At 51.0% G+C, this 59,138-nt stretch overlaps 2 protein-coding genes across 2 annotated transcripts; both read right to left on the reverse strand.

Moving 5' to 3' along the window:
- On the reverse strand, positions 23,093 to 33,306 carry CPN2 (carboxypeptidase N subunit 2). Its single transcript, XM_013982302.2, has 2 exons — positions 33,180 to 33,306; positions 23,093 to 25,057 (listed from the first exon to the last, which is right to left on the reverse strand). The coding sequence occupies exons 1-2, from the start codon at positions 33,213 to 33,215 to the stop codon at positions 23,411 to 23,413; spliced, it is 1,683 nt and encodes a 560-aa protein (XP_013837756.2). The 5' UTR covers positions 33,216 to 33,306; the 3' UTR covers positions 23,093 to 23,410.
- LRRC15 (leucine rich repeat containing 15) lies at positions 35,363 to 50,276 on the reverse strand. The gene is made up of 2 exons (XM_021070067.1): positions 50,202 to 50,276; positions 35,363 to 41,275 (listed from the first exon to the last, which is right to left on the reverse strand). The coding sequence occupies exon 2, from the start codon at positions 41,268 to 41,270 to the stop codon at positions 39,525 to 39,527; it is 1,746 nt and encodes a 581-aa protein (XP_020925726.1). The 5' UTR covers positions 41,271 to 41,275; positions 50,202 to 50,276; the 3' UTR covers positions 35,363 to 39,524.

Raw genomic sequence — 59,138 nt, forward strand, 5'->3', positions numbered from 1 at the left:
TTTTAAAAATAAAAAATAAAAATAAAAGGACAGACTGAATGAGGATGAGGTTCTAATGCAGTAACCCAGGTGAGAGGAAAAGCATGAGTGTTGCTATTCGCCAGACGAGAGGTTGGATCCCAACTCTGCTCACTTCTATGTGACTTCAGACACTTTAGACTCAGCTTTCTTTGAGCATCAGCTTTCTCATCTGTGACATGGAGGCAGTACCTCCTTCCTAGTGACGCCACATGAAGATCCAGTACAGATTCGGCACAGAGCACTGCTCCCCCAGCCTCATTCTTTCCTCCTTCCCTGTCATCTGGGTAGCATTTTGCATTCAGTGGCCTCAGAGCAGAAAACGTGCCTGAAGCCTCCCAAATGGGGTAGAAGTGCATTCTGCTTCTCATCAGGTGGAGAGAGGCAGGGAGGACAAGGTAACAGGCCACCCGGCAGGGACAGGGGTAAGTCATTCCGCTGGCTCCCTCTGCAACTCAGAGGACACACCCTCCCTCCCTCCATCCCTCCAACCCTTCCACCAGCAGGCATGAACATGAGCTTTCTGAGAGTAAACAGACAATAAATCACTAGCTGGGCTCCCCACCACACCCCCCCCACCCGCCCCCAAAAGCAGCATCATTCAAGACCTCAGGCGGAGAGGGCACGTGCTTGGAGTCTGCAATGTGGAAGCGAGCATTCCTCAGGAAACAGCCCAGCCAGTTTCCCTGGGGCCTTTGGAGTAAGTCCCAGGGACCCTGCCAGCCCCACCTGGAGGGACTTAAACTACAGCACAGGGCTTCGGGCAAGGTGGGAACAGGATTTCCTGATGGTGAGCCTGGAATAGGCGACTGAGGTTACAGACAGAATCTTTTTTCTCTGGGTTTTATGAAACTGATAGGAATTGGAGGCAGAGACCCAGAAAACAGGAAACGTCTACACACACACACACACACACACACACACACACACACACACACACACAGATACATGTTACATAACCCAAAGAGAGGGAAAGAGGCACTCCCAGTGGAGTAGGGTCAGAGTCTCTGTCAACACGGAAAACAGAACTGTGGCGGGGACACGTCAAAGTCCTGAACCTATGTCCCACTCTACTCTGGTCACTCTTCTGCTAACTGCCCAGTGGCTCTGGGTCCTCCCTCCTGCCCTGCCCTAATTTCTTACCCACACGACAAGAGTTCGAATCCCCTTGCTCCTCCTCAAGCATCTGCTTCCTAAGTCCCTGACTTCCCACTGGGCTCTGGCCAGATGCACTGCCAAGGCAACTGGGAAACTGGCCCAAACACTCGGCTCCCTGGATCCCCTTGGCTGCCACCCACCTGCCAGACTCTCTGAGATCCAATCTGGGGCTCAGCCCTTTACTTTCAGAAGCTATGCTGGAAGGTGCCTGATCCGTCCTGATCTGCTACACCTCTTCCCTGGCCTTCAGTCCCCTGAGGGGGCCCATACCAGGCAGGTGAACTCCTCTCTGAGCCCTAGGGTGGCTGTTTCCAGCCAGCATCCTGCTGTGTCTGCTGCTCCAGGGTCAGGCTGAACCTTGGAAGGATAGCTGCCTCTGGCAAGGGGTCTGCTCATCTGGATTCTAAGAGAGACTAATATTCGCCAAATTAAGCCAACTGGCTCCCCTTGGAACCCAGCCATCACACCTTCAACGCTGCCTAAGCGTGTCCAACCTGGCACCCAGCAGCAGTTCTGACGGATTCATTTGAGACGGGCTCTGTTGAGAACCAGCTATGTAACCTTGAGCAAGTCCCTTCCCTCGTTTTCCCCATCTAGGCTGGCCTGGATCACTGCCACCTGCCCACTGTTGACCATCTGTGTCTCTCTCTTCTTCTGTGGCTGCAGGGAATGCCCACCCCACATGGTCAGGAGGGGCAGGGTTGTGAAATGGAAGAACTAGGAACAGACACTCAGGGTCAAGGTCAGAGCAGGAATGAAGCCTGCTTCCTGCTTCTCAGAATGACCTCCTCTCTTCCTCTTGGAGGTGTGAGCTGCCGAAGTCAGAAGGGTCACCAGGCATCATCCAGACCAGAGGTGTTCATGCTGATTTTACCCACAAAGCCTTTCTCCAGATGAAATCTCACACAGCAGCCCAGAAGATCAAACACAGTGGAGGGGAGCAAAAGCAGTGGTGAAATGGAGCATTTATAATAAAGGCAACTCTAACGGCGCATTTATGATAAAGGCAGCTCTGGCATCCTGGCTGGGAAAAGCAACTCCAGGGATGTGCTCAGCTGATGCAGAAAGCTAGATAGTAGAGTATGACCGAATCTGACCAGGCTCTCTCCTCTAGAATAAATCCCCACCCCTGCCTAAAAAAAGTTAAAAAATTTTTTTTAAATTAAAAAAAAAAAACAAGAGTTCCCGTCGTGGCGCAGTGGTTAACGAATCCGACTAGGAACCTTGGGGTTGCGGGTTCCATCCCTGGCCTTGCTCAGCGGGTTAAGCATCTGGCGTTGCCATGAGCTGTGGTGTTGGTTGCAGATGCGGCTCGGATGATACCGCATTGCTGTGGCTCTGGCATAGGCCGGTGGCTACGGCTCCGATTCGACCCCTAGCCTGGGAACCTCCATATGCCACGGGAAGAGGCCCTAGAAAAAGGCAAAAAGACCAAAAAAAAAAAAAAAAAACCAAACTTATCAACAACCAGAACTCACCATAACTCATCTGCATCAACATAATGTTCCTTACAAATATCACTGGCTTATCATATTAAACCTAGGCAATCTCTGGCGGCATCTCTTCCACTTCTACGTATGAAAACACATCACCTTGGAATACCTGATACAACTCAGATAAAAGAGAAAAGGAGCAGGCAGCAGGGCAGGAACTGAGCCATGGACAGCTAAGGAGAAGAGAAACTCAGAAAGAAAAAGAAAGGTAAGAGTTGGTTCCTGCAGCTGACCAAGCAGATTGGAGGATCTGGGCTGGGGAACTAGGGTCTATTAGATTTCTCGGGACCCTTAGGGTCCTGATGAGACAGGGGAGGGGCAGGGAGCTTGTGGGGGAGGGTGGGAAAGGATTCTGGTGCCTTGGTCAGGTGGAAATGGGGAGGGGCTTCCTTCCCCATCATCGGAGGAGCCTTAACAAAAGGCTAGGTACCCTGGATAAGCCTGGGGTCTTGCCTGGAGGAGGTGGGCAGCAGGGCTGACCTAATGAAGAACCTGTGCCAAGCGGCTGCAACGGCCGCATCTGCCCAGTACCGAGCCTATCACTGACGTCAAGCGCGGCGGGGCCGCGGCCAGCACTAACTAGATACAGATGCATGAGGGAGGGCCGCCTCGGCCAGGAGCCGCTCCCGCTGGCGCCGGTCCGCCAGCCCCAGAGCTGCTCGAGCCGCAGGTGGGGAGGAGCCTGAACCGCAGCCGCCCAGCCTCCCAGACGGCGCAACAGCGCGCCCTACTGGCCATGGTCCAGAGAGCGCGTCCAGGAGCCCCGCAGGCTTAGGCGTGGGGCCTGACCTCTTCCGTACATTCTAACACTCATCAGGTGACTGGGCTTACAACACAGTCACTCGGTGAGCTTGAAAAAAATCCTATTGCCCAGGAGGCGCCCCATTTTGATTAAATTAGAAACCCTGGGAGAGGGACCTGGATGCCAGTATTTTTAAAAAACTCTTGAGGCATTTCCTACGTACCTCCAAATTCAGAACCTGTTCCCTTAAAGCAGTGGTTCCTACTGCTTTGAGCGTGCATCAGAATCCCTGCAAGGCTGTTAAAACCTGGAGTTTCTGCCTCGGTAGGAATGCAGTGGGGCCTAACTAGCTCTATCAAGGTCCCAGGACCTACCTTGAGAACCAGGGCTAAACTGTGGACCAGGATACACAGCACTGGTATCAGCTGGGACTTGCTAGAAATGCAGATTTGAGGCCCCATCTCGGATCCGCTGAATCAGAGTCTGCATTTTATCTAGCTGCATCAGGGTTTAGAAGTGCTGCTCTGATTACTGTTTGGTCAGGCCTCCTATGATCAGGCTGTGCTGAGTGCTGACAAACCCTCCCTACAGCTTCCCCCAAAATCCTTGGATCAGAGGCGGAGTTCCTGCTGTAGACAGTGGGTTAAGGATTCAGTGTTGCTGCAGCTGTGGTGTAGGCTGCAGCTCCAGATCAGATTCCTTTCCTGGCCTGGGAATTTCCATAGGCCACAGATACAGAAAAAAAAAAAAAAATCTCTGGATCAGAGAGCTAGATGGAATGTTCCAGATTACCTGAGCCAATTCTCTTGAACGACAGATGGGGAAAAAGAGGCCCAGAGAAAGGAAAGAATTTGCCCAGGGTCAATTATCCTGGGTGCCCAAAGTTCATGTACTCACCCCCTCTTCTTCCTCAGGGGGTGGTCCTTGTGAGCTATGACCTTACTCCTCCATAGGTCAGGCACCTTATGAACTTCAGAGGGGGCCTGTGGAGGCCCAGGTCTTTCCTGTCCTATCTGCCTGGGCGTGCGCTGAGGCAGGGTGCAGAAACACAGGAAAACTGCACCGGAGAACACAGTGGGAGGTGGCCTGCAGAGATGACACAGGGAGGGGCTGGCTTTGAGAGTTGGGTGTCAGCCACTGAGCCTAGGTTTGTCAAGAGTCATACTCATTTTTTGTTCACAATTATTCCTCTGACTTCTCAGGGAAGAGACAGATCAGAGGCCCACCTCATAGACACCTGTCTTAGAGGTGGGGTGCACTGAGCACAAAGTCCCCAAAGTGGGCTGGATGGTCAGCTCTGGCTGCAGCTCCTGGTGGGTTTCTGTCTTTTTTTGGTCATTATTCATGCAGGCACTCTAAGGGGCACAGAGAGTCCGGGTGGAGAGAACAGAAAAACACACAAATAAATGACCACGAAATAGGTAACACGAGGAGGTTGTGCTGTTCGGGGGAGTGGGAGGAGGGATGGCATTTGGAGTGGGTGGGAGGAGGGATGGCATTTGGAGCGGGTGGACACTGGAGGGATGCATGGTGTGGGGAGGGGAAATCAGAGTGGGCTTCCTGGAGGCTGCATGGCCATCACAGCCCAAGCATGAGGGAGCCTGAACATGTCCAAATTTGGACCTCACACTCTGAACCACTCCTCTGCCCTGTCCTCAAAAGGTGAGACCCCCAACTTGTGTCCTGTCTGGGAGCTGTAAACAGGATGTCTGGCTGGAAAAGAGGCAGCCGAAGCTACCCGGAGAGGGGGAAGGGGGACTTGAATTTAAAGTTGATGGGTTTGGGTTCTATCCAGGATCCCACGGGAAGCCATCTGAGGTGTGATGCAGGAAACAGACACCGATGGGAGTTTCAGGAAGGCTGAGTCTAGAGTCCAGCAAATTGCTGATGTGCAAAGCTCTAGCTTGAGAGCCTGTGTAAGAGAATCACGCACAGTTCTGTATAAGGTTATATAGCATTTCGAAGGGCTACATTTCAACATCGTCTTCCTTTCCATTCGTCCCCCACCCAAACACTGGGGAGGGGTGAGGGGGAATCTTCAATTTGTAATTGTTGAGTCAAGTTTTCCTCTTGTGGACTTTTACAATTCCCAGCTCCACCACCCTGTTATGGGCTTTACAGAAAACAAAGAACCTGAACTTAAACATTAACCAAGATCACTGAGAATGACAATGAAATGTACAGCCTTGGTGTCCTGGGAGGAGAGGCCCCTGACTCTGGCTGGTGGTTCAAACAGGAAAGGGACCTGGGCAGGCGCCATGGCCAAGGGATTAGGAGGCCAGCTGATCCCAACAGCACTTTCCACGCCAGCCAAAAAAAGACTGACTGACCTCATGTAAGGGCGAGGTGCCTGGGTACAAGGAGGGCTTGGACAGGGTCCCAGCCCTGAGAAACTCATGTCCCACATGAGAAAAGCCCTTAAGGGGACTGATCCAGGGCCATGGAAGGCAGAACGAGGAGGGATGTGTTTCACCCTAGAGGAGGCAGCACCTGCTGTAGGTCTTAAAGAATCAATAAACATTTACCAGTAGAAAAGAGTAGCTGGTCTGGGCAGAGGGAATAGGTGAGCTCAGGGTAGAGGGAGCCACGCGTGGTATGTCTGGGAAATGATTAGTCTGCTGTGGTTGTGGGTGTAGGGGGCACAGGGAAGGACGGGGGTGTGGAGGATGGCCAGGGCTGGAAGGCGGCATGGGACCAGATGAGAAAGGTTAGATCTAAGGTGTAGGCCCTTGGGCTCTGTCTAAAGCCCCTGGGCCACTGTGGGGAGGGTAGCCTGGTAGGGTGCCCTGGTGGGAGGCTGCTGGGGTCATCCAGGCCAGAGGTGATAAGGAGCTGAAGTTCAAGGCTGCAGCAGAAGGGAGTGGGGAAGGGGGTGGTGTGGGATGGGGGTCTGGGCACAAGAGGTTTCCAGAAGCACTGTCTTCTGACTCAGAGACTAGTTGGGTGGGGGTCACTGAGGTCAGGGACTGAACACTGACTTGGTGCCATCCTCTGGGAAAGGAAGGGGTCTAGCTGGGCAGCAGGAAGCCCACGGGTATCCCAAACAGAGGAAATTTAATACAGGGGATTGGTTGCATAGTGATGTGAAAGCTGAGAGGCCAAAGAAGATGCAGAGGCAGCACAGAGGTTAGCAATGGGACAAGGCCACTGGCGCCACCTAGAGCAGGAGGGAGGAAGAGGTGTGGCAGCATTAGGTAGAGCTCAGAGGCCAGGAGCAACCCAGCCCAGCAGAAACCAGAGCAAGCCCGGATAGTGGGAGCTGGGGCCAGGGAGGAGACCCAGGCCCCGCTGGAGATGCTTCCTAGAGCAGAAAGTGTGAAAGAAATACCCCGACTTCTCCCCAGCCATCTGCTATGGGCCACACCTACTTGAAAGCCCAAGACAGGAAATCCCTAGAACAGGACTAGAGAGGCAGCTGGGGTGAGCAGAGGTGAGTGCAGATTTAAGCATGAGGGGCCTCCCTGGAAAGGTATCCAGCAAGCACTGGAGACAGAGGCTTGGAGGGCCGGACAGGCGGGTGTGGAAGGCTTGGTATGGCTCCCAGCAGAGGCAAAAGCTGACTCATGCCTGAGACACATGGTCCCAGAGCTGAGCCTCCTGGGTGGGGCAGGGCAAGGTGGTGTCATGTGGCGCAGGGATATGTAGGGCCCTGTGTCGGGAGAAAGGATGCCACGGGGGAAATGGGCTGGCCCGGAGAGGCTGTCAGACCCACGTCATCATCCCTATCCTGATGGCTGTGTGACTTTGGGCAAGTGAACAATATTCTCTGGGCCTTGGCTTCCTGCCTGTAGAACAGAGAGCATACATCCCCCACAGGCTCTCTCTGAGTCAGGAGGGTCAGCCTGGGCTCGGTGATGCCAAGTGGCTGAGTGAGGCATTGGGCTTGAGTCTGACACATGCTCCTGGGGCCACCTAAGATTACACACCTGCAGAGAGAGACCGCTGGCAAGTTCAGGGCCCAAGCTGGCTCCACAGAACACAAGACAGGAAGGGATCCCTCTGAGGTCCTCTGGGGCTGGGGGCCTTGACCCGGGTCCCTGAAATGGTGTACAAAGTCCAATGGGTATTTTTCCTGGGAGAGGGCCTGATTCTTAGAAGAACTGACAACCCCTGCTCATGAACTGCAGGCTAAGCCCCTCCAACTCTTCAGCCCCACCTCCCAGCACACCCAGCCCCATACAAACCACCCCAGCATCACAGAAGGGCTTGTGGTTGCCCCCAACTCACCAGGCTTCCACTCCTGGGCCCTCCCTCAGTGGACCTTGCCCCTCCACCTGGAGTCTCTCCTTCCCTCCCCTCCCACATATCTTATCTTCTCCAGCCTTTAAGCCTCTGTTCAAGCATCACTGCCTCCAGAAGGCTTCCTCTTACCCTCTGACCCTGGCTCCTTCCTGGATGGGCAGGCGTAGCAGATCATATTCTCCAAAGACGGCCACTCCCATGTATTTAGGCTACCCATAGCATCTCCTGCCCATGTGACGGACACACCTTCCACTGTGAGGGGTCTATGTCCCCTCCTCTTGGATCTGGGAGGGACTTGCAACGGCCCTGACCGATAAAGCACAGTGATGCTTCGTGGCTTCAGGGACCAGGTCAGAAAAAGGAGAGCCCTCTGCCTGGTCCTCTCATATTCTCTCTGTCCCCACCTCAACATCTGCCCTGGGACCTGAGCCAACACGCAGTGAGGAAGCAGGGCCACAGGGAGAGCCCTGGACCCAGAGCCAGCATCCACAGTGGGTGTGGGCCTTCAGGTCACCCCCAGGTAAGGGCCTACGGAATGGTGGAGACTGTCCCCACTGTGCCCTGTGTGTGTGCTGGCCTCACAGAGATGTCAGGTCCTTAACCTACTGAGCCACAGTGGGAACTCCTATTTCTACTTCTTACACAGTGATTCCAGCATGTCCTCCGACCAGAGGCAGCCTTCCTCTCAGGGAGCCCCATTTCCTCCCTGCTCCTTCCTGGGGTTCTGCAGGGCCCCCACTCTCCAAGGCTAAGTGCCCCAGGGAGCAGCCCTCCCAAAGACCCCCAAACACAGAATCCAGAATCACTGCTCTGCTGCCAAGGCTAGACTTCTGTGGGGGAGCACTCCCTTCCCAGAGGGCCCTCCAGGCAGAGAAATTTCATGAGATGAACCTCACCAGGAGTTTTCAAAGTTTTCAAAGCATCTTTCTCCTGCCTCCTTTCTGGTCTCCACAAGGTCGCAGAGGCAGGCCCAGCAGGGATGCCGAGGCAAGGAAGCGGCCTCACCAGGACTCCGGCCTGGGCTTCTGCCTGCACACCACTGCCCCTTGCCCAGCCCAGGCCACTGTCAGCCAGGATGCTGCTAATCCCTTTGGCAGGGCCTGCTGTCTGTCCCTGCGGTGGACTGAACCATCCAGAGGGCTGAGCACCTCAGTGAGCCCCTAGACTCTCCAGGACATTTCTGGACCTCCTTGAACCCCGGTGTCGGTTAAGAAAACAAAGCTCAGAAAAATTAAATAGGATTAGACCGGGACTTCTGTTGCTAAAAGACACACACACACACACACACACACACACACACACACACACACAGAGAGCAAAAACAAACCAAGAAGACAAACACAGAAAAAACCCTTTAGCATATATTCCCCAAGGCAATCACAAAGAACCATTTTTGGAGTACGTGCTATTTGGGATTATTTGTGTTCCCTTCCCCTGCACCGAGAAAGAAGACTCCAGTTAGATGTGCTATGTCTATTTTACAAATATCCATTTATATAAATATTTAGGGGGTACAGCATGTGTCCCAAACACTCTCTCCCTCTCTCTCTCTCTCTCTCTCTCTCTCTCTCTCACACACACACACACACACACACTCCCCCTCTCTCTCCGGATAAAGAGGTCTCAGGGTTAGGATGCATTCTGGAATCCTTCCTTCCACACCTCCCGCGTCTGGTCACTGTCTTTGAGGCTGACATTCCTCAAGTTGAGGGATGGGCAGGCAGAAGGCTGCGGGCTGTGCGCCAGCCAGGTCAGCTTACGGCAAGCTGTCAACCCGTTTCTGACGCCCCAGCTAGGCCATAAATAACCGCAATGAAACTGCAGCAGGCCTCCCCCCGCAAGGCGCTCCCCTCCATCAATCTCCTCTAATGACTGCTTGGCATTCAGGCTTCCGCCAGTGACCCGACCCCGGCCCCAAGCATTCTTTGGGGCGCAGCATCCTTCCCAGGCACAGAATGGGTCAGCCGGGAGCACACAGCTTTGAGAGGTCCCGTGTCCTGCCAATATACTTTATGGATGCCGGAGACAGGAAGGAAAACTCTCATCACTCAAAAAGCCCCTCCTCTCAAGATGGGCTCCAGAGAGCAGAGCCATAGCCACCATCTACGTGGTCCATCTGGTCCTAGATTCTACATCACCACTCAGCCCAAACAGCAGCAGCTTCCCTCACCAGATAACCTTACCCCGGATGAAAAAAGCTGGCCTTTGCTCTCTGCGCTCTATGGGTGGGCCACGGCCAGAGGATACTGCTGCTCAGCTCTTTACATTTCTTTTGTCCTGTCCTCAAGTGGCAATTACCTTTTATTCTTGCCTTTTGTTCTTCAGCTTAACTTGCCCTGACTATCTCACCACCCTAAAAACATCAACCTAGGGTAGGTATCCAGAAAGGACGAAAACGCCTAATTCGAAAAGTTATACGCACGCCAGGGTTCACAGAAGTACAATTTACAACAGCCAAGACACAGAAGCAACCATCAACAGATGAATGGATTAAGAAGATGTGGTACAGATATACAATGGAATACTACTCAGCCATAAAAATGAATGAAATCATGCCATTTGCAGCAATATGGATAGACCCAGAGATTATCAATACTAAGTAAGAGAAAGACAAACACGTATGATATCATTTATATGTGGAATCTAAAAAAAATGATAGAAATACAAAATTATTCTATTACAAAATAGAAACAAGAGATAGAAATGCAGACATAGAAAACAAACTTTCGGCCATCAAAGGGGAAAGTGAAGGGAGGGATAAATTGGGAATGTGGGGATTAACCAATACACACTATATATAAAATAGATTAAACAATAAGGACCTATTGTATAGTGCAGGGAACTATATTCAATGGTAATTATGTGGTAATAACCTATAATGGAAAGGAATCAGATAAAGAATATATACAACAAATATATTCAGATATATGTATATATCAGACACATATATATATCACTTTGCTGTACACCTGAAACACTGTAAATCAACTACACTTCAATTTTTTTTAAAAAATCACCTACCTGCCCCACTTTGTCTCTCTGTCTGGCACTACCTTCAACCTTTCTCCTGAGATCTTAGGATGGAATTTACCTAAGTAAAACACTCCTAGGATTCTACCCTACTCTCTAATAAAACAATTTGCCTAATCAACAACCTTATGATAGAATTTTAATCATACATCTCTAGATAAAATATAAGAAATGACAAAATGACAGCTAAAATGTGTATGCTTGTACACGTACCTCCACATCGAGCTTCAGTGACCACCCGGGAAGGTGTGTTTACACATGGAAAACCGAGGCCCTTATGATCACCGGGCCCAATGAAGGACCCTGGGGGCTAGGGTCTAGCGAACTTGGGGACCAGAGTCACCCAAACCAGCTCTTTATGGAGTGGACAGAGAATGAACACAACAAAACCACACCTTAACCCAGTGCGGGTGGCCCAGAGGAGGACCCAAATGCAGAACACTGGATGATGCTCCCAGATTCCCTGGGCCCCTTGCACTGGTCCCGTGCACCCTTCCCCAGCCTCTGGGTGCTTTCACCCCTGACCAAAGCACCTATGACTCTGCAGAGCTGCCCTTCCACCACCGCGACCTGTTAGAGCAAACTGGGAAATAATCTACAAGCCAGAGCTTTCCTGCAGAATGGCGCTGGGGCGGGTCTCCATCTCAAATCGTGTACAGCAAGCCTTCCCACCCTGTTCCATCTTCTCCTCCCGCTCTCTTACCAGGCTCTCCAGGGATCACTTCCTGATGAGAAATCACCAGCATCTGGACCCTCACCTCGAGTTCTGCTCCTGCGGAGCCTGACCCAAGACTCTAGGAAACGTCTGTGGGAAGAATGAAGGCATCGCGGCTCCAGAGACGATGTGGAAGGAGGCGGCAAATAGAAGCAGCACTGAAGCGTCCGGAACATGCGTGGGACGCAGGTGCAGCCAAAAAAAAAAAAGTTCTTGCCTCCATAGTAGCACATTCACCAGCACACGGGCTCTTTCAACATCTGTATGGACGCTGTGAGCCCAGACCTCTCTCGAAAGACCATTCTGGATTGGCTCGTCTTCTGGATCACTGAGTAAGCGGTCCCTTAACTGATAAACCGCTTAACGGTTACAGCCATTCGCGTCCGCGGCTGCTGCTGTGAAAGGGAGCTCGCCGCCGCAGAGACCCTCATCCAGCCCATTTCTTTGCGCAACTTCCGCCTTCGCCTGCCCTTCCCCCGCCAGCCTCGTGCCCACTTCCCGGAAGTGGGGCGGGAGCAGGTGGATAAATGCTCCGCCTCCTAGAGCTTTTCTGTTCTGGATGCTTCTCAGGCGGGCCTTCTGGAGTCAGCGCGGTCCCTGGAGCAGCTTCCACAGTCATCGTGTGCTGGTTTTTCCATCTTTGCTGCCTCGAGGATTCACCTTCCAACTAAACTGCATCCAAGCTCTTGCCCCAGGCTCTACTTTCAGGGGACCATACACCAAACCCGCATTGGGCATAACGTGGACTTTTCCAGGCAGCTTAAGCCATCATTATCCACTCCGGGGTCATTGTCACTTCCAGGTCCGCTCTGGAATAATGCGTTGGCCTCAGGGCTACTGAAGTGCCTCCACTAAATGGCACACCACTCTTCTTTGGGAATTCATGTCTGAGTCTGCCGTTTTCCTACCTCATTCTTCCTTGTTAGCAAGTCTTCAGAAGGACCTGCCTCCCAACTACCGATTTTTGCCTTTAATCGATTGCTGTCTGGAAACCATATGACCACACTTGGTGGACTTGTGTCTAACATAAAAGTGACCAGACGCTGATCGCAGGAATATTCCTTTCAGCACATGCACTCGTTTTTATCCAAGCACTGGAAACTTATTTGGGTTGCTTGAGAGACATTATTTTTTTTCCTGGTTTAGAGCTCCAATTTGTAGAGTGTAGAGCTTGGCTAGTGAAATTTTGTATGAATGAGTTCTTCCATCTCAATTTAGATAGAAGACCTATGTGGGGGCACAGGCACTGGCTCTAATAATACTTATTTTTATTGTTAAGTCTCCGGCCTGCCATTTATTGGGATATGCTAATTGCATAGATGCAGGTTTCAAGGTTCTAAGAGTCTTCACAAGTTTACCAACTTCACAGACATAAAAAAATATCACACCCCAAAGAACGGGCTGATAACAGGGAATTGCTGTATAGCCAGAGAAATCTAGCTGATAGTCTGTGATGGTCTATGTGGGGGAAGAATCTGAAAAAGAATGGATGGGTGTACATTTATAACTGAATCACTTTGTTGTGCAGCAAAACTTATCACGACGTGGTACATCAACTATACTTCAATAAAACTTTAAAAAATATTTTTAAAAACCCCACAAAGAATGGTGGCTGACACACCGATTTCAGAGCAAAACTAGAATCTGTCCAGGGATTGAATACCAGTCTCCCCATTCCGCCTCCCAGTCTGACCCAGAGGTGCCCTTTCCTCTCCCAAGAAGTCATGTGTCCACTCTGGTGGGCAGGAAGAGGTATGTGCCCACGGTGGCTTCAGGGTAACTGGGTGAGCTTTCTCATGTTGGAGGAATTCTGTTGTGGCCTCGGCTCTCTCCCCAGCAACTTTCTCAGCCCTGGGAACCTCATGCAGGGGTTGGGGGAGGGAGAGGGCTCTGGGCACCGTGACTGATGGCACAGCTGGTAAAGAGCCACAAAAGAGGCAGACTTCAGGGACAGGCGTGAGAACACAGTGCAGCAGGTGTGTCAGTGATCACCTACCCGAAGCCCTGGGAGGGGCGGTGGGGGATCAAGGGCTCAGTGAGCTGCCTGAGTGTTTCCTGTGCTGCTGAGAACAGGGGTGGCAAGAGCACATGGGGATCTGTGGTGGGAAAGGTTGGATGGGCGAGTGGGAGACCTTGGCTTCAGGCCTTCCCAGGACATGCAGGGAATGGTGAATGGGACTTTCCTTCTGGGATGGGCTCAGCACCACAGGGTGGCAGTGTGCCCCCTGCCGGAAAGGGACTAAAATCTAGGCAGAGAGGAGTCCCACTGTGGCACAGTAGGTTAAGAATCCCACTGCAGCAGTTCAGGTCACTGTGGAGGCTTGGGTTTGATCCCCGGCTGGCGCACTGGGTTAAAGGATCCAGTGAAGGTCGCAGCTGTGGCCCAGATTCAGTCCCTGGCCTGGGAACTTCTGTATGCCACGGCTGTAGCCATAAAAATTAATTAATTAATTAAAAATGAAAAATAAAAAAAAATTTTAAAAAAGAGAAAATTTTGGCAGAGAGAATCCTATCCCACAAGGGCCCAGAAGACCCCAGAGACTGGTTTTCTGGGCAAGGCGGCAAAGGAACAGGAGGGCTAAAGTTTAAGAGCCGTGGCTGCGAAATTAGGAGGTTGGGATTAACATACATGCACCATTGTATATAAAATATATCAATAACAAGGTCCTACTGTATAGCACAGCGAAATCTACCCAACAGTTGGTAATAACCTATATAAGAAAAGAATCTGAAAAGAATGAATAAATGTGTATCTATAACTGACTTTGCTGTACACATGGAACTCACACCCCATTGTAAGTCAATTAGACGCCAATAAAATTTACCTAAGAGTCATGACTGCTAAAAGGACACCAGAGTTAGGAGTTCCCATTGTGGTGCAGTGGAAACAAATCTGACTAGTATCAATGAGAATGTGGGTTCGATCCCTGGCCTCCTCAGCGGGTCAGGGATCCATCATTGCCGTGAGCTGCAGTGAAGGTTGCAGACGTGGCTCAGACCTGGCATTGCTGTGGCTGTGGTGTAGACCAGCAGCTGTAGCTCTGATTCGACCCCTAGCCTGGGAACTTCCATGTGCTGCAGGTGCAGCCTTAAAAAGCAAAATAATAAAATAAAATAAAAGGACACCAGGGTGGATGAAATTCTGTTGCAGGGGTAGTCACTAGGTGTGGCTTGAGGGCTGGAGTTCGCACAGAGGAGGCCGAAGAGGATGCGGTTAGAGGCTGAGCATAGTCAGCTGCAGGGAGGTGGGAGGCTGGGGGTTGTGGGGTGGTCAGTGGGGCTGGTGCCTGATGCACCTGGGGAGGCTGCAGCTCCAGCTCAGCCTGCTGTCCCTCTCAGCTGTTGCACAAAGGGTGGCCACGAGATGCTAACAACCCCTCCCACTGGGAAATCCTCAGGGGCCACTTCAGAAAGAATCTCATGGGCTAGAGCTTCCATGGAGCTGCAGAAGTCTTTTGAGACAGGCTCACCACCTCGGCATCTGCAGGGAGAGATTCCTCAAACTTGGCAAGAGAAGAAAGCACATCCTCTCTAAAGACATGATTGAACTGGTATCCACGCCGAAATCTGTGAATTTCCCAAACCCATGATTCCTCAGGCAGAGGGGAAATCTGATTCTGAGAAAAGATCAGCTTCTTGGTTGAGGGCAATTTGGCAGGAGCACAGAACTGTCAGGAGTTTGGACCCAGGCCCTGGCCCCATGGGAAGCAGTGCTGCATAACGGGACTGGGACTGGCCAGGCTGGGAGTCCACTCGGCTCCTAGGCTCTTCAAACCTGAAGCCATCTCACCCCACCCCTCTCACCGTCACCCCATTTCTATGAATAAGACTCCTGTGCAATCCCTATCCCCCGCCAGTGGTACCTTCAGCCCCTACCAAAGACACTAGTGAAGCCCCCCAGGTGCCTGGCATCCCCCAGGCCAGGTGAGCACATCATGGAGGGTTGGGACAGGAGATGAGACTCTCCACACACCCACCTGAAGAGAATCTCAGTGCCCTCAGTCAGCCTCCAGTCACCAGATGAAGATTCAGAGGGCTGGGCAGTAGGAGTGACTTGCTCATAATCACAGGACAAAGGTGAAGCAGAGTTGATCCCTCACCACACCCCCACCTTTTTTTTTGGCCAAGACCGTGGCATGCAGAAGTTTCCAGGCCAGGGATCGAACAAGAACCACAGCAGTGACCTAAACTGCAGCAGTGAGGGAGTTCCCATTGTGGCGCAGCGGTTAACGAATCCAACTAGGAACCATGAGGTTGCGGGTTCGATCCCTGCCCTTGCTTGGTGGGTTGACGATCCGGCGTTGCCATGAGCTGTGATGTAGGTCCCAGATGCAGCTCAGATCCTGCGTTGCTGTGGCTGTGGTGTAGGCCGGCAGCTACAGCTCCGATTAGACCCCTAGCCTGGGAACCTCCATATGCCGCGGAAGCAGCCCGAGAAATGGCAAAAAGACAAATAAATAAATAAATAAACTGCAGCAGTGAAAACATCAGATCCCTAACCTGCAGCACCACTTGGAGCTACCCTAATCTTTTCTCTCTCTCTAAAGGCACCTTGAATCTCTGCTCCCCTATACAAAGCATCTCTGCAGTGGGGAAATAAGAGGTGTGGGAAACGGGGCCCCTGGCAGAAACCCATAGCCTCACCTCATGGGGGAAAAGTGCCAGGTAATAACCTCGAGGCCTCCATTCATGGAGACAGTGATGGTTCAATTTATGTGTCAACTTGGCTGGACTAAGGGATGCCCAGAGAGCTGGTAAAACTTTGGTTCTGGGTGTGTCTGTGAGGATGTTTCCAGAGAGATTAGCATTTGAATTTCCAGACTGAGTAAAGATGGCCCTCGTCAATGCAGGTGGGCTCCACCCAACCCTCTGAGGCCTGAGCAGAACAAAAAGGTGGGAGGGCCCGTTTGCTCTTTTGCTTTAATTAGGGCATTAATCTTCTCCCACCCTGGCCATCCAGGGCTCCTGGTTCTCCAGCCTTCAGGCTCCAAAGCTTGCAGACAGCAAATCGTGGGATTTCTCAGCCTCCATAATTGCTTGAGCCAATTCCTGTAATAAATCTCTGTATATCCCACTGGTTCTGCTTCTCTGGAGACCTTGACATCTAGTTTTTGCTCCTTCTGTTACTTTGAAACAGTGAATCTCATGGCTTGACAGACTCATCACCCCTTTCAAAGCAAATCATTCTTAACACCTGAAATAATTGTCACAGGTGATATCATCAGATTTCGCAGAGAATATAAAAATTAAATGTTCTGGCTGTAATAAATTAGAAATAAAGGATAGTTTATAATAAAATACTATCCATTTCTGTGTGCAAAGTCTTGGTTGAAGGAGTAAGAGACTCTCAGCTACTTTGATAATGAGTAAAGGAAGAATTTGAGAAGTGCTTTCCCTCTCTATTCAACTTCTTGAAATAGGGTTAGGCACCGCCAAGGGGAAATTTTTCCCAAATCCTGAACAACCCCGGAATGTTAAAATTCCACAAAGCAGGGTTTGGCAGTCTGTTTGGAAGTCGTGGGAGGATTGTGCCACAGGATTGTTCCCCTACCACCTCCCCACCCCCAATTCAGCACATGTTGCATCACAGAGACAAATCTGAACGCCGGTCGAGTCTAAATGCCACACGGTGGCGGTGCCCGCGTGGACCTGAGCCTCCGCATAGGCCACTCCCCGGGTGCAGGCACCAAGTGCACCTGGCAGATTCCAGGGTCGCAGGAGACAGAAGCCTAGGAAGGAGCTGCCTGCCGGGAAGCGACCCCCACCACCAAGTTCCTGTGCTCCGTTCTTCCTGCAGGAGCTCCCCTGTGATGACTTCCAGGAAAGCCGTTCTCCCAGTGCGCCACATGGGGGCGCCCTGAGCCCCAGAATCAGAACCTCTGCGGGTTTGTGAGATGTTGAACTGTGTGTAGGTGCAAGAGAGGGAGGCAAACTGAAAACACAGTGTGAGAAAGAATTCATTACTGGACTAGTATTGTGCCAAATTGTCTAATCTTTGCCAGCATCGTTCGTTTTCCAGTATACAGTGTTAGCACTGAACAGTTTTGTAAATGGCATTTCCAGTCCTCCCAATAGTACAATTTTGATATAGAAACGGGAGTGTTAACATCCTTCCAGAAACACCAATGGATACAGGTGAAACAAACACAATGGCTAAGCAATTGGCCAGTTCTTGCCTCCCCACCCCCCACTCACACTTCTCTAAATAAATAAACAAAAATAATAATAGATAATTTTTTCTTTTTAGGGCTGCTCCTGTGGCATATGGAGGTTCCCAGGCTAGGGGTCAAACAGGAGCTACAGCTGCCAGCCTACGCCACAGCCATAGCAACGCTGGATCAGGGCCACGTCTTCGACCTACACTGCAGCTCATGGCAACACCGGATCCTTAACCCACTGAGCGAGGCCAGGGATCGAACCTGAGTCCTCATGAATACTAGTCGGGTTTGTTACACTGAGGCACAAAGGGAACTCCTAGATAATGGTTTTTAAGAACTTACTATAGCTCATTGTTTTGGGTTACTTATATGAGTGAATATTTTATCTTCACCAATAACACTAGCAGGTGAGTGTTTATCCCCATGGTAAACAGTAGGGCTGAGAAAACTGAGGTTCAGGTTTTAATAACTTGCCCATGGTTACCTTGCTGGCAAGCAGGGGGCAATCATTGAAGAGCTGTGGAACATTCCAGGCATTAGGACAAGGAGTCCCATCTGCTGGAAAGAGGTGCTTTGGAGAAAGCTAGCCACCTCATACGGCAAGAAAACAAGGCAGCATGCACCCAGCTTAGTGTTTCTCCAAAATCTGAGAGAAATAAGGATAATAAAATAAAATACATTAACAAGGGGGACAAAAAATTCCTAAGAGATATTTTGGGCCACAGTGTCATGGCTTGTTTCATTCATGAATTCCTCCGGAGCACGACGTGGGTCCAAAAGCGTGAGCATTTGCTTCATAGCCCTGGGGTAGCTACCAATAGCGATAAGACCTCGAGCTGGACAAAATCGAGCCATGAGTTTTCAAGCCTGGTTGAGAATTAAAATCACTTGGGGTATATTAAAATCACTTTGTGTGTGTGTGTGTGCATACGTGTGTGTGCGTGTGTGTGTTTAAATCTGATATCTAGGTCTCCATGGGCCAACTGAACATCTCTGGAAGTGGGGCCCAGGTACCTGTTTTTTGAACCCCTCCCAGGTGATTCTAGGGTTCAGTCAGCATTGAGAACCAACCTCCATGTTGTATAATGAAGCCCAGAGAGAAGCCATGACTTACCAGAGGTCAAATGTCAAGGAACGGGGCGCCAGATGTCCCGATTTCTTTCCAAAACCCATCAAGAGCTCTATGGCTGCACCAGACTGGGACCACCTCAAAAAGAGATGGGCAGCAGGACAGAGGATCCCAGGTGCAAGGCACACCCAGAGCTGCCACTGTCTGCTAACCTCAGTCTGGGGGTGGGGGTGGGGGATGCTCAGCGCCCCCTTGCGGCCCTCAGGGGTCAGGACTTGCACTACCTCAGGCTGGGGCCTGGCCTCCTGAAGAGAACCCCCAGCCCCTAGCTCCACCCCCCTTGTTTCCCTACTTTCATCAGGTGGTTGGGTCGCCAGGTACAACACCCAGGTAAATTTGGATTTCCGATAAACTACATATTTTTTACTAGAAGTATGTCTCATGAGACATATGTGTGCTCGTTTGTAAACCTGGCACCCCTACCCCAGGAGCACAGAGACTGTGGTCTCGCCTAACCAATTTGAAAGGGCCAGCAAGTTGGGGAGTCCTGTCATGACTCAGTGGAAGCAAATCCGATTACCTTCCATGAGGACTCAGGTTCGATCCCTGGCCTCACTGGGTTAAGGATCTGGCGTTGCCATGACCTATGGTGTAGGTCGCAGACACGGCTCAGATCCTGCGTTGCTGTGGCTGTGGTGTAGGCCAGCAGCTACAACTCCAATTCGACCTCAAGCCTGGGAACCTCCATATGTCTCAGGTGCATCCCTAAAAAGCAAAAAAAAAAAAAAAAAAAAAAAAATCCACCCAAAATGAAAGGGCTGGCAGGCAGCTTGCCCAGAGGATGCAGAGCTCTTTCCCCAGGACGATTCAGCAGAGAAAAATTATTATATTTTAACTTAAAGAATTGTATTACGGGGAGGGGGGATATGATTAAGAGAAATGTCTGCTCAATTATCTTGTTCCTTTATCCCTGGTAGAAGACAGGAGGATTATTTGGACTACAAGCTGTAGCTCGGACAGGCATTCATTTGATGGAGACTTGGGAAGCACCTCTTAAGCAGTGGACATGACAACACTTTCTCCAGAAAGTGGGTGTCACAACCAGCTGGGAGCCAGCAGCCAGCACAGCCCAGCCTCGGGCCTGGGCAATGAAAGCATAAGCCTTAGGGGTCGGCATTACAGGACCCTTGGGTACTCAGGGCCTCCTTCCTTCTGGGGAGGCAATGTTCCCCCAACCTGTTCAGGATTCATCTTAAACAAGATGTTTTTGGGAACTGATCCAGATGAATTTGGAAGAGCCTGTTCCTTTGGCAAATCTGTCAAACTACCTTCAATCGACTTAGAATGTAACTGGTTTCACCCTGAGGAAGCATGTCTTTTTACATACATTTATTTATTTATTTATTTATTGTCTTTTCTTGAGCCGCTCCTGCGGCATATGGAGGTTCCCAGGCTAGGGGTCTAATCGGAGCTGTAGTCACTGGCCTACGCCAGAGCCACAACAACGCAAGATCTGAGCCTCATCTGCGACCCACATCACAGCTCACGGCAACGCCGGATCCTTAACCCACTGAGCAAGGCCAGGGACCGAACCCAAAACCTCATGGTTCCTAGTCGGATTCGTTAACCACTGAGCCACAACGGGAACTCCTGGAAGCATGTCTTTTTAAAAGGGCATCACTGGGAGTTCCCGTCGTGGCGCAGTGGTTAACGAATCCGACTAGGAACCATGAGGTTTCGGGTTCGGTCCCTGCCCTTGCTCAGTGGGTTAACGATCCGGCGTTGCCATGAGCTGTGGTGTAGGTCGCAGACGCGGCTCGGATCCTGCATTGCTGTGGCTCTGGCGTAGGCTGGTGGCTACAGCTCCGATTCAACCCCTAGCCTGGGAACCTCCATATGCCGCGGGAGCGGCCCAAAGAAATAGCAAAAAGACAAAAAATAAATAAATAAATAAATAAAATAAAAGGGCATCACTGGACATGAAGAAGATGTGCTTCCTTTTTTCTTTTTTTCTTTTTTGGCCATCCTGCAGCATTTGGAATTCCTGGGCCAGGAATCAGATCCAAGATGCAGTTGCAACCTAAGCTGCAGCTGGGGCAATGCTGGATCCTTAACCTATGATGCTGGGCTGGGGATTAAACCTGTGTCCCAGTGCTCCCAAGAGGCTGTCAATCACATCGTACCACAGTGGGAACTCCTACTTCCTTTTCTAAAACTGGCGTCTTGTTCCTCCCTCCCCGTCAAACTGCCCCTGCCCTTGGTCAGTGATTTCACTGTCCTCCTTGCCACCCAGAGAAACGACTAGGAGGCACCCTTAGTTTCTAAGTTTCTCCCTCTCCCCCATCTTCCAGCCCCACCCACCTGACCCCTAACCCCCTCACCAAACCCTTTCTTTGACTCAGGCCTGCTGGAGTGTCCTCGGAGGAGTGGCTGCACCAGCCAGTGATACACAGAGCCTCCCCTGTGCCCACACTGGGTATGATCCAGCTCTCTGTTTTGTGGCATTAATAAGGTCCAAGTGACACCTATATTGTTTGAATTTGCGTTTCACATTTCAATCTTTTCTGTCTTTTTAGGGTCGCACCTCGGCTTATGGAGGTTCCCAGGCGAGGGGTCCAATCAAAGCTGTAGCTGCCAACCTACACCATAGCCACAGCAGTGTGGGATCCAAGCCATGTCTGCAACCTGCACTACAGCTCAAGGCAGCACTGGATCCTTAATGCACCGAGCAAGGGCAGGGATTGAACCTGTGTCCTCATGGATGCTAGTCAAATTCATTTCTACTGAGCCATGACGGGAAATCCTCTCATTTCAGTCTTTTCATCTGTTTACTATTTGCCGTTCAGTTGCTGACAATTTTTCATTGTGTCCTTGGCATCCTGGCTCCCATGGCTCTCAGCTCAAGCCAGGCCAGAGTCCTCACTGTTCCCGCCACCTCTTTCTCTTCTCAAATTTCACAGGCAGAAGCATGATCCCCCTCTGCATAAAGTCCTTCAGTAACAGCCCAGCATTCTTAATGAAAATGCAAATAGGGAGTTCCCCGGTGGCCCAGTGGTTAAAGGTTCAGCATTGTTGGTGCTGTGGCTCAGGTTTGATCTGTGGCCCAGGAACTTCCATATGCCATGAGTTCAACCCAAAAAGAAAGAAAGAAGAAAACGCAAACTCCTCACTAGGTCCTTTGAGGCCCTTCAGGATCTGGCTCCAGCTGGCTTTGCAGCCTCATTTATCTCCTCCTCTCCTCTCCCACGAGCAGCCTGCTCCAGAGGCCATGGCCTTGACCTCCCCCGCTTGCTGTCTCCATCTCTTGGCTCACACTCTTCTTGCACAATCTCAAGGCCCAGGGATCAAACACAGCTTCCTGAGGCCCCAGCTGGCCCAGGTCCCCCCCAAGCCCCCTAGCACTTGCCCATACCCACCCCGTCCTGCTTGTGTTTGCATCCCACTAGCCCTGGTCTGATCTCCCCACCAGACCACGAGCCCCTGGAGAGTCTGCTATAACACCTGATTTATCTCTCCCTCCTGCTCCCCAGCACTTCACCCAAGCCAGTCCACACTGCAGCCAGGGAGAGCAGGAAGGGGGCTGGGCCATGTGTCAGTCCAGGGAGACAAAGATTCCCTGGGCTGGGAATGGGAAGCAGGACATGGACAGAGGAAGACTGAGAAGCACTCAATGGCTTGTTGGCCATGACGACGACAGGGAGAAGAGGCCGGAGACCTCTCCTAGCTCCTGGGCTTGGTGACTTGCTGGGCTGGGATGCAGGAGGAGCTGGGGACAGAGCCTGGAGTACATGTGTCCATGGCTGTGATGATAGAACCCTGGGCTACTGAGCAGGCAGGTATCTCATCGTGCAGCTGAAAACCTGAACCCCAGATAGAAATTCAAGGTCATCAGCGTAGAGATGTTATCTGAACCCAAAGAGCCTCTGTGGTGATTCCCCAGGGAGCCTGAAAGATGCCAACCCTGAGGGGACCAGTGAGGAGGAGGTGGCTGGGGGAAACAGAGAGTGGCCGGGCTTGGGGTAGAGGGTGGTGTTCCGAGAACCATGGGGGAACCATTTCAGTGAGTGAGCAGCCCAGGGAGGCAGACGCTTAGAGCTGAAGGGCGGCCGTCCCAGCCCAAGCCCCTCCCCTCAGGGAGCAGCCCTCCTGTCAGCTGAACCGGCAATGCCACTGCCTTCACCCTCCCGAGGCCCCTGCAATCCTGATTTCTCCCAGATGCCCGGGAGGTGGATGCTAACAGCCTGAGACCCCCTCAACACCAAGTCAGACCTCTGCCCCTTATCTTTCTGGTCACCTCTATTTCCAGCATATCTCTCTTTTTTCTCTGTATCATTTAAAAACATATTTCCAGACAAAACAATAGAAACAGACAGTGGCTCTTGAACTGCATATTGAAAAAGGGTGGCCTCTGCTTTGCGGGACTGGAGCACTGGCGGCATAGCATCTCAGGGTCAGGAGGAGACTGCGGTGGGTACTAAATAATAAAAAAAACACCAGGGAGTGGTGTTATTTTATTCTCCGGACCACAACACGGCTTTAACAGGTGCTTTGCCAAGTTTAAGGAAGGCCTGTTGGGTCTCAGACTCAGAGATGGGGTGATGACGGACGAGGAGGAGGCGGAGACGCGGGGTGCTGGAGCTGACCGCCTCCACCTGCTCCACCTTAGAGATGGCACTCCATCCCCTGCACCTGAAGAACCAGAGCTTCGGCCTTCCCTCTGCCATCTCCTGCCTGGTGAGGCCCGGAGACTGTCTGCCCAGGCTTCTGGTGGCACAGGCTCTGTGCCTAGGGCTCCCCTGCCCGAGCCTCAATTGACACAGTTACCCTCACAGAGCCGCAACTCGACTTCAAGTCCCACTCCTGACAGGCATTGACCATCAGTCCCGGGGAGCCTGAGGCCTGCCTGGAAGACAGCTGGACGTTCAGCCAGCGACATTTGGCCTCGTCACAAGCCAGCACCACGGTGCCCTCGGGATTGCTGTAGGTGCACCGGCTCCGTGCTGCCCTATCCGCCGCCGCCAGATCCCAGTCATCCCCTGGCTCCCTGTCTTCCGGCCCCGGGGCCTGGAAGCCCAGGTGGTCCCGGGTGACAGGACAGACTAGCTGCTCCTCCACCAGGGCGGGCACCACCTGGCCCTTCAGGTAGGCAGGGCCCGCACAGTAGGTCTGGATGTTGAAGAGCCGGTCACTGAACTGGTGCAGCCAGTTGAAGAGGTAGGCTAGGTGACAGTCGCACTGCCAGGGGTTGCCGTGCAGGGCGAGGTTGAACAGGTTGTAGTTGGTGTTGAAGATGCCCTCTGGCAGTGTGGTCAGGAGGTTCCTGGAGAGGCTGAGCAGCTCCAGCTTGGACAGATTCTGGAAGAGGGCTGGGTGCAGGGCCGTCAGGTTGTTATAGCCCAGGTAGAGCTTGACCAGCCCGTCGAGGCCCCTGAAGACGCCAGTGGGGAGATGGGTGAGGGCGTTGTGTGACAGTGTGAGGGAACCCAGGCTGGACAGGTTGGCGAAGGCTCCCTCGGGGACCATCTCCAGCTGGTTGTGGGATAGGGACAGGCTGATCAGGCCCGGGGAATGGGCGAAGAGGCCGGTGGGCAGCATCTTCAAGGCATTTCCCTGCAAGTTCAGGAAGGTCAGGTTGCCCAGGGAGGAGAAAATGGCCGGGGGCAGCTGCCGGATGGCATTGCGCTGCAGCCACAGCTTCTCCAGGTGGGGGAGCTGCGCGAACACTTCCGGGGGCAGCTCAGAGATGGAGTTGCCATCCAGGAAGAGTTCCTGCAAGCTACTCAGCTTGCCGAACACCCCCTTGGGCAGGCTGGCCAGCACATTGTTGCTCAGCCTCAGGGTTTCCAGGCTGCCAAGCGGGTGGAACAGTTCCTCGGGCAGCTGGGCCAGGAGGTTCTGAGCGAGGTTGAGAGTCTTCAGATGTCTCAGAGGCTGGAAGAGATGCCTGGGTAGGGTCTGGAGCTGGTTGCCCTGCAGCTGGAGGGACTCCAGGGCATCCATGTGCCCGAAGAGGCCCTCGGGCAGAGCTTCCAGCTTGTTGAAGTTGAGGGTGAACTTGACGAGGGAAGCCAGGTTGGAGAAGATGTTGGAGCTGAGATTGGAGAAGGCACCACCGGTGATCTCGAGGTCCTGGAGCCTGGGCAGCCCCCCGAAGGCATCTGGCCCGAAGTGGCACACCTGGGTGTTGAGGAAGACCACTTTGGTCAGGTTGGGGCTGCCACTGAAGGCCCTGGCTCCCACCGTGGTGAACGAGGTCTCCACAAAGATGATGTCTGTGGCGTGTGGCGGGATGTCCGGCGGGATGGCGGCCAGCTCCTCCTCGGAGCAGAACACCTCGTGGATGAAGCAATCACACCCCACGGGGCAGGGCTGGGTGGGCCTGGCCAGGAGCAGGAGGCAGGCCCCGCAGAGCCAGGCACCTCGCAGCATCTCCTAGATCCGAGTGGGAAGAGAACACAGAAGGGGCACCTTCAACAAGGGCAGCATGGACTGGCCAGCATGGCGGTTCAATGAGCCAGGAGGCGGGAAGCCAGTTTATGTTGCTAAGAGCTGTTTTCATACCACCTCTCATCAGCCTGCAAGGTCAGTGTGACCTGAGTTCTGACCTCCTGACAGCCAGGCTGTCACGTGACCTGCCCACACCCACCTTGCAGGCCAGTGACAGGACCAAGACTCTGGTCTCCTGGACTTGCCATGCTCTTTCCAGATCGGAGAAAGAGATGGGAATAAGACTAAAAGATGTGGAAGAAGAGTGTGAAAGGAGACCACAGTTGCCATGGAATGTTTAAGATAATACGTAAAATGTGGACAGATTATTCCTGAGTTGGAATAACTCTTCCTGAACATCCAAATCTCAGCACATTTCAGAGCCTAACTATGAGGAGATCTTACCATCTGCTTTTGGCACCGCCGAGGCTGAGAGCAGCTGCAGGGATAAGACAGGCTCTCATCTTGAAATGTGTCTGCCTTCTCCTCAATACTGCTGCCAAAGCTCTGCCACCACCATGGAGCCCACGGAACTTTCCAACATTACGTGGTACAGGAAGGTCCCAGAGGCAGGGATTCCATAGACTTATAGCTTTTTGTTGTGTGTGGGGGGTTGTTTTAAATAAGGAAAGGGGATTGGGTTTTTAGTTCACTAAATATTATTATTATTATAATTTTTTTTGCTATTTAGGGCAGCACCTGTGGCATACAGAGGTTCCCAGCTAGGGGTCTCATCAGAGCTACAGCAGCGCCAGACCCGAGCCTCGTCTGCAACCTATACCACAGCTCACGGCAACACCAGATCCTTAACCCACTGAGCAAGGCCAGATGTGGAAACCACGTGCTCATGGTTCCTAGTCAGATTCATTTCTGCTGTGCCATGACGAGAACTCCACGCTAAATACTATTTTTAAAAAAAATGCCAGCATCCATCCACAGGACAAGAATTGGTGATGCAACTTACAAGCATATTAGCACTCAGAGTCTTTTTTGTATATGAACCATTAGCAAGCATGGAGGAATTGAGAAATGTCATATTAAATGTTTTGAGATTTCAGGATGATTTGGGGGCATTGGGTTTATATTCCCATATGAAAAGACAACAGGGGGCTTAATTGCCCCCTTAGGGGGTCTGCACCCCTCAGGTCACTACTGCTCTCACCCACATCATCATTTACATTGTAGTAGTTCAAGGTGGAATCCCTGCTTCATCACATTCTAGCTCTGTGACCTTTGGCCATGTGCTTCAATTTCCTTATCTGTAAAATGAGGATAATAATAGCGCTACCATGTTAGGGTAATTGTGAGAATTAAGTGACTAAATATAGGTAAAGGTTTTAGAACAGTGTCTGACATAGTTTGAGCAACGAATAAACCATGTTAACTATTGTTAGAGGTTGCAAACCGCCGTCATAACAGAAAGGTTGTTTGAGTATCAAAAATTAGGAAGAGGAGTTCCCGTCATGGCGCAGTAGTTAACGAATCCGACTAGGAACCATGAGGTTGCGGGTTTGGTCCCTGCCCTTGCTCAGCGGGTTAAGGATCCGGCGTTGCCGTGAGCTGTGGTGTAGGTTGCAGACACAGCTCGGATCCCGCGTTGCTGTGGCTCTGGTGTAGGCTGGTGGCTACAGCTCCGATTGGACTCCTGGCCTGGGAACCTCCATATGCCGTGGGAGCGGCCCAAGAAAAAGAAAAAGACAAAAAAAAAAAAAAAATTAGGAAGAGAAAAATGCCATTTAGATAGAATACATTTAGCTTGAAATAAATTAGAAAGACATACAGGAATAAGGAAAGGCCGAAATAAAGAAGGAAAGACTAAAAGAAAGAGAAAAATCCTCATGCGATGTAATCATAATTTTTTTCCATGTACCTGCCATCTGCGGAAACTGCTGGGGAATCGGCCCCAAGCACCCTTTGCTGGCTGCCTCTCTGCTGCCCTCTGCTGGCTACCTCCTCCATTGCAAGACTCAGTTTGGGGCCAAAGGGCTCCACATGCAAACTCCGAGCTTACAAAAGCCCCCCATACCCTCTTCCCATTCAGACACTCAATAACTCTCAGTTGTCTTAGGACTTCTGCCTAATCAATAGAGAAGGAACAATTTCCTCCTGAGATAATGCATACCTCCCTTGAGGCTCATCTGATGGCCGCATAGATAAGCCACCGGAGATGGATTTTATAGGGTGATTGAGGAGGTCTAACAGTGATGGCACCTGCCTACCACTAAGGACTCAAGAGAGAAAGGGACAAGCCTCCTGGTCCTACCACCCCTAGACCAGCATCACAGCGTTCAGCTTCAGTGTGAGACTTTTCCCTTGAGATTACATGCTCAGAATACAGATAAGAAGCAGAAGGTCCTGGCTGAAGAAGGATGAGGAATAGTCTGCCCAACACCTGCTGCCTGGGCTGCCCCTAGGATCCTGACTGAAGCCTTTCCTGACCCCAGGAAGGAGGCACCTGGCAGTATGCTTCTCTAGCTCAGCACCTAGCATCATCACTAAATCATGGATTCTCATGGCTGTCCTTTTTTGAGGTGGCTGTAGCCCTCTCTAGGCTCAGCCTCCCGCACAGTGCTGACTCATGGTGGGCTTGGCTACAGTTTGTTGAACTGAACCCTCCACAGCTGGGATGAGCAGCTGGAGAGGCAGAACTGCCTTTCCCTGAAACGGTTCTGAGCTGACGTGAGTGACTACAGCCAGGTGTGAGCGCACGCTTGAGCCCTCCTCTCCCTGAGAGTAAGAAGGGAGCAATTTCTTGGGGAGGGGGGCACACCTGCAGCATGTGGAAATTCCCAGGCCTGGGATCAAACTGGAGCCATAGCAGTGACTATGCTGAATCCTTAACTGCTAGGCTACCAGGGAACTCCAAGAGGGAAGCAATTCTTGGAGTTCCCTTTGTGGCTCAGTGGTAACAAACCCGACTAGTATCCATGAGCATGTGGTTTTGATCCCTGGCCTCTTTCAGGAGATTAAGGATCTGGTGTTGCCTCGAGCTGTGGTGTAGCTTGCAGACGTGGCTCAGATCTGGTGTTGCTGTGGCTGTGGTGTAGGCTGGCAGCTGCAGCTCCAATTTGACCCCCTGCCCGGGAACTTCCATATGTCATAGGTGCATCCCTAAAAAGCAAAATAAAAAAATAAATAAATAAATAAATAAAGAGAGAGAGAGAGGGAGAGAAACAATTCTTTTTTTTTTTTTTTTTTGTCTTTTTGCCATTTTCTTGGGCCACTCTCGCGACATATGGAGGTTCCCAGGCTAGGGGTCGAATCGGAGCTGTAGCCACCAGCCTACACCAGAGCCACAGCAACACTGAATCCGAGCCATGTCTGCAACCTACACCACAGCTCACGGCAACGCCGGATCCTTAACCCACTAAGCAAGGCCAGGGATCGAACCCGCAACCCCATGGTTCCTAGTGGGATTCGTTAACCACTGCGCCACGAAGGGAACTCCGAGAAACAATTCTTATTTGTAATGTGTCCTAATGTTATCAATGTACCAGTCCCCTTCCTGCTAGTGTCCTCGGCTTTCAAAGGCAGTTTCTGGAAGAAATCCCACTAGAATGGGCAGGAGGGCCCTAGGGACCATCTGGCCAGCCTCACTGAGAGAGCAAGGCCAGGACCCCCGGTGTTTACAGAGGGGGTTGGGTTAGAATCCAGATTTTCTGCTTTCCCCAGTCATTCCTGCTGGGAGAGCTGAACAAAGCGGAAAGAAAAAGCTGGTGGGGAGACTGTGCCTTACCTGCCCAGCCACCCGAGGAGGCGTCCTCTCCCCCATGCTGTGCCTCTCACTTTAAGCCACTGTCACTTGGAAATAATGTTTAGAATTTTCCAATGAAGAGCATAACGAGAGTATTCAGGACTTGAGTCAAAACTCATCTGGTGGCCCAGAAAAGCAAGTGGGGACAAATCAGCCGACGCCCAGGGAGTGGTGGGTGGGAAGGCGGGGGCGCCTCTCTGATGTGGGGGCTGAGCTAGGGAGCGAGTCCCACCTGCCGGCTTCTAAAGTTCTCACACCTTCATCTTGACCCTCAGAGCAAATTGAGAAATTCCCAGCGCTGGGAATCTGGGGCTCCCAGAGCAATGGGTCCAAGGGCACACAGCTGAGAAGTTCAGGGCCAAGGTCAGTCCTGATGGCCTGAGCGCTCAGTAAAGTGCTCACAGTGATGCCAGGAGGCTTCTGGAACAGGCAGACCTGTCCTCGCATTTGCAGGACCCAAGGTGAACGGAGACAAGGGACCTCGCGTACTGCCTGTCCCCTTCTCTTCCCACCAGACTCTCTCCACTACTGTAGGTAGAGACCCCACAGTTGCCCCCCAGTACCCCACAAGCTAAAGGGTATACACGTCTGTCACAGGGTCAGCCTAGGGAAGATGGACCTGGGAGGGTCAATCCACACAAGCCCTGGGTCCTGGGGACCTGGAGAATGGTTTAAAATGGGGACACGGCCTCCAGATGGGCATGACCCTTTGATCCTGCAGACTTCTCATCCCTTGGGGGTAGTCGCAGTGGGAGAAGGGCCAGAACAGTGCCTTTGAAATTCAGAGCAAGACCCCTTTTGCCCCGGTCTCCTGGGGAAAAAGGAAGATACTCAGGGTAAGGGTGTGGAACCCCGATAATTTCCAAATGATCCACTCCCAACCCAAGACTCATTCGCACACCACTCTATGGAATGCTCTTTGTGGCTCAGCAGGTTAAGAACCCGAGAGTATCCATGAGGACTTGGGTTTGATCCTTGGCCTCCATCAGTGGGTTAAGGATCCGGTGTTGCTATGAGCTGTGGTGTAGGTCACAGATACAGCTTGGATTTGATGTTGCTGCAGCAGCTGCAGCTCTGATTCAACCCCTAGCCTGGGCACCTCCACATGCCTCAGGTGTGGTCCTAAAAAAGAAACAAATATATAATAAATCACATCTCTCTAGAATGGCCAAAATTTTGTGCTCTGAAGTCAGACCATGTGATTTCAAGTCTTGTCTCCATCCCTTACTAGCTGTGTGGCCTTGGCTGAATTATTTAACCTCTCTATGCTTCAATTTCCTCATCTTCAAAACAGCAAGCTTCAATACTACCTTCCCCATGGGCTGGTTCTGAGGATTGAATGAGAAAATGCTTCAAAAGCTCCAAACCCAGATCCGGGCACACACAGCACACTCAGCCACAAGAGTCCAGGCCAGTGCCAGCTCTGTTCTGAAGTAGGCACAGGAGTCAGCTAAGGAAAAACTGATGAGATCATCTACGCATTTCATTTACAGGCCAGTGAGATGCCTCTCTCCAGCCCTTTCTGGTTCTTTCTTCATGGCCAGGGGAAACGAGTCATTGTTTTGCCCTTGGTTGAGCAGAGCTCAGATTCTGATGGCTCTGGTCAGGATGCCCAGGACTTGGGCCCCTTCGCCAAGCCACCCTCCAGAGCAGGTCACCAGGGGACCCTCAAGGACAGGTCGCTAGGGGTGCTGGAGAAGCATCCCTGCCTCGGCACTGCGGAGGCTGGCACCAGACAGGGCAACAGCCAAAAGATTCCTACTTGTCATCTGAGAAACCATCTCTGCATTAGTGCAGAGACCAGCAAATGCCCACAGAAATGTTCCATGCCTTCAGCAAGCCAAGGAAGTTTGGCTTTGGGCGGAAACGGGGAGGCGACCGGTTGCAAACGGACTCCTTCCTCTTCTCAAATTGCTTCTAGGTCGGCACATTTCAGTGTGTACCGCGAGCCCTCCGTCACCCGCCGCAGAGACAACCCTCACTCCTCCCGGAGGGTGGCGGGAGCTCAGAGCCCTGCCCCCAATCCCCAGGGCACTTGCCTCTTGACATGGTGTGTCTACACCAGGGACCATCTCACCAGCAGGGCCAAATTTTGTCCCCTGGGCTCCAGTCCATCTGGAAGCAGGAAGAAGGGCTTCCAAGATGCGTCCAGATCCCCTGTCCCCAGGATGCCGGGCTCTTTTCTTCTCAACCAGGGAACTAAGCCGAGTGGCTGAATCAGTGGCACCCAGGCTGGGCTCCCACCTTGGCCCCTCTGCAGCCAGGCTCCCCCCCCCCACCCTGATGCCCAGGGCGTCCTAAGCAGTGAGTTAACCCCTTGGAATCCCGGTTTCTGCATTTGTAAATTGAGAACAATCATGATAATAAGAATCCCACCTGCAATCCCAGCACATTAGGGTTATGGTGGCAATTAAATGAGATAACTGGCCATGGGTTTTCGATACTATGATACAATAAGAAATGTATGTTTTGGAGTTCCCATCACAGCTCAGTGGTAACGAACCGGACTAGTATCCATGAGGACACAGGTTTGATCCCTGGCCTCGGTCAGTGGGTTAAGGATCTGGCATTGCTGTGAGTTGTGGTGTAGGTCACAGAGGTGGCTCAGATCCGGTGTGGCCGTGGCTGTGGTGTAGGCTGGCAGCTACAGTTCAGATTTGACCCCTAGCCTGGGAAGGTCCATATGCCTCAGGTGTGCCCCTAAAAGAAACACATGTTTGGTCTTCATCCTAGTTGCTGGCACAGAGCTCCCCAAAGGAATATGCTGGGCTGTCACCGGGTGTTGCTAAGGGAGGAAAATCTTTGTTATTCATAACAAACCCCTTTCAACTCAAGCCTAGGTCGATGTTAATGAAGTAACCTTAGATGGGCCCCCGGATAGCTTCAAATTATACACAAAACATTTGCAGGGGTTGCCTCTGAAGAATAGAATTCATTGCAGGTGATTTTAATGTGTTCCTTTTGCTTAATCATATAGTTACTCATTTTTCAGTTAACAAACAGGTATTACTGTTGTAATAAGGTTGACAGTTACTCTAAAAAAATCATGTCAAACACACAGCACAGTTCCAAGCACTTGATTCCTTTCCTTCCTGGCAATTACATTGCAGAGGCTCCAGGGAACTTGTCTATGGGCTGCAGCGCTGCTCGAAGATAACTAACATTCCGAAATAAGAGGAGATTGTGAACTGGATACTGTACTTTCTTCAAAACTCCCCGTGGACCCCACCTCCAGCCCTCTCAGACACAGTCCCCTCCACTTTCAAAGGCCTGTGCCTAACTTTATTGCTGCCTGTCCCCATTCTACCTACCCTCCAGACTGGTTCAAATCACACATCCCTTGGGAAGCCGTCCCTGATTGCACCTCCTTTGGCTCCAGCAGGAAGTCTGATCTTCTGTTAAACTCATAGGTCCTTCTGCTTGGCCTTCTAGTCAATTGCACCATCTGATTAGGAGGAGCCCTTGGGGGTGGGGGTCCTGTGACCACGGCGTCCCTTACCTGACTGTGTATCCAAACACCTGGCCAGGGGTTGAGACACAGAGCGCGCCTCAGGCCCTGGGTGCTGAACTGATCCGAACGTGTTGGTGGCTCTCGTGAGCCTGTATCTAGGGTCTTTTCATTTTGCTTTGTGGATTGGGGCTGTCAGTGCTAGGCCCTGGGTTCAAATTCTGACACACCACCTCCTGGCTGGGTGGGATTGGGCAGATCACTCCATCTTTCTAAGCCTCCTTTTCCCAGGGCATGGTTATAACCCCAACCCTCAGTGCTAAAATTAGCACTCAATTGGATGAGAAATATACTAAATTCAATGGTAAATAATAAAGTGTTTAACATAGTGCCTCACAGATAATAAATGTTCAATAAAAGGTAGCTACACACAGGTTTTATTCCTAGAGTCACTATACTTTATCACTATACGGAACACTTCCAGAAATAAAAGGGGAGCTTTAGATAATCACGCCAGGATGATGACATAAATAAGGGTGGAACCAGGAAAACCTAGGCATATGGTCACATTGCTTCTGCCCACCGTTCGCTCGTAGTTCTCTGAGCACAGGGACCAGGTCGCCTTCATCTCAGAATCCCCCTACTGCGACCTACCTCCTGCCCCATCCAGTACCACCTGGCTGAGCACCTGAGGGGCTTCTCCTGCCCGGACAAGGAGACACAGAAGGTGCACCCTGCCTGGAACTGGGGACATGCTTTGAAACCCGGGAGCAGTGGCCAGTCCATCCCCCGCCCCGAACCCCAGGCCAGACAACTCCCCAGTGCGCACAGACCCCCAAGCCCTGGAGTGACCCCAAGAGACCTACCATGAGGGGCTGATGGGCGGTGGGGGGACCGGCCATCCTGGCTCTTCCCCAGGCACAGAAGAGCCCCTGGCGTGGTCTGTGGTCAGTGTGAACCCAGCAGCCCTGGCGCTGATCAAAGTTCCAGGCAGTGGTTCCTCCCCTCACGTGGCCTGAGCCTTCCCGGAATGTCACCAGGGTCACAGGACAGCAGGACAGAATCTAGGCAAGGCCCCTGAAGATTACAAAATGACCCTGAACTAGTCCCATGGACAGATCCCCTCTGGGGCCAAAATCCAGCTAATGTTATAGGCTTGGCACCTTGAGGACCCCAAGGGCACCTGCTAGACCCTAGAAAATTCCCAGTGGGCTGGTCTGGGGTAAGCAATGGGATCAGGGGTCCACACTCACAGCCCCTCCTGTGCAAGGGTGGGCTGCCCTCAGCTGGGCAGCTGGCCACAGGCCCACCCTGCGTCTCTCAGCACCAGGAGGAGTTCTAAGAAGGGCATGTGTTTGTTGTCTTGTCGTGTGTGTTTCTTTAGTTAATGCTTATTTCACTTTCTAAATCCTTGCTGAGTTAAAAGGGGGAAATGAGGTAGGGAAGTGAATTTTGGCCCAGTATGGAGAGGAATGCTTTCACTACTGGGATTTACCCAAGGATGAAAGGATTACTTGAGGAGGGAGTGGCTCTCTGGCTCCTATGGTGTCCATCCAGGGGTTGCAGAATGAGGTGGAGAGAGAGAGAGAGAGAGTGTGTGTGTGTGTGTGTGTGTGTGTGTGTGTGTGTGTGTGTGTGTGTATTCATACATACTCATGTGAAATCAAACCACAGACACATCCCACTGGCAGGCCCCTGGGCCTAAGTGTATGCGCTTTTGCAGAGGGGAGATTTGCATTAAGAACTCCAGGGATATTCTGGGAGTTGGAAGGAAGGCTCTCACACCTTTTCTGTTATCCAGAATTCCAGACACCTGTCTGAGTGGATGGTTTCATCAGTTAGGGAAGGTCAGCAAGGCCCTGCCCCAGTGATTGATGGGGTCCAGCCCCACAAAACAACCCCCACACTACTGACCCTGGCTAGGTCTGGCCTCCTGGGACAGGCTTACACCTGGCAGAAGGGAGTGAAGAGCTAAGGGAGCCCAGGAGAATATGGTTTGAAGCCCCACCCCACCTCATCCTGGGCACAGCAGTGGGATGAAGTAACAGAAAATTCACTTATCTCGAAAGCACTGGACCTGTGCCAGCAGCAGTGGCAGCCCTTGGACCCTAGGTGCCTGAAGGGACACTTGAAGGGTCACCTTCCTTCACGTGGTGTCTTCTGAGAGCGCAGGGCTCACTGATCCTGGTACTAAGCACTGTAAGGGTCCTACTCACCTACGCTTGTGTGTGTGTGTGCATGTGTGTGTGTGTTTATCACAGTGTGTGTGCATGTGTGTGTGTGTGTTTATCACAGTGTGTGTGCATGTGTGTGCTGAGTAAATGTCGATGCCTCTCTGTGACAGAGAAGGAACTCCAGCCCAGGAGTCTGGAGGCCTGGTTGTCACCCAAGCTCAGCCACTAGTTCACTCAGTGACTATGGGAAATTCATTTTCCCTGCCTTTTTAAATTTTCTTTTGGCCCACCTACAGCATTCTAAAGTTCCTGGGCCAGGGATCCAACCCAAGCTACAGGTGTAACCAGAGCTACAACAGTCAAACACTGAATCCTTAACTTCTAGGCCACCAGGGAACTCCCAATTTTCCCTATGCCTTTTTTTTTTTTTGGCTACATTCAGAGCATATGGAAATTTCCGGGTCATCAAATCCATGGCAACATTGAATCCTTAACCCACCGCACCAGGCCGGGGATCGAACCTGCGCCCCAGCAGCAACCCGAGCCACCAAAGAGACAATGGCTATCCTTAACCTGATGTACCACAGCAGGAACTCCAGTTTTTCCCTATGTCTTGATCTTATTTTCTTCATCTATAAAATGGGTTGAACCTGAATATTCTTAAGGCCCCTTTTGGAACCTTATAGGTTATAGGCCTATAACCTATAGACATCACTGCTTATTTCATTTTTGGGGCCCCACTCACTTTCTAAAGTCCTTTCCCAGCCCATAATCTGGTCTCTGCCAGAGGCTGTCCAGGTGTGCCTTGCACTCCTGTGACAAGAATTTCCTCAACAGTGAAATCCCCCAGGCAAGACACACAGAGAGCTCGCATATGTCCTGTGTATACCATTTATTGTTGATTCTGTACACCAAATCTGTTACAAGCAGCATCCAGCAAAGACGGACCCCCGACCTGGCCCACCAGGGCTCACACTCTATAAAACCCCAGGGGGCCTAGAAAGCTCTAAATGCGTCGCCTAGCACCTGGGACCATTTGCAATGATTCTCTAAATGAGGCAAAATCTACTTTTTGACAGCAGCACGAAGGCAACAACCGGCTGGTGAGAACAATCTCTCCTTAGGTGCTGGTCAAACCTTGGAGGGGAGGAGGTTAGCCTGGAGGAGTCCCCCCACCCACCCTCTCTGAACCACAGCAACAGCCTCCTCCCCAAGACCACCACCGCCTCCCCAGCAACCCCGGTTCAGTTCTGCGTAATTCATAGCTAAAGCCTGGCCTAATGCCCACGTCTGTTTAGCAACTTTCGTTATCTAGCTCTCTCTAGCTGTTTGTCCTCCAAAAGCTTCCTGAGTTTGGAAATATTTCCTGGCGCTGCACGACAATGACAGCTGAAAGATGGTGACAATCGTGTTGTTGCCCCGAAGAGGTCTGAGCACTGTGTGGTGCCTTTCATTTCTAATGAGGAGGAACAAGATATATATAACCCAACAGTTCCCCGGAAAGAAGCTAGGTTTTCTTTAATGGATGGATGAGTTTAATTTGTTTCCTATGTTTAGGAAGCTCTGGATCCACACAGTACCAGGTGAGGTTCCAATGGCTACAGATATGGGGAGCAACAGAAAATAACTCGCATTATCTTTGGTTTAATGATGAAAGCCCAGGACAGGCCACAAGGTCTTGTACAAAGTTTGAAGAGAGACGAAAACCCACAGCCTATTGAACAACATTGCAGAAGAACAAGAGGTTTTCAACCCTCTCACAAGGGGATAGGTAAGGGTACCACTCATGCACAAAGGAGTTGTAAGCGTTAAAAAGAACATGCCTGCTAAGTGCTTTGAAGGTCACCTATGCACAACAAGCATTTTTTAAAAACAGTGGTTCTTTCTTTCTTTCTTTTTTTTTTTGCTGCACCCATGGCATGAGAAGTTCCAGGGCTAGGGATCAAACCTGAGCCATAGCAGTGACAACGCCAGGTCCTTAACCTGCTGAGCCACCAGGGAACTCCCTAAACTGGCTTTTATTATCTTTCCTCCAACACTGACCGTCCACTCCCAGTGGAAGCAAGGAGAGCTAGAAGCCAGTGAGCAAAAGGGGAAAATGAACTCAACTTCTGGGGGACCAAAGAGCTAACTCCAGCCATAAGAAATGGGCAAGCACATCATCCTATGGGCAAGGAAACTCCACCCACCTTTTCTGGCTCCTGCCCAAACAATGTGGTTCAGAGAGACCAAAAGCCCTGCCAAAGAAGAGGCAGCCCAGCAGTTCTCTCTGGCCCATTCTGATGGGAGAAAGGAACAGGCCAGCTCAGAAGATGAGGTAAAGGCTCCCCCACCCCCACCCAGGATGCTCCTGGGGTGAGTCATCTGAGGACAGCTGCCCTCCAACCAGCCTTTGGCTGGAGACACATGTTGGTACCTAGGCCAGAAAAGAAGCCTTTCCAAGGTCCTGGCCAAGGCCATCGATACCCAGGAGTTCTGGGTTCAGATTGGCAGGGCACACAGGATGAAGAGGACTCCTTCCTCCTCTCTCTGCCACCCTTGACCCCCCTGTCCCCTCACACAATGTGATGCAGGAGCCTCCCCACAAGCAGCACCTTGGAGGAATGCAGGGCCAAACCATGCTTCCTGACTGGAGGAGAGCGGGCCAGGCTCACCTTTGGGCCTCTGGATTAAGGAGACAGGACACCCCCTGTGGAATGATACCCATGAAGCTCTGGGCTCACTTCCTTTTGGATCCTGGCAAGCCTTGGTACACGTCCGCCAGTTGCTATAAATATTTTGAAAACGTTTTGGAGACAGACCCAGATTTCCCTTGGGGAGATGATGCCTTTCACCCCTAACAGGCCCCTTCTCTCCCAGATTCCTTGGGACAGAGAGTAAAAACTATAAAATGCACAAGTTCTTACACACAACCGTTTTGGACTCTTTGTGCAGGACCATCAGCATCACGGGTGTTAAGGCCCCGGGGATTTGTTATTTGTTTCCTGGGCCAGAGGGAACTAGTAAGGGCCAGTCAGGATTGACAGGAGATTTCCAAATTCCTATGTGTTGGCTGAAGCTCTTTCCTGGACAGACACAGACACCTAAAATTCCCCATCTCACTGCTTCTACATCTGAACTGGTAGACCAGTTGTCTAAAGACATGCATTGTCATTGGTGTACTTTCTTTACCAGGGTAAATAGATATGCAGCAGGAAGGGAAGCAAGGGCAGGTGTTCGTGTGACTACAACTCTGGACCAAAGAACTCAACACGTGGACCTGGACCACAGCCAGGGAGGAGCTGCGGAGAGGGCCTTGATCCAGGGTGAACTCTCTACATACCCTGATGCTGCCCGCTGCATCTGAGAATGCTGACGTTCAGTTTCTAGCTGATTGTGATGTTTTACCATGACATTAGAGGGTTTGCTGGGTTCCCTTACACTTGGCTGTCCAATTAAACGATCTCATCTCTGAGCTATTTCACTTCCCCCAAATGGAGAGTGAAAATCAAAAACAGATATAGACACATCATGCCCATAAAAGGCCCAGGCAGATGACTCTCCAGTGAGCAACAGACAGCTTGTTGCAAGGCTCTGGTGTGTGGTTGCATGGACTTCTCTAGTTGAGATGCTTCTGACCTGGCAAGTCTGAGGACCTAAAGGTCTGGTATTCAATTCAACCCCCTGTCCAGGCCAGAATGTATGCATGTCTCCTCCTCCAGCCTTGGCAGCTGGGCCTTTTCAAAGGCTGGCTGGGGTGTCAGGGTAGGAAGGGCAGGGAGGGTCCCATCCTGATTCATGGGGAGCCAGTTCCCACGTAAGTCCATGCCACCTCCACAAACTCCAATCTTCTCCAGTAAAAGGTTGGGATGGAGGATCCTGGCGATGTCTTGTTTCTTAAACAGGGTGCCGATTACATGGCTGTGTACAGTTTGCGCAAATCCATCAAACCATATACTATCGTGCTCCCACTTTTCTGCCATACAAAGTTAAAAGGAATGTACATGTGTATGTGTGACTGGGTCACCCTGCTGTACACTAGAAAATTGACAGAACACTGTAAACCAGCTATAATGGAAAAAAATCAAAAACAAAACAAAACAAAACAAAACAAAAAAACAAAAAAACCAACCAAAGTTAAAAGAGAAAAACTCTGGGAGTGAACACAAGGATCCCCCTTGCTTTCCCCACCCAGTACCAGTAGACTGATTTTAATGTTTTTAGGGAGTCAGAATTTCTACACAACTTTATTCCTTAAAGGGCTAAAATTTACAAATCAAATCTGCTGCAGTTTGGGAATATCATTCTCTAAGAGGCTGAACCTGTTGTACCAGTGCCTGTCTTCCTTTTCCAGATTAAAAAAAAAAAAAAAAAAAAAAAAAAAAAAACGCAAGAGAGATGTTGATGATGGCACTACCTCCAGGAGCTGAGCAGCCTCTTTTTTCCCTTCTCTCTTTCATAGCATCCTGAAAGCCGGGGCATTTGGCAGTTCTTAAGAGATCAGCTGAATGGTTTGAAGCCTTCTTTGAGGAGAGACGTCCCCTTGCCTTCAGGAGCAAGAAATGAAAGGAGACCTTTTATTTGATGGGACAGGGTAGAGCTATGCCACAAACAAGAGGAAGAAAGAGGGGAGGTCAATTTACATCATACTTAGGAGAGGGGTGGTCCCGGTGGAGAACTATTCCCACAAAATGGACAGGTGTGTCATAATTGTGTCTATAGAGACTGGCAGGGGTGCGGGTACAGGGAAGGTGGTTCTTGGAGGAGAGCTGGTGAGGCTTTGGAGGAGAGGCCTTCTTGGAGGAAGCCCAGGGGTGTGAATTGGAAACCCTGCAAGGTTTTAGCCAAGGCCAGTCCAATCTTCCTAATGGTAAGGAGATTCTGCAAGAACCTCTTCTAAAGGAGAACCAGGCAGGTCAGGAAAAGGTGGGGGTGTCTTTTGCTCGGGGACCAGAGAGAAGAACAAGGGATGGCTCTATGGGTCGAGGGATGGAGTGATGAAGTCCTGGATTCTCTGGTGGTCCCACCATTCCCCAGCCCTGCCTCCAGCCTGCCTCTCTAACACTCATTGGGTGCCTTCATCTGCATCAGAACGTCATGGCTCCTCTTCTTGCAGCAGCAGCAGCAGATGCAGGCAGCCAGGGAACAGGCCAGGGCAATGATGCCAATGACAATGGCGGCAATGGCCAGCCCTCTCTGGGCTGGGGTCATGCTCTGGGAATCCGTGACCCCGATGGTGGTCAGATCAGTGTAGTCCGACACGGTGCTGGTGAAGTCAGTGGCGGAGGAGACGGAGGTGGTGTCAGTGTAGCTGGATGTGTCCGGGTACTGCGATGTGTCTGGGTGGCTGGGCACCTCGGGGGTCACTGGGCCCTGGACACTGGGGATAGCGACACTGATGCTGATGATGATGAGGGACTGGCCTCGGACACTGGCTGGGCTGAAACACACCGGGAGGGTGTCCGTCCCCAGCCGGGCCCTGTTAAGCAGAAGCCAATTGTGGAGCGGAAGGATGTCTGAGTCACACCTCCAGGGGTTGTCATAGAGCCGCAGCTCGCACAGCTTCCCCAGGTGATCAAAGATGCCCAAGGGCAGGTTCTCCAGCTGGTTGTTCTGCAGCTGGATGGTCATGAGGTCATTGACATTGGCGAAGATGTTCCCCGGGAGCTGTCTGAGGCGGTTGTTCTGCAGGGAGATGTTCTGCAGGTTGGTTAACATGCGGAAGACGTTCCCGTCCAGCTCCTGCAGCGCGTTGGTGTGGAGCGACAGCTCCTGCAGCTCCACCAGCCCATTGAAGGCATCGGGGGAGATGTAGCTGATCTGGTTGCGGCTGAGGATCAGGACCTGCAACTGGCGAAGGCTGCTGAAGACATTGTCCGGGAGGGAGGTGATGTGGTTGTCGTAAAGCCAAAGCTCTCGCAGGTTGTGCATGGGTCCAAAGATGCCTGGGGAGAGCTCCTTCAGGGAATTCCCGAAGAGCGTGAGCCTGTTGAGCTGGGGCAGCTGCATGAAGATGCCGGGGGGCAGCTGGGAGATGTGGTTGTTGGACAGGTAGAGCCTCTGGAGGTTCCGGTTGTTGTGGAAGAGGCCGGGGGGCAGCATGCCAATCTGGTTCTGCTGCAGGGCCAGCTCCTGGAGGTTGCCAAGCCCATCAAAACAGCCCATGGGGAGGTCCGAGAGCCTGTTCTCATACAGCCGGAGGACCTGGAGGTTCCCCAGGCGCTGGAAGACCCTGGGTGAGAGGTGGGTGAGGCTATTCTTGCCCAGGTTGAGCTTGGTGAGACCCACCAGGTGGTCAAAGACCCCATCAGGGATGTACTCCAGGTGGTTGCCATGCAGCTGCAGCTCCTTGAGGTTGCTGAACTGGGAGAAGTGGGCCGGCTGGATCTGCACCAGCTGGTTGCTGGACAGAAGGAGGGACTCGAGGTTGTCCAGGCCCTGGAAGAGGCCAACAGGCAGGACCTGAAGCTTGTTGTTGGCGAGGCTGAGGTAGCGCAGCGAGCCCAGGTTGCGGAAGGCCCCGGGCATGATGTGGGACAGCTCGTTCTTCTCAATCCTCAGGGCGATCAGGGCTGAGATGTTGAGGAACGGAGACTCGTTGAGCTCGGTGATGTGCGTGTTCAGGATCTGCAGGCTCATGGCGTTCCAGGGCAGCGGGGTGGGCACCGCCACGATGCGTGCCCCGATGCACTCCACCTGGGAGGCCCTGGAGCAGGTACATTCACTAGGGCAGCCATAGTAGGCCAAGCCCGCAGCCCAGACTTGGCAGCCCACCAGCAAAAGGAGATAATGTTTCAGTGGCATGGCCTCTGAAAAAGGAGAGAGAGCACACGGTCAGGGCTGCCTCACCGACACTGCCGCTGTCTGTAAGCCAACGCCAGCCTTGGGCACCAGACCCTGGCTTGCCTTTGAAGCCCATCACCACCTACTCACCTCATGCTCCCTGCGGTCTGCTCTGCAAGCCCCTTCGCCTTCCCCCATGTCTGCCTACTTCTCTGCTTTTGCCCAAGCCATTCTTGCCACCTCAAGGGCTCGTCATCCTCATCCAAAGCTCTCCCACATGCCTAAGTCTAGCGCAAAGGCAATCACCTCTGGGAGGCTTTCCTGGCTTCCATGAGTGTGCATTAGTTATCCTCCCATGCAGGTGGTCTTCCCAACCGCCTCCGTGGCCCAGGCCACAGCGGCCACAGACGGCATGCACTGTGTTCCCATCCATCTCCTTCAGTAGCCAATAGGTTGGCGAGGGCATCATGTCCCAGCCCTATGAGTCCCTCAAGTCAGGAACAGTCTCTCTCTCTCTCTCTTTTTTTTTTTTTTTTGCCTTTTCTAGGGCCGCTCCCCCCCCACCCCATCCCCCAGCATATGGAGATTCCCAGGCTAGGGGTCGAATCAGAGCTGTAGCCACCAGTCTACGCCAGAGCCACAGCAATGCCAGATCCGAGCCACATCTGTGACCTACATCACAGCTCATGGCAACACTGGATCCTTAACCCACTGAGCGAGGCCAGGGATCAAACCCGCCACCTCATGGTTCTTAGTTGGATTCGTTAACCACTGAGCCACAGCAGGAACTCCAGGAACAGTATCTTATCCATCCCTGTGTCCCTCATAGCACCTAGACTTGCTGATTGAACACAGCTTCCTTGGGAGGAGCAGCTAGGAAAGGAGAAATACACAGGGCCAGAACCTGGGGGAAGATGCTAAAGCTACCAACACGGAGGCCTGCTGCGCGGAGCAGCAGCAGCAGCCAGCAGAGGTGGGACCCCACTGAGATCTGGTGGGAAAGGCTGCAGGGAAGCTCAGCTTCTCCTCTCTGGCCAGCCCAGGCCCATTGCTGCCACCACCAACCTGCAGCCCCCCCCCCACTGCCCCCCACCGCCCCATGTTAACCCTTTCATGGATGCTTCATCTAGGTTTAATCCAAAGCACCTTTCCAATGAAAGGAAATTAGCTGCACCACCTCCTGTCTCACTGGAAGGCACTGCTGTGGGTCAGCCCATGTCTGGGATCTGCCTTCTGGGTACTAGTCCCAGTTCTCAGAAGAAACATTGAGTGACCTGGAGTAAGTCCCAGGACAATGAGGATGTACGTGGAACTGAAAGGTGGTAGGTCCCCATGCGCCCACAGACACGGTGCTGATCTGGGCATGGAGCCAAAGTCATGAAAGCATTGGTGTTTGAGGTCAGGTCTATAAAACGTATAGATGGTGGGGACATGGGGTGTCAGGTGGGGACTGGGCCCTACCAGATCATGTAAGGACCATGAACTAGCTGTTTGATCTCGAATCAAGCTTGAGGCCTCCAGGCTGAGCTTCCTTAAGTGAGGGTGGTAACTTCCGCCTGAGCACATGGGAGAAGGGCTGTGAGGGTGTTCTGTGCAGCGCTGAGCAAATGTGTGAACAGGTGTCATGCTCATCCGCATCGCAGCCCTTGTGGACCCCTGGATGCAGGAAGGCCTCTAAGTGCTTTTTCTCCTGGCATTCTTAGCTAAGGGACTCAGAATTTCTGTGTACATATAGAGCGTCCGTAACTTTAAAGGGGTCCCTAACTCCGAAGGGTTAAGAACGTCTGGTCATACTTTCCTGTCATTTTATAGGGATGCAGAAAGCAGGAAAACTGAGGCTCAGAGCTTAAAGCCCGGATCTCCAGATTCCTAGATGAGAACTTGAGTGTTAATTCAGTGTCTCTCCTTTTAATGAGCAAAAGTCCTGAGTCAGAGGAAGGAATGTCCAATGATGGCTTATAAGACACAAACTGGCTGGGTGGAGAAGGTATTTCTCTGGCCTCTCTTTGTTCTTCTGAACCCAGGGCGTCCTGAGTCTGGCCCATAACCCAGAATCATCCAGGCTGCCCAACCTGGTCTCAACTCAGTGCACCCTTTCCCTGCCTCCCCAGCAAGCTTACTCTGAGGAGAGAACCCAAGTTCACCCCCCACCCACCCAGATCTTGATCATTCCCTTATTCATGGTCCATCCAAGTCCTGACCTGCTGTACTTTCACATCAAAGACTCAAGTAAGAATGTAGAACTGCGGAGAAATGAAAGAAAAATAACAACTTGACCGATGGAGTCTGAATGCAAAGGAAGGGGACCAGATTAAGCTATGCACACATCTAAAAGGATGAACTTGTATAGACAAATGTCAGACCTGAACTTGAGAGCATAAAATGAACAGCCCAGACAGGGGACACAGAAAAAGTGACTTACCATCCATCCCCAGAGAAAGGCTTAGGGCTTTTTATTGATGGTAACAAAGAAAGGAGACTGCTCCCACAAGCTAATGTGATCTTAGATTGCATTAATAGAAGTATCAAGTGTGGAACAAAAGAAGTGATAGTGTGGGAGTTCCCATTTTGGCTCAGTAGTAATGAACCCAACTAGAATCCAAGAGGATACAGGTTCGATCCCTGGCCTCAATCAGTGGGTTAAGGATCCGGTGTTGCCATGAGCCGTGGTGTAAGTTGACGATGATGCGGCTCAGATCTGGCATTGCTGTGGCTGTGGTACAGGGCAGCAGCTATAGCTCTGATTTGACCCCCAGCCTGAGAACACCTAGGTGCTGCAGAAAACGAAAAAACTAAAAAGAAGGAAGGAAGGAAGGAAGAAAAAGAAAGAAAGAAAGAAAGAGAAAGGAAGGAAGGAAGAATGGAAGGGAGAGAGAGAGAGAAAGAAAGAAAGAAAGAAAGAAAGAAAGAAAGAAAGAAAGAAAGAAAGAAAGAAAGAAAGAAAGAGAAAGGAAGGAAGGAAGGATGGAAGGGAGAGAGAGAGAGAAAGAAAGAAAGAGAGAAAGAAAGGAAAGGAAGAAAGAAGGAAAGGAAGAAGGAAAAAAGGAAAGAAGGAAGGAAAGAAAGAAAGAAAGAAAGAAAGAAAGAAAGAAAGAAAGAAAAAGGAAGGAAGGGAGAGAGAGAGAGAAAGAAAGAAAGAAAGAAAGAAAGGGAAAAAGAAATGGAAGGAAGAAGGAAAAAAGGAAAGAAGGAAGGAAGGAAGGAAAGAAAGAGAGAGAGAAAGAAAGGAAGTAAGAAAGAAGGAAAGGAAGAAGGAAAAAAGGAAAGAAGGAAGGAAGGAAGGAAGGAAGGAAAGAAAGAAAGAAAGAAAGAAAGAAAGAAAGAAAGAAAGAAAGAAAGAAAGGAAGGAAGGAAGGAAGGAAGGAAGGAAGGAAGGAAGGAAGGAAGGAAGGAAGGAAGGAAGGAAGGGAGGGGAGGTGATAGTCTTACTCCACACCACCCTTATGGGTCTACATCCATAATGCTATTCTCAGTTTCACCCTGAATTTCAAGAAAGTCAATGACAAAAGGGGCTCTTGAAGGCCTTCTAGAGAATGGTAACCAGATGCAGAAACCAGAGCATCTGCGCATCCATTGAAGGAACTGTAGATGAACAGCCAGAAGGAGAGAAGATGTGGAGAGCCTGCAAGTGTGGTCTTAGCACAGAGGAAGGCCGGCTCTGGGATAAAGAAAGCAGCCTTACTCAGTGTGGCTCCCAAGGTCAAAACTAGTGTACAGAAGCTTCGGTTCACTACCAAAGAGAGCGTGTCCAAATCAGAATGGACAGCCGCCTGAGGTAGTAAGCTCCCCATCACTGAAATTTATGATGTCAGAAATGAGCATCTGAAACTGAGCAACTACTTGGTAAGGAAGCTGGAGAGAGGCTTCCTCTACCTGTCAGGCTATCAGATTAGATGACAACTGATGTCCTGTCCATCCCTAGGATTTTAGGAGTCTAAGGCTGAGTCCTGGAGCAAGGATATGAGATCCATCTACCTGGACAATGGTGCCTGTGTTCCCAGGGGGTTTGTGGCGACAGGTGTGGGCATTCGCCCACCCCCTTGATTTATTTGCGCGAGAGAGATCTAACCCCTGGATGGACTTACCAAAGCTGAAGGATGGCTCCTGGTGATGAGCCATTTAGGACTTATTTTTAATGTATATTCTAATGCCAGAATGCTTCCCAATGATGTGGTACCCAAGTATTAGAGACAAAAGTGCCCATGACCTGGCAATCCCAGGACAGTCTCTGTCAAGTTCCCCCTTCTATCATGAGGGTGTGGGGCAAAATACCCTCTGAAGACCCATCTCAGGCCTCTCCAAGTTTGCACTCCCCAGCTGGGGAGGGGGCATCAAGCCAGCCCCAGGCAGGGCCCAGGGCCAGGGGAGTGTGCCTCATGGCCTGGAAAGAGGAGAAGGAAGAAGATGAATCCCTTATGGGAACAGAGCCACTGTTGTTTCAAATGGACCACACTCAGCTTGACAAATATTGCAAGAATTTGCAGATTTTCCTTTTTATATATTCTCACGCCTGCAGAGCCCATCCCAGCACCACATGCACTGGTTTCCTACTTTCCAGCACTTGTCACTGCCACAGCTGGCACTGATGGCTCGAAAGGCCCTCCAGAGAGCCCCTCTCAAGCCTAGTTGCAGAGCCTGTGGGGGAGGGAGGGGCCGCAGAAGCAGGGCTGGGGAGCCAGCCGGGCCCTTGAACTTCTAGCAAGTGTGGCAGGCATATACGGTGGCCCGAGGCCCTCAAGAGCCCAGCACACAGCAGCCTAATAGCCCACGCTGCCTAGTGCCGCTTGGCAGCGGTGACAAATGCCAGTTAAAGACCCACGAAGCTGCCCTAATTACACCCTCCTCCTCCAGGCGGTCTGACGCGTCCTCAGTCACTGCAGCGACTTGGTCCGGCCCCTGTCCTGGGAGAGGGCGCAGCCTGGCGTCTGTCGCTGGCCCAGAGAGTTCATCGAGCCGGCAGACACACAGCAGGACAGACAGACAGCTCACCTGGACACTCTGATGCAGTCCCTCCCCAGGACTGGAAGCACTCAGACCAGGCACTCTGGCTCCGGATCTCTTTGGCAAGAACTGCCTGTGACTCACGGGCAAACACATAATTAGCCTCGAAGCCCTGGGCTTTGTCGGTTGGTGGGTTGGGACTTTGGGTTTAATACCATCATTCCCAGTCCCTAAACACGAGGTTTCCTGGGAGGAGACGCCTTCTTACTTCAATGCCACGGAGCAAAGCTTCTGGAAGGCACCTCGGAGACAAAGGTGCTACACTGTCTGAATGCTAAGCTGGAGTGTGAGTTTAGGTAAATTCTCCAGGCCTCAGTTTCCCCTCCCGTAAAGACTCCCAAGGGCTCTCGGCAGCACTGACATCTTACCAGAGACAGAAAGGAGATTTGGCCTGAAGCCCCGCCATCCCCACTGTTCCCTGTAGGTCACGTGGAACCGCCAGCAGTGTCACCTCCATACCGAGGCTTGAGGACCTTATTCCCATGGTCTCAGGCCCATCTTGTTTCAAAAGTTTTCCAGGCAGAGCAACCCCTGCTTGTTCATCAGCTCATCTTCGCGTGGCCAATAGCCATTTCATGGATGGGAAAGCTGAGAGGAGCCTTAGGGAGCCTCTGGTCCCGCCCCCTCCCAGTGCACCCAGGGAAACCAAGGCCCGGACAGCAGTTCTCCTGCCCTGACCTGTGCTGTCCGCACACAGAGCAGGCCTCCTCTGCACTGAGATGCTGCCCCATCCACTGAGGGAGATGCCAGGCCGGCACTGTGGTGTCTCCCCCACACACGGCCAGTGTCCGCCTCAATCAAACACCATTCTGTCTGCGGTCCAATGGGTCCCAAGTTCATTGTCTGACTAAGAGGCTCAGTGCATCCCTACCTCCCCCACTCGCTGAAAAGGGGTAACCACCATCCGCCACCTGCCAACCATCAGTACCTAAACATCACCTGGAAGTGCCTGGGAAGCTTGCTTAATAAAACAGACCTCACAGAACTGCAGCAGTGAGGATTCAATGAGTTAATGCATGTAAAGCACTCGGACTTGGTCTTAACCCCAAACAAGTATTATTCATCCTGCTATTAAATAAAATCAGAATCTCTGGAGGCTCCACTCACAGAGATTCTGATCCCCGGGTTGAGAGTTGGGGAGGGGTGGGGGCGGGTGGTGGCCCAGGACCCTGCATGTTGAACACATTCCTCAAGTGACTCAGATGCAGGGGTCCACAGCCCACCCTCGGAAGCATCAGTTGAGGCCTAGACCACCTGGGACGCCACGTTCCTGACCCATGTCATTTACTGTCAAGGCAGCAAGACTGTACCCTGGATCGAGGAAGCTGAAGGTCAGGCCATAGACCTGGTCCAGCCCCTCTATCACTATTTCCTTCAGTGGCCTTTTCTCCATCCTTGTCAGACATCTGGGGTTTGTGCTAAGTTGAGCAGCAGCAGAGGCTGCTCCCTGAGCAGCACTTGAGGCCCAGGGCCTTAGACATCCTGGTCTGACCATCTGGTCCTTTTGTAACTGGAAAAACGAAGGGGTCCAGAGGGAGGACTGGCATCGCAGACAGTCAGCGGAAGATTCCAGATACCCAGATCAGGCCTCTACCTAACCGTAGAGCTTGGGGACCCCCCGAACCCCATCATGAGTCTTCAGGACCTTGTCAACCATACATCTGGCAGTGCCTGGAAGCGGGCAAGAGGTGGCTTCCCTCTCTCCATCCTAAAATGAGGGCTCATCTACAATCCGCCCTGCAGCTGCCCAGCATGATGAGTCAAGCTCGAGTGCCTCTCCCAAATCCCAGCATGCATGGTTTCAGGGATGTTCTACCTCGAGGCTGCTCTGATGCTCATGTTTTCTCAATTGCACCTGAGCTGCCTGAAGGAGTGAAGGGAAGGAACGGAAGAGGTCACAGAAGCGGCTGATCCCAGCATTTCAACATCCAGCCCGGTTCAGGGCTCTTTCCATGAGGAAAGCTCTACCCGAAACACATCCTGAAGCCCCAAGAGAAGCGGGGTCACCCTCCCCAACCCCGCCTATGCCCCATGGTTGACTCCATCTTTCCTGGGCCCATCGAAGTCAAAATAGGGTTCATTTGTTTAAAAAAGAAAATGAGTAAGAAAAAGCAAGTCCTTTCCAACCCCAGGGTTTGGGGAGGTAGGGTTTCCTGCAGAGGCCAGAACAGGGCTGTAATTAGCTGGGCGGAAATGGCAGGAGATACTGACAAACTTGCCAGCAGAGCAGGGAGATGCCCCCACTTGGGGCTCTTACTTTAAAGCCATGGGCTACAGCCCCCTTCTCAGGACCACACCTGGGGGGCCCAACTCAGATAGAAAAGGATCGGCCCCCCCCATCAAAGCATCTTGAAAGAGATTCCTAAATCTTAGGTCCCAGAAGCCCAAGGGGACAGTGAAACCCGCAGCTGAAGTCAAGCTTTTGAGGCCAGGATTTAGGGACACAAATTGCCATGTGTAATCACAGCCCTCGGAGTGTTTGTCAGGGAACGGCGGCAGGACCAAGTTGGAACAGCTTCTCTCTCAGGTCCCCTTCCTCTTCCACATCTGGATCTACCCCCACTTGCGCCCCACCACGCCCTCCATTTATTGAGCCCCATTGATGATCCCCTGAACCCTATCATGAGGCACACTGTCCAGGTAGTGTGCCCAGCCCTGGGAGAGCCTGCTGTCTTCTTTCTGCAAAGTCTCTTTAGAACCCATCCCCGGCCCTGACCTTGATCACGTACTTGTCTCCTTTCTGCAGAATCTGCCCTGCTGACTCAAGACCACAGGCAAATGGGACTGCCTGGTCCTGGATGTACCCCAGATGTTCAATCAAGGCAGAATGTAAGAAGTGACAGGCATTAGAGAATTTCTAAATGGCAGAAATCAGTGGCACCAACACTGGCTGAAATACTGTGATACGATCCTAAAGGAGAAGCTAGAGAGTGACAGATGGACATCCAGCACCTTCAGCCTGAATGATGTTGTGTCACAGGAGAGAGTCGCAACCTGCCCTGAGGCCACACCTTTGACCCTGGAGGTAGATGGGCTCTCTCACCCTTGGCATGGGTTAGAAACTCTAGAAAAGTTCGGCTTTTCCACAGTTGGTTCCTTGGCCCTGCTCCTGTCTCTGCCTTTGAGCTGGGGAGCTGGTCAAGGTACAACGGTCACAGTTTTAAATACAAATTCCCCTTATGGTGAAGCCATCTCCGGCCCTGACTCTGCCTGTCCACAGCCAGCAGCTAAGGCAGCCAAGCCCCATGGTCTAATTGGCCAGAGGGGAAAGCTGCCAGAATGGGGCCGCCCAAGCCACACACAAACTTAGAATCTGAAACAACCCCGAGCCCACAGCTGAATTCCAAACTGCAAATCCAACCCAGGCACCGGCACAGCTGCTAAAGCTGCATTTGTAGCAACTCTAAGTCAGTCTATGAAGAGAGTACAGCTCTCTAACCCAGGAAACCTCCATCTGTCCTGGACAGACCTAAACGCAAGACAGGCCACTGGTGGCTGCTGTAGTAAATGCTGGGGCAGAGAACCTTGGTTCAAAGAACCTGAATCTTAAAAAGAGAGACTCTTCTCCCAGTGGAGCTGGTATCCTGAAAGAGGTAAACTCCTGGGTAACTGCTGTGATAATTTAGTCAACTTGCAATGCATCCTGCAGGTCTAAAACTTCTTCGCATCCCAGGTCGACATCAGGGCTGCGTCAGGGCCAGAGGTTCCAGAGGCTGGTCCAGAATCCGCAGAGAGGGGCTGTGGCCGCAGGCGCCTGGGCAGCATGGGGTGGGGCCACGCGCCCCTCCAACACAGGCTCCACTGGCTGGGTTCCTAACCGGGCCAGCCCTGCCCCTTCTGGACTCTCATCCCTGGGGAGCGGGGTCAGCAGAAAAGAAGGGACGGGATAGCCGGGTCCTTCCAGGCCGGTGGGAGGGAGGGAGGAGGCAGGAGGCCGGCCCGCCTACTTACCAGCAGCTCGGCGCCCGCCCGCCTGCCGTCGACCAGAGGGAGCCGGAGTGGAAGAAGACGAGGGACGGCTCAAGGCTGCAGCATGAGTGCGGCTCGCCGGGCGCTCCCGGTATTTAAGGGATGCCTCGCGTGAGTCACCGCCAGGGGCAGTGTCGGCGCGGTAGCGGGGAGGGGCACGCGCGCCCCTGCAGCACCCCGACGTGCGAGGACAGAGGGCACCAGACATACAGGCAAGCCTGCGCGCAGCGGAAGGGGCTTCCTTCTGCCAGTGTGTTTGTTTGGTTTGGTTTTTTCGTTTTTTGATTTTAAGAACGCATTTTCCACTTTTCTCTTTTCTTCCAGTGTTTCTTTTGGACTCTCTCTGCCTTGGCCACTGCGGTTCCAGAAAAGAGCTCTGTCTCTAGAAAAGGCATCCGTTCTTTTTCCTATGAAACTTTTTATTTGGAAGTAATTTCAAATTCACAGAACAATGGCAAGAATAACACAAGGAACACTCTTATCTGCTTAACCCAATGCACGTGTTAACATTTTGGAAAATGTCCAAGGAAAGATAAAGTTACCCCCATGCAGTCCTTCCTAAAAACAATGTTCAATTCCCTTCTGACATCAGCCTCTGTCCCCTCACTGTCCCCTCCCAGAAGTGGGTACACACAGCAGTCCAGGGGCATATCTGGGCATGAGGGGCTGCCTGTGCCAGGCATGTCTGCCTGGGAGTTAGCGTCCTGGTGCCCCCGTGGAAGATAAATCATTTCTACTCATGGCATCACCAAGAGGGCCTGGGAAGGGGAGAAAGAAGTAATGGTAGGAGGGGCAGGGAGGCTGTTAAACCTCAGCTTCTCCGAGGTGGAGCCTCAACAAGGACTAAGCCACCTGCCCTCCCCTGGCTCAGTTTACCCTCTCAGCCAGGTGGGGAGAGTGATATTTACACACCGTGCTCATCCGAGGCCGAGAGCCTTAATTAATGTTTGCACAGTGCTTTGAGAGCTGTGATGAAAGGAAGACATAAAAGTGCGTAGTGTTATTACTGAAATAGTCATTTGGGTGGCTTGCCATCGTCAAGCCCTTCAGCCTGAATCATGCCACGTACCTACCTCTGCACTGTGGCACTGTGATTCAGAGCTAGACACAAAAACCGTCCGGTCCATTAAGTGACACTGGCCCAAGAGGTACAGGCACTGCTTGGAGGGGGTCTCCGCACCGCTCCTAGCCCATCCCTTCAACCACCAGCCTCCCTTCCAAATAACATTCCACATGGAGAACCCTCTCCCTCTTCCTCCCCTGGAGCCGCCACATCCCCAAATTCAGGGACTTCAAGTGCCTTTCCGTAGAAGCTGCAAGATTAAGAGGATCCCCTCTTTACCGTCTTTCCTTCCTTCCCAGTCCTGACATTCAGCCACCCTGGGCTAGGCCCTGGGCTGGGGTCTGTGGATAGCACAGCAATGACTCAGATGCATTTCATGCCCATAAAGAGCTGATGCTCCGCAGGGAGAAAGAAAGAATGGCCACCCATGAACCACCCACTGTGAACCAGAAAGCCCACAGACACCTCATTGCATCGACACATTACTTTGTCTACACCAAGCTTCTCAGCCTCACCACGCTCGACACTTGGGGCCAAAGGATTCCTTGCTGTTGGAAGCTGTCCTGAGTATCATAGGGTGCTTAGAGCATCCCTGGCCTCTACCCACTGGATATCAACCAGTAGCATCCCTCCCAAGTTGTGACAACCAAAAATGTGTCAACACAGTGCCAAATGTCACCTAGGGAGCACACACACACACACACAAACACACACACACACACATGGCTGAGGACCACTGATTACCAAGTAATCCTGTGAGTGGGAATAATTGCCCCTATTTTACAGATAGAAGAACTGAGGCCTTGGTCAGCTAACTAATTTCCCCAAGGTCACCCAATAAGCAGACAAACCTGGATTCAAACCCTAAACTGTGGATCCCCTGCTATGCTAGATCCTATGCCAGCCTGTGGATCCCACCCGAACGCTGTGTGCTCGGATGCACCTACTGTAGATGGATGTGTGGCTGTGTTTGGATGGGTGCAGAATAAGGATTGTGAGGGGCCCAGGGAAGTGAGGTCACTGAGAGAAGCTTCCTCAGGGTAAAGTTGACACACATGGGTGCATTTTAAGGGATAGTGCCTGAGTTTCAGAGAAAAGCTGGCTTTAAAAGATGAGCAGGATCCAGAAAAGCAGGGGCAGTGAGTTAAGGAAAGTCAGGGCCAGAGCAAGGAGAGAGGACTGGAACCCCAGGGGAGGGGCATGGGCTCTGTGGGGGAGGGCTGGGATGCTCCCTGAGGAGTGGAATGTCCTTTCGCAGGCAGTAGGGAGCCACTGAAGGTTTTGGAGGAGGAGAGAGACACAGTCAGAGCCACACTGCAGGAAGTGTAGAACGGCTGGGTTTCCAGGTTTCATGGAGAGCCCTTTGGTACCCACGGGGCAGACCACTTCCATCCTGTTCTTTGGTCCTCTGGACAGGACGTGGGTTTTAATATGTAACCAGGCCATACAGGAGGGACTGGTCCCCAGACTGAGTGTCTGTGGGCAACAGATACGCACTACTGCATATAAAATGGATAAACAACGAGGATTTACTGTATAGCGCAGGAACTATATTCAACATCTTCTAATAACCTATAATGGAAAAGAATAAAAAAATATGCATATATTTGGTTTTACATATATAAATATACATACATACATATATACACCCAAATCATTTGCTGTACACCTGAAAGTAACACAATATTGTAAATCACCTATACTTCAATCTTTAAAAATTAAGAAATAGGTGTCCCTTGGTGGTTCGGTGGGTTAAGGATCCCGCATTGACACTGCTGGAGCATGAGTTGCCTCCCTGGCCCCAGGGACTTCCACAGGCCTCAGGCCCAACCAAAAAAAACAAAGTGAAAAAAATAATAAAAGAGTGTTTGTGAGGATCCAGCTATAGGACGTCTGATCTTCCTGCTCACTGAGCCCCTCTTTTGCAAAGGAACATACTCTCTCCTACAGAGAAAGCAAAATGACCCAGTCAGACCCCAGAAGCAAGATCTATTATTGGTGAAAGTAAAAGCCTGATTCAGCACCCACAGCTCTGTAAACATCAGCCCCCCAGAAAACCAGAAGGGCCAGCTTGCCTCAGGGTTCACAGAGCTCTGCGCCCTCCCTCCCACGCAGGCTTCTCCAGTCTGGTGAATAAACACAGAACCCAGGGAACTGAAGGTCATGAGATCTAGCCTCCCCATCAGGGAGGACACCCCTCTGCCGCCCCCTCAAGAGCTGAAGTTAGGACCCTGCAGGGTCCACTTCAGGGGTGGGAATGTCAGGCCCACACAGCGAGGTCCCTCGGTAGATTGGCAGAATAAGAAAGGTGGGAACACCAGGTGTGGCAAGGATGCCGGGTGATCTCACGCAAGCTTGATAGGAATATAAATTGGTAGAGCAGCAGGTATCAAAATTCAAAACTGGAGTTCCCATGGTGGTTCAGAGGGTTAAGAACCCAACTAGCATCTGTGAGGATGTGGGGTCGGTCCCTGGCTCCACTCAGTGGGCTAAGGATCCAGGATCACCACAACAAGGTCTGCATCTGCCCACAAACAAAACCACAGCCGGGGAGTTCCCGTTGTGGCTCAGTGGTTAACGAATCCGACTAGAAACCATGAGGTTGCGGGTTCGATCCCTGACCTTGCTCAGTGGGTTAAGGATCTGGCGTTGCCATGAGCTGTGGTGTAGGTCGCAGGTGTGGCTCAGACCTTGCATTGCTGTGGCTGTGGCGAAGGCCGGCAGCTGCAGCTCCAATTGGAACCCCAGCCTGGGAGCTTCCATATGCCGCAGGTGCAGCCGTAAAAAATCAAAACAAAAACCAAAAAACAACAACCAAACTTCAAAGTGTGTAAACCTATTCACCAGGGTCAATGCCACATACACAGAGAGGACTGTGTGTGGCTGAAGCTATACATTCAATAAATCTCAGAGCAGCTTTGTTTACAATAATGGATCATTGTAAACAATGCAGATGTCTGTCCATAGACAGTGATTCCATACGTCATTAAAACACATGCCAAGTAGCCCATTTATTTATTTATTTATTTCATCTTTTTTATTTTTTGCCTTTTCTAGGGCCACTCCCACGGTATATGGAGGTTCCCAGGCTAGGGGTCCAATTGGAGCCATAGCCGCCGGCCTTCGCCAGAGCCACAGCAATGTGGGGTCTGAGCCACATCCACAACCCACACCACAGCTCACGGCAACGCCAGATCCTTAACCCAGTGAGGCCAGGGATCGAACCCGCAACTTCATGGTTTCTAGTCGGATTCATTTCTGCTGCGCCACAACGGGAACTCCCCAAGTAGCCAATTTAAAAGATAGGGTTCATCTTTATTTGCTGAGGGAGAAAAATATATATGATATTTTAAGCAGGCTAATATACCTAAGATGATTGCACTCATTAGTTTTAGGACAACAGTCTATTTGTCAATCAGAATCACACACACACAAAAGATAGTCCAAAGTTGAGTTTCTACCATCAAATGGCCCTTCAGTGCCTACCGTGTCAGCCTGGCATGGGCACCCAGGGCTCCTGTCCCTGCCCGTCTCCCCACATCTCTCATTCCCCAGGTGGCCCTACACTATTCCCACCACCTGCTCTGTAGCCTAGGAGGAAAAGAAGGCCATGGGGCCCTGAGCTCCAGATGTGTGGCTGAGGTTCCCAGCTCATTCCCACAGCCCTGGCTGTTCTCTGAAGGAGGAAGGTTAGCGTTATTCCTCAGCAGTGCATCTCAAAGGCAAGCAGGCATGTCTTTTGCTCACGGGCACAGTGAATCCTAACAGGACTGAAATGCAGCTGCCACCTAAGCCTCTGCTGATTTACTCTGTTTTATATATTAAAAAAAAAAAAAAACCTCCCCAGTAGAGATAAGGAGAAACAAGAGAGAACAGTGCGGATGAAAGAAATTTTCAGCCATACATCTCTATGTGCATGCGTGTTCACATGCGTACATACACGTATCTTTGTCTATATGTATAAAAAGATCTGGGGGGATACACAGGGAACTGCTACAGTTGAGGGGGCAATGCTTTTTTTATAACTGTGTTTTTTTTTATTGAAGTGTAGTTGATTCACAAGGTTGTGTCAATTTCTACTCTACAGCAAAGTGATTCAGTTATACATATATAGACACTTTTTATATTCTTTCCTATTGTGGTTTATCATAGGACATTGAATATAGGTCTCTGTGCTATACCATAGGATATTGTGTTTATCCCCTTTGTGTATGATAGCTCACATGTGCTAATCCCTTCCCTCCCCTAACCACCCTCCCCCGACCCCAGGCAACCACAACTCTCTTCCCCTTGTCTATGGGTCTGTTTCTGTTTCGTAGCTAAGTTCGTTTCTGTCGTAATTTAAATTCCACATGTAAGTGATATAATATGATATTTGTCTTTCTCTTTTTGACTTACTTCACTGAGTATGAGCATCTCTAGTTGCAACTCTGCGTTAGTTTATGTTTCATTTAAATAAACATACATTCCCTGGAGTTCCCGTCATGGCTCAGTGGTTAACAAACCTGACTAGGAACCATGAGAGTGCAGGTTCAATCCCTGGCCTTGCTCAGTGGGTTCAGGATCTCGGCGTTGCCGTGAGCTGTGGTGTAGGTCACAGACGTGGTTTGGGTCCCGAGTTGCTGTGGCTGTGGTGTAGGCTGGCAGCTGTAGCTCCAGTGCGACCCCTAGCCTGGGAACTTCGACATGCCATGTGTGTGGCCCTAAAAAGCAAAACAAACAAACAAACAAACATACATTCCCTGAATTGCATCTAATTGATCATCAGAACAGCTACTTTAATAGACAAAGTTCTATTTTTTTTTTCATGTTTCTATTTACTGCATTAAAACCTGGCTCCCTGGACCCTCCCCCAATGGGCTCTTTCTCCCCTACCATACCCGCCCTTGCCTGTGGGCCAAGCCCTCATACCTTTAGGATCTATAAGTAGGTTCACCCCATTCCACAGGCCCCTCCTTGCTTGCATCTGTGGACACATCACTTTCCTTCACTGTCCTGGTTGTTTTCCTTGGAGGTCCAGCATTCACTGAGAAAACTGAGCTTTCACTAAGTGGCAGACCCTGGCCAGGGGTCTGTATACAGAAGTGAATTTGTCTGAGGGGAACTCAAACACATGAATGGTCATATTCAAGCATGAGGCATGTATGAGATGGGGCCACACAAAGGAGCCACCAAGCCTGCCAGGGCCATGGAAGGAAGGCTTCCCCAAGGAGGCGACCCTTGGACTAAGCCTGGTAAGATGAGCAGGCATTCGGGCACTCTGGGAAGAACAAATAGCATTTGCAAAAGCTCAAAGGCACCAGAGACCATGGCACATCCAGCATGTGACAAATAGTCCAGATAACCAGGGGGAAAAAGCCCAGAAATAAACCCAAGCCCCTATGGTTAATTAATCTATAACAAAAGTGTCAAGAATATACAATGGAAAAGACAGTTTCTTCAGTAAGTGGTGCTGGGAAAACTGGACAGCTGCATGTAAAAGAATGAAATTAGAACACTCTCTAATACCACACACAAAAATAAACTCGAAATGGACCAAAGATCTAAATGTAAGCCCAGACACTATAAAACTCTTGGAGGAAAACATAGGCAAAATACTCTTTACATAAATCACAGAAATACATTTTTTGGATCCACCTCCTAGAGTAATGAAAATAAAGACAGCAATAAACAAATGGGACCAATTTTAACTTAAAACCTTTTGCACAGCAAAGAAAACCATAAACGAAGTGAAAAGACAACCCACAGAATGGAAGAAAATATTTGCAAATGAAGCAACCAAGAAGGGATTAATCTCCAAAATACACAAACAGTTCACGCAGCTCTATATAAAAAAAAAAAAAAAATCAAAAAAATAGGCAGAAGATCTACATATACATTTCTCTAAGACAGACAGATGGCCAAAAAGCGCATAAAAAGATGCTCAATATCACTAACTATAAGATAAATGCAAATCAAAACTACAGTGAGGTATCACCTCACACTGGTCTGAATGGCTGTTATCAAAAAGTCTATTAACAAGAGGGGGTGGAGAAAATAGAACACTGCTACACTGCTGGTGAGAATTTAAATTGGTACAACCACTGTGGAAAAGAGTAAGGAGGTTCCCTAAAAATCTAAAAATAGATCAATATGACCCAGCAATCCCACTCCTGGGCATATAACCAGAGAAAACCATAATTTGAAAAAATATGTGCATACAGTGTTCATTGCAGCACTATTTACAATAGCCAAGATCTGAAAGCAACCTAAATGTCCATCAGTAGATGAATACATAAAGGAGAAGTGGTACTGGGAGTTCCTGTCGTTGCGCAGTGGAAACGAACGAGGTTGCAGGAACTCATGAGGTACCATGAGGTTGCAGGTTTGATCCCTGGCCTTGCTCAGTGGTTGAGGATCCAGCATTGTCGTGAGCTGCAGTGTAAGCTGCAGACATGGCTCAGATCTGGCATTGCTGCATCTGTGGTGTAGGCTGGCAGCTGTAGCTCCGATTAGATCCCCTAACCAGGGACCCTCCATATGCCACGGGTGCAGCCATAAAAAGCAAAAAAAAAAAAAAAAAAAAAAAAAAAAAAAAGTAGGTATATACCATGGAATATTACTCAGCCATAAAAAAGAATGAAATAATGCCATTTGCAACAACATGGACAGACCTAGAGATTATACTAAGTGAAGTAAGTCAAAGACAAATATATGATATTCCTTATATGTGGAAGCTAATAAAAATGATCCAATTCTTATTATGAAACAGAAATAGACTCACAGATTTTGAAAACAAACTTATGATTATCAAAGGGAAAATGTTGGGGGGAGGGATAAATTAGGAGTTTGGGATTAACATATACACACTACTGTATATAAAAGAGATAATCAACAAGGACCTACTGTATGGAACAGGGAATTCTACTGATTCTGTAGTAAACTATAATGGAAAAGAATCTGCAAGAGAATGAACATATATGTATGTGTGTAACTGAATCTCTTTGCTGTACACCTGAAACTAATACCACACTGTAAAGGAACTATATTCCAATAAAACTTTGAATTAATTAGTTAATTTTTTTAAAAAAGGATAACCAGGAGTTTCTGCTGTGACGCAAATGGGATCAGCATTGTCTCTGTAGCACCGGGATGCAGGTCCAATGGAAGGCAGTGGCCCAACACTGTAGGTTAAAGGATCCAATGTTGTTGCAGCTCCTGCATAGGTCAAAACTGCAGCTTGGATCTGATCCCTGGCCTGGAAACTCTATATGCTGTGGGGAGGCCAAAAAAGAAAGAGGGAAAAAAAAAGATGACTAAAGGGTAGGGTGTGTGTGAGGGCTCTGTGGAAACACCAGCCTGAGAAGAATTCAAGATGTACCCTATGAAAGTTTCTGTCAGCTGGACACATTCTATAAGCCATGGAAGGCCATGGAAGGGTTTAGATAAGGGGAGAGGTAGTCAGGTGGTGCAGGGCAGTGATTTTCAAGCAAGGATAATTTTCTTCCCTCTTGGGAGACATATGGCAATGACCGAAGACATTTTTGGCTGTCACAACTGGGAGAATACAAGTAGCATCTACTTGAGAACAGGCCAGAGGTGTTGCTAAACATCTTCCAGTGCATAGGACGGGCCCCCACAATAAGTAATTATCGGGGCTTAGATGTCAAGAGCGCCAAGGTTGAGAGACGCTGGTGTAGAGGATGGAGAGTCCTGGCAGCAGAACAGAGTTCAGGCTGCTTGGGGAGAGGGGTGGGCCTTGACAAAGATATTAATGCAGGACCTCAGATGGGAGGTGAGGAAAGCCTGAGCTAAGCCAAGACATTGAGGATTGGAGAGGAGACTGAATCCAAATTTATATAAGGAGTGAAAACGGT

The sequence above is a fragment of the Sus scrofa genome, chromosome 13 (assembly GCF_000003025.6).
Source record: "Sus scrofa isolate TJ Tabasco breed Duroc chromosome 13, Sscrofa11.1, whole genome shotgun sequence".
In the NCBI taxonomy this organism is placed as follows: domain Eukaryota; kingdom Metazoa; phylum Chordata; class Mammalia; order Artiodactyla; family Suidae; genus Sus; species Sus scrofa.

Coding starts and splice junctions, on each gene's coding strand:
- CPN2 (XM_013982302.2), bottom strand. CDS start 33,215: ATGGCCGGTCCCCCCACCGCCCATCAGCCCCTCATG. Junction 25,058..33,179: donor CCGCCCATCAGCCCCTCATG/GTAGGTCTCTTG, acceptor ACTCGGATCTAG/GAGATGCTGCGAGGTGCCTG.
- LRRC15 (XM_021070067.1), bottom strand. CDS start 41,270: ATGCCACTGAAACATTATCTCCTTTTGCTGGTGGGCTGCCAAGTCTGG.